Source organism: Parus major, chromosome 4 (assembly GCF_001522545.3).
Source record: "Parus major isolate Abel chromosome 4, Parus_major1.1, whole genome shotgun sequence".
In the NCBI taxonomy this organism is placed as follows: domain Eukaryota; kingdom Metazoa; phylum Chordata; class Aves; order Passeriformes; family Paridae; genus Parus; species Parus major.
The window spans coordinates 45,124,709-45,196,797 of record NC_031771.1 but is presented as its reverse complement, the minus strand read 5'-3'; the positions used below and the strand labels follow the sequence as shown (position 1 = coordinate 45,196,797).

General features: G+C 37.4%; 1 protein-coding gene across 1 annotated transcript; it reads left to right on the top strand.

Moving 5' to 3' along the window:
- Positions 1 to 12,157: 12,157 nt before the first annotated feature.
- Positions 12,158 to 48,632, top strand: GRXCR1 (glutaredoxin and cysteine rich domain containing 1). Its single transcript, XM_015623628.2, has 4 exons — positions 12,158 to 12,630; positions 40,819 to 41,058; positions 46,382 to 46,447; positions 48,361 to 48,632. The coding sequence occupies exons 1-4, from the start codon at positions 12,184 to 12,186 to the stop codon at positions 48,538 to 48,540; spliced, it is 933 nt and encodes a 310-aa protein (XP_015479114.2). The 5' UTR covers positions 12,158 to 12,183; the 3' UTR covers positions 48,541 to 48,632.
- Positions 48,633 to 72,089: the final 23,457 nt, after the last annotated feature.

The window sequence follows — 72,089 nt, the reverse complement described above, 5'->3', positions numbered from 1 at the left end:
CAATCATGGTATTCTTGTAAGTTATATCATCACACTATATGCTGACTTTTATCCAAGAATGAACACTTTTTCAGGCCTATGAATGATATCAAATGATAAGTAATAATTCCTAAGAAATAGAAATATATATATAACCAAAAATGTACAAATTTCTAATGTGTTCAGATACAGTATTTGCTTAAAACATTCCTTGTATAATTGGAGGCATAATATGTATCAAAATTGACATCCTTGTCTATCAGGAAATAAATCAATCCATATTATATGAACAAATAATGGTAATAGAGAGCTCATAAAAACATGGAAAGGAATTCTGTGAGATTTTCTTTTTTTTTTTTTTTACACCAGATTCAATAAATAGTATTTTTCAAAAAGTAATATTTAAAAAAAATCTTTAGGCAAATGCATTGTTAAAACTTCAGCTGAGATTCTAAAACAAAAGAACACTGCCCTTAGTTCCTGACAGTGTTTCTGACAGGAACTTTATCCCATTTTCTCATGCAAATTATAACTTGATTCCCTGCAATACTCTCTGTTGCCCTCCACTGTCAAGCTGCTGAAGGGAGAGAGCACAAAAAGCTCCCACTTCAATCACTTTACCCTCTCTTGACTCAGTGAGGCTTTAACCCTGTGCCTGTGATATTTTTTAAAGGAAAGAGGGACTGAAACAACAAAAATAAAATTTGGCAGGTGGTCTAGAGTTCAACTTTTTCATCAAGAGGGACTTGGTCCAGCCATCTAAGCACTAACAGCGGGCTGGCTTAGGTAAATGCTGTACACTACCATAGTTACTATGTAGTCTTTGAGCTGCTCAGAAACTCCTTCTCCTGTTAGGAGATTTAGCTCTGTCCAGGAAGACTGCAGTGCCTGAGTGCCACTGAGGGCCTGGGAAGTGGCACACATTCTGTGTTTACTTCAAAGATCAGAGTGCTGCTTCCATTAGCTGCTGGCATGCATATTGTGTTCACACAACCTTAACAAGTCTCCCCTACCCCTGTAGTAGGCAATGTGAGCATCCCTCTGAGAAAGGTCTATGTCCACCTGGGATGTAATTAAATATTAAAATGCTATCACTAAAATGACAATAAAGGACAGATGAACTATGGATAGTTCTGTATCCAACTTCTGCAAAGAATTTCACCCCTGAGGTCCCTCCACATCTGGAGTCCTCCCAGAGCAAGGGGAGGCAACCTTCTATCCAGCTGTTCCCTGATTAAACAGTGTGGATAGCTGATGAATGCATTTGCATCACATTGTGAAGATATTCTAAAACAAGGTTAAGTGCTTATCCACTGTGGTAATATGGACCCAGCAAGAATTGACAGTAGAAATCCATGTGGCTGATGGATTATCAGATGCCAAGTGTTGAGATCTCACTGAAGAGAATAACTTTTGCTGTCTGAGTTAAAGGCTATATCCTTTGCTGGCCAATCCTTACACAATAGGCTGTACAGAAGAGGTTCAAGACAGGTGCACGGTGCTGTATGCACTCTTTTGCAAGGCACCCTAAAATACTAGCTTTGGCAGTTCTTGAAGTTTTGCTGTATCACAATGACTGGTGATCTTCAGCACAAGATTGAAAAATGTCATTACTCAAAACCTGACTGTACATGGTCATGGGAAACTATATAACTGCTGAAGTAAAATGATTGTATGGAGATCTTAGCTTCTCTGAAAAAATGTGATGGTTCTCCATGTTTTTGCAAAGAAAGGTTTGAAAATAAGAAATGAGTTCAAGATCAAAGAGAAAATAAACATGCATATTTTAAAATTGTATAATATTTACACATTCTTCAGATTTTAGGGGACCTGACTCAGTAGTTTTGAACATTTAGGGAATGCCATTGATAACTAAGATTCATTTGTGTCACTTACTGGGTCATCCTTAAATAATCTAATTTCTGTGCCACCATGTTCTGATAAACCACCAAAATGTTTCATTTTTGAAAAGGAGTCTTTGCCTGAACAGCTAATTTAGCTTTCATCTGGGTTATTTTTGTTGAAAATAAACAAAGCCTGCTGCAGGAAAATGAGAAACTCTTCCTCAAAATGTAAGATACAGAAAGATTTGTGGGAGTAAATCTTACAAATTACTTGGCCTAGAATTGAAGCCCCAGAGAAAGGAGATTTTTGGATCCAATAAATGCATGCCTTTGGAGACCACAAAAAAGGCATTCTGTGACATAGTGACATAGTGACAGAGCATGTCTATGAAAATTCACTGCAGTATCAGACATCCCAGGTGCCTATTTTATCAGGAATCATTATGCTGCTCAGTGTTCCAGGGACAGTTCTGGACAATGAAATAGCTTTTGCATTCAAAGAGGTGACATTTAGTCACCAGGCATTTAACTGCCAGGCATAAAGGCCACTGCTTGTGAACGGGGTTTGTTTGAGACCTGTGTGGTTAACTGGAGACTAAGGGTAAATTTGAAAATTAAATGTGCTGCAGCTCAGTCAATATCTTGAGTTCAACATCATTGATATGGGTTGAGGAGGCAGTTTGAGCTCCTGCTAAGCTTAGAATTAGGACTGCCACAAAACCTCACCAAAAATTTGGTTTGAAGTTGTGCCTCTGAGAATACTTCAAACATAAAAACCCAGTAAAATGAGAGTGTGCATTTGAATTTGTCTCTGATGAATACACATCATGAAAGAAATAGTAATTTTTATATGTGTGTTCAGCTGAAGGCTGCATCCTTTGGACATGCTATAATTCAACTCCATGGAGCAAAAAAATAAGAAATACTAAGTTAACAGTTAGAGTAAAACAAATAAAACCAAAGTAATTCAATACAAAACAAAAAGCTCTTCCAAAATGTATTCTTAGCAGAAAACCATTTATAAATGAAGAAATGTCACAGTCACAGAAAGAATCTCATAACTAAAAGTGCATTAACAATGTGATCAGAATAATGCTGTGGGGCTGGCTACACTAAAAAAGCTTGTACAGGCAGGCTCAGGAAGCAGCCCTCAGAGGAGTCTTCTGGAAGCAGTGTTGAATGCTGTCACTGTCTCTCAGCAGTGACAAATCAAGGTAGAGCTAGAAATACAAAGATTCAGAGAGAAAAATTATTTATTTTGTTTTGAAACAGCTTTAAGATAAATCAGGTAAAAAAAATAAAGAGATTTAGCATACATGCCTTTTGGCAAGTCAGTCATTATTCGTAAAGATTAGACAAAGAAGCCTATAGAGAAAATCACATGCAACTTAGTATTTAGTGGAGGAAAAGTAATTACAATTTTTCTTCCTTCTTTGCGACTTTTTTTCACTTATTGGATCCTATTTTGCAAGTATAAGAAATCAGACTGATGCTGCACCAAAACCTCCTGAGATTTTAAGATGCAGAGACCATTCTGACATTGAGAATTCCTGTGGAGATACACCATCTTCCCCTTTCATTTGCAGTCTGGTTAATGAGCCTGTAAATTGAATTAACTCAGCTGAAGTGCTCAAAATCCAAGCTGCAATGAAAAGAAGACAACATACGAGTGGAGTATGGTGTCTGTACCTGGTAAATAAGACTGAAAGAATAATAGTAGTAGTAACAATAATAGCAACAATAACAACAAAAGAACATGAGACTGAAGATATAAGATTCACTATATTGTACAAAGCAACCCATTAAAGAGTGTTCAAATATCAGTGCTGGGTACTCAGTCAGTACATCAGTGTTTCCCAGCTCTAAAGAGCAGTCTCTAAAGAGATTAAGAGTAGCTAAGGGGGAAGACTTCATATTTCAATTTTTTCCCTGGTGCTATGGTATGTGCATATCTTTTTGGACAATGTTTGGCATCTCTTTTTTTAAACAGCAAATGAATGGCCCAGGGAAAGTGACTGCAAATTGGAATCATAAATAACTAGATTTATGATAGCAACAGTGCATTCGAGTGTGAGGAAAAAGCTGGCTCTCATTGCATCATTTGTTCCCAATGGTTTTGAAACAATCAGTGCCAGAAGAAAAAAAAAACAACCAGTAATCTGTCCTTCCAAGCTTTTCTTTCCTTTATTGATCAAAAAGTACCTGTTTCTCTGTTGGCAAACAGAAAAGGAAGGCCTCCCTCCTCTGTTGCTGTGCCTCTCCAGCCCCCCTGCACCTGCCTGGGGCTGCTGTGTGCCAGGTCACCCAGACTGGCTCTGACAGAACCCGACATCCCTGTGCCAGTGGGTGAATCACTGCCCAGGCTGCTCATTTGCACTGACTACACTGAATTTCTGTTGGTATAAGGCAGTGATTTCACCCAGCTTCAGAGTGGTTTCATCAGTCAGCCCAGACAAGCATTTACTGACATTGTTTCCCTGCTCACAGTAAGGGTTCCTCTGAATCCCACAGAGTGAAGTGATTCCCCATTTGTTTGCTGAGAAAACCGAGCCTAAGTGACTTAATGATTCATCCCTCTTGCAATTACCTCAGCCATTAGACTGACTGATACCCTCTCCCTGGTTTTTCTCTGTTTGCCTCACACAGTTATGGTTCACTCTCAGGTGGAAAAGTCAAACCTCTTCCGTGTCTGTGAATGGTTCTTCTGCATCCAGATGTCATAAAGATTTACCTTTGGGAAGTCATGGCTATTAAACTCTTCCCCAGAGGCACGCAAGAGAAGGCTGATATGTTTCTGATTTCCTGAAGCTGAATGAAATGCCCTCTAAAACTAAATATATTTTTATATAAATAAATATTTATGTCACAAAAAATTATATCCACCTTAAATTAAAAACAGCACAGCAATTCAGGGATTGGTTGACATTTCTTATCATCTGATGGGTGTATGGGGAATCACAGTGTATGCAAATCATCTTCTTTATATAGGAGTCAATGTGATGTTTTGTTCAACAACAGCATTTGGAAGAAAACCCAATTTCACAAAATTTTTTCTTGTCTCAACTGAAAAACTGAAGACATGGAGGGCAAACATAGGGATTTATCAAGTTTTGAATGAAAGAAACCTGCAGCAAGAATAGTAGAGGTGACATCAGCTAGTAACGATAGAACTAAATGAAAATCCTTTATCTTATTTTCATCACTTTTATTTCTGGGTATGAAATGAGACCTAAACTACATTATTATATATTATTGCTTGGGTGTCTGCTATCTACTATCACAATAATGATGTGGTCTTCTGGGGAGAAAAAAATGATAAGAAGAAAGCACTGAATATATTTTTTTCTCCCATGAAAACCATAAGTGACTAGTAGTCATATTTTTGGCTCAAAAATAAATGTCAAAAGTAGTATGTAGTGGAATGTTTGAGGAAGGCACACGAGATATGTGCTTCAAATCAGATTGAGGGATATGGTAGACATTTGCAAGCTCAGCAGCAGAATTTTCCATCTTGTTAAGATCCAGTTATTGAAATTATTAGAGAGATGCCTCTGCCCTAATTAAGGTGGAAATGACACCATATACCAAAGTCAATAGTACAGATTTTAATTTAATTGTAAATGTGAAGCCGAGTGGGAGGAGAAAGAAACAGAAAAAGAGAGACTCTGTGGATCCTGTGGATCCCGTCCTGTTTATCCCCTCTTTTGGTCTTAGCAGTGAGTGTCCCAGTATTGTCAAAATGCTGGTGTCGGTCTTGATGGGGTGGGGCAAGCTGAAGAAACACAGAATCCACTAGATTTATATTCACTCAGGTTTGGGTGGGAATGCCCAGGTACCCCCCCTGAGGTGGGGAATTTCATACTGGATGTTACTTTGCATCAGGGAAACTTCAGGAGTCTTTGATGGTTTAAGGTACCTTCTAAGACATTACAGCCACCTCTCCCATCAGTGAAATGAGTCAGTCATGGCCCATTACATCAGCAGGGATGAACACTTTCAGGCTATGTGTGAATGTCCTGAGTTCTCCTGAAGGGGAGTTTTCACACTGTATGTGTATATATGTGTGTCTAGGTATGTATGTATGTATCTACCTATCTATGGGAGTTTTCAGCCACTGTGTAAGGGAGGACATTGGCATGATGAAAAGCACTCTTCCACCTCACAGGATTTGCCTCTCATCAGCCTTTTCCCTCACCTTGTTCAAAATGCCAACCAAGGTGTGCATGCCCTCTGCCCTCTGAGCTGTTAAACAGTTGATTCTTTGTGTCATTAAACATTAATAGTCTAGTCTCTCAAGGTCTGAAAGCAGTAACCACAACAGAAGAACAAATCTGACCCAAAAAAGGGCTGATTACACTTTGTTTTCATTGATTCCCTCAGAGTGAGACCCCAAAATAAATTTTGCCCACCGAAAAAAAACTGGTTGGATATAAACCAACCCAAGAACATTCTTATAACCTAAGAATAAAATTTAAGAAAACATAAGCCTACTCACAGTACTTATAAGTCCTTTTAATTTCTCTATAAGAATCTCTGAGTAATTAAATGAAAACTGTATAATTAAACTTTTCTTGCCTCCAAAGAATATTTGGGAGATATGTTTTAATTAGGCTACTTAATAATGAAGTTTAGAGCTCAGCCATAGGACTCAGATGCTGTTTAATGGAACAAAACAATGTGTGTGGGGAAGACCTCCAACTTCAAAATTTAGCAATGCGGCATTCAGTGACCTACTTGAAGTTTGTCCAAAATACAGTGTAGGGCATTCCTCTCTAAAGATTTTGGAAATGGACACTTCCTGCTCACTCAAGCAAAAATTATAGCAGAAAGTTTCCTTATGTCTCCCTAGGTCCTTGTGCATATCCTAGACACAGCTCTTGATTTCTTCATTCATTTAATTACTTCATTATATAAATTGAACAAAAAATGCACCCAATTCACTAATGTAAACAGAATTATAGACACAAACCCCTTGACATTCTGTCTAACAATTGTTTAACAGAAGTTAAATGAAATCTACAAATAAAATGAGATGACAATGTAAAGCACTTGTCATGAATAATTAGGCATTACAATAGCAACAGTATGCATGGTTTGTTCTTGTCTGTATTATTTTCATTTAGCAGCTGCTATACCTGACAAACAATTGCCAGATGCAAGAGTTCCCTGGTGGGGACCTGAACGTGCTCCGAGTGTCCTCATGAACTTTATTACAGTTAAAAAGTTATTCTGGACCTGCAGAAAAGTAGATGCTTTCCTGACTTAGCAATTGGGAATATTCCTTCTTTAAACAAGCAGGAAATGTACTAAATCTGTCTCAGATTTGAGAAACAATTTGATCAGCATTCACTGTTCAAGTCATCTGCTTTTGTAGTCTCTAAAGCATAGAGCATGTTGTTCACAAACTTTACTTACTCATAGCAAAATGAACAAACTCAGCTTAGCATGCATGCTTTTACAAATCAAAACACCTGTTCCCCAGCAACATGAGGGAAATCTAGGTCTTTTGGATATCTGTGTCCTGATGATTACTCTGCTAATTTTGTATTAAGAATTAGAGATTGTAGAATATGCTTCTGATTACTACCAGAGGAGCAGAGTTGGAGGCACCTGCAAAAAATTAGTATCACAAGACATGTCACTGGGAATTCATGCCATCTGTCTAATGTTGAATGACACCAGTGTGGATGGTATCAAGTCAGCCTACAGACTGGCTATATATACTTAGAAACCTGCAAATACATCAAACAAAATGGCCTTGCATACACTGTGCATCAAAACACAGCACATAATGCTTTGTCACAGGGTAACCTGGTCTATTAAAATGGCTGTGTGTTCAGAAATAAAGGTAGTTGCTGACTTCAGCCCATTTTACTTCTTTTCCTCTTGACATTTTTTCTCCTGAAGTCACATTTCATGATTCAGGATCCATTTTGCTGCTATTTGAATGCTACAAATTCTATTATTTTTTATGCCTTTTATTCTCTGATCCATGGGAATGTCACTAGGTACATTTTTTATAGTAATTTCAAACAGAACACTCTACTCTTTTTCAGCAAAGTGCAAACAGTCTTTGCTTCTTAATACATGTCTAGATACTCTTTCAAACATTTTACTACATTTTAATGTTATTGATTTGTGGTTCTTTCCTGAGGTGAAGCTGGTAGTGTATGGATGCTAACTCTGAAGCAGGGAGCACAGTGCCTGTGGAATAGCAGGCCACATAACTTCCTCAGTCTTGCCTGGGAAAGTGGCCTGGGAAATCATGGGGAGGAATTAAAACAATCCTCAGAGATAGAAGACAGCCTTGCAGGTGCTGTTTGTCAGTTTCTTGTTTTCTTGCAAGAGAAAGTCGAGGGGTGGTGAACCGCACTGACCAATGATGGTGATGGGTAAGTTTACTAATAAACCAAGAGAAATTCTCCAGTTCAACTCCACAAGAGAGTCTGTGTCGTTCTTGTCGCCCTTCCCAATAGAGCGACAGGTAGCGCTCCAAACTTAGTGAAATGGAACACCTAGGACAGATTCTCTACTTGTGTAAGCTGTAGAAATTGAAGTCTGTATATGTATGATGAGCTCTGACATAAGATTTAACTATATATTAAAGAAATTACATCAGAATTATAAGTGAGATTAGAGTTTCCTTCTATACTCTTCTGCTCTTTTTTTTCCCTTCCTGATACAGCTATAATGGTCTCACTTGGCATAATGCGATTGCTACTTTAGCTTAGTTTTTCATTATAAAAGTATTAAAGGCTTCACCTCACTTGACCTAATATCAGTGATTTTAAATGTAAATATTGAGACTAAGTTTATTATCTAGACTTCCCTGCTTTGTCATGGATGAAAGATGTGGAGTTGCCTCTGCAGGTACCTTCTTTCATGGAGTGTGAATTCTCAGATGTCAGTCTCAGGGCAGATATTTGTCTTTCAGTTTGCTATGTACAGCATCTGTCCCCTGGTCTCCATCTAGTTCTGGTATCTTAGTTCTATAGTGATATACTGAACATGATAAAATCTGTGGGTTTTATTGGCAGCCATATTATTTATCACAGCATCAGGGTAATGGGTTGGTTCAAGTCCTTGTGAAATGAAACAAAGTCACGTTAAAAGCAGTGGATGAAATAGCTTATTTACAAGTGTTTTCTCTTTTTTTTAACAGACTGCTTCTCTACTCAGGTGAGATCTCTCTAGAGATACTTGATTTCCTGTGTGCTTTGACTCTGGTTGCTGGACCCCCTGGACTTGAATTAATCAGTAGCAGAACATTAGAACCAAACTGAGCAGAAACAAAATCTAACAACAGCCAAATGTTTCAGGAAGAGGAATAATTATGGACAAGTAATATCTCACTACTGCAAAACCCCACTACATTAGCTTTTAATAGATACAGCTCATTAAGTGAGATAAGCCTTTCAATGAAAAGAAATGTGTATAGGAAAGCTAAAAATTATAAACAGAAATATAACAGTTGGTAAGATTCAGCATCAAACTGCTCAATTGGAGTTAGTTTAAGCATTTAATACTGTTTTAGTCTACAGGAGGAGCAAAGATGCTTAGTTAAGTTTTATCCTTTCTGCTGTTGTTGAGAACATGTACCCAGGCAGATGGTACAAATATGTGCATCTCAAGTTTTTGAGCTCTCAAATGTCTTATGTCACAAATACAGCCTGTTAAAGTCTGCGATCTATTTACTATTGGATATGTGCACTTAGCCCCAAAGTCACATATTTGCTCATAGAAGGTCCACAGCTGGAACACCAGGATGGAATCTTATGTGTGTAAATGTGTCTGTCAAGAGGCACACTCCACTTTGCTTCATTTTTTTTTTTTCAGATAAAATTGTACTTGCAGTTCCTTATTTGTCATAACCAGACATAAAAATACCTCCCAGTGAATAATGGAATTGCCATGAAACTAAACAATGAGCTAATTTCCTACTAACAGAGAACAAGATGTGAACAGTGTTTGGAGTGTTTTTAAAATGTGGTACTGATTAATTCTGCATTTATTCAACACTACATTACCTTTTTAAGTCACTCAGGTAGCATTACAGTATTTGCAATTCAGACAATACAAGCTTTCTTATTGCCTGCAACAGCAGTAAAATGGTTTCTGTTAAAGGATATACAGTGACAACTAGAGAAGATAAAAGTATTAGAAAATTTTTTTGCAAAATATTTCTGTTATAGAAGTTCATATTTTTTAATGTGTGACAATTAATTGAAAAACAATTGGGTTGTATTATTTAAATAGAAAATAATATGAACAAAGATAATCACCACAGGTTTCCAAGCCACTCATATAATCATGGAAATACTACTATACAGTTAGCTTTGGCATAGGTAGAAGGCTAAGTAATTTCTCCAGGTATCCTGCAGCCCTGTTTGGATAATTCTATAAAAGGTACTTTGAAATATTCGTTCTTCTAGAGAATGTTCTTTGTTCTGAGTCACATTTTAGTAATAAAGAACTATATTTCTTGTCAAAACTCTTGTGGGCAAGTGGCTATGACACAATCAGTGTGATTCAGCATCCTCCTCCTCAAATGAGTTTCACAAAGATTCTTATAACTGTATGCAATATTAGTACAGACTTTGATACTAGATGTTTCTCTTCTTTGAAAGATAAGTAACAATGTATTTTAACTCTTGTAACTTATTATTTTTACTTATTTTTTCTGCATTAATTACTGTAGTTAATAACACAGTGAATCATCTTATTTAGAAAGAAGTGTGGCAAACACTAGTGCTATGAAATGCTACTAATTGTCTTTCCATCTTGTGGAAATAAGGAAATAAGATTTCAGCCTTGAAAACTGTGATTTTATTTGGGCTGAAGAGCAATATTTTCATGCCTCTTGTTCAAAATAAAGTCAAAATAACCTCCACATAACTGTTGAAATATTTGAGCCTGAATTTTCAAAATCTTGACCAGAAAGTCTCAGATGCTTGAAGCTCTGCAGCTGCTTGTGAGTGCAGGCATTACCCTTCTGGGTTGGTGGAGCATCTATGGACTCATTTCATGCCTACATCTGTTGGGGGTCACAGGATTCAGGAAGCTATTCAATATTCATAAGTCTAGAGAGAAAATGAAGCTGTAGAGAGTGTCTAGGGAATGTTTGTCAGGAAAGTGAGAAGGGGATTGATTTCTCAATGATGCATTTTTTCTTTACATTAAGAAAACACAGAAATAGCACTGTAAGTAGGAATCATCATGCAAACTCAGAACCGGCTTGGGGGTTTAAGGTGCTACTACATGATACTGAGTAGACATAGCCAGAAACCTCAAGTGTGGGTTGGTTATTTTTGCATCTAGAGCTGGGTGCTGAACACTGTGCAACCGCTACTTGTGATTTGCTAGGATAGGGCAATGTGATTTCCTGCTACCCTACCCTATCCATGTTACCCTGCTTCTTATTGTTGATCCTTGCTGCCTCAATTAATGAGCTTTCTCCTCCTCCTTGTTCAGATTCCCTTGCTCAGTCCTTGACAAAACAGAACATATGCTGTGGTTGCTGTGTGGTATTAGCAATGGCCCAGTTGTATTTAATAACATTGTGTTACTCTGTGCAACAAATTCTGACTAATTGCTGCTCCTCTGCTCTGCCAGTCTGTGAAGAGGTCAGCATTGAAAACCACCAAGCAGGAGCTCCCTGCCAAATCTCAGTAAGGTTGTGCAAAAAACAAACTTCGGAGAATGAGGTTTGACTGGTAGGAAAGTTAAGTGTTTTGATGAAAGAAACGTGTTCATCATTGATCCAGGTGCTGAAGTTTTTAATTTTTCCTCCAGGTGCAATGAACATAAGCAGTTTTGACTTGGTAGATCCTGTGAAAAACTCTTCCTCTTTGTCTTTATTAGCAAATCAAACTGCTTTCATATAAAATTATGTAATTGCTGTTATTTGGTTTATTACAGAAATCAGAGAATGAGCTGAAAGAGACTTACAAGAATCATCAAAGTCCAACTCCTGGCCCTGTGCAGGACATCCCAAAGGTCACACCTTGTGCCTGAGAGCGTTGTCCAAACAAATGCTTCTTGAACTCCCCTTCCCCTTCCCCTTCCCCTTCCCCTTCCCCTTCCCCTTGCCCTTCCCTCTTTATTTTAATCAATGAATATAATTTCTCCCTTTCTTGCTTTCTCCCTTAGTGCTAAAAAGTACACAATGTCTTTTTAATAATTAATTAATGAGATCACTTTTCAGGTTTTAGTTTAAAGGTAACCATAGCACAAATGCATCCATTATTAACCGCAGAACGGCAGTGGCTTCTTGGGAGCCCTCTTTAGTTTAATATGAGAACCCCTGTCAACAGAAAACAGCTCTGATATTGTTGTTAAGTGTGACCAACTGGCAAATGCAATGGGCACCACGCTGGAACAATGCAAACTGCTCATATCAATGGAAGAGGCAATGTTTAAAAGCGAGGTGAAGGCGGACAGCGAGAGGCTGCTGAGGAAGGTTCGGTTCCGCGTGGCGTCCTCGCACAGCGGGCGGGTGCTGAAGGAGGTGTATGCCGACGGGGAGGCTGCCGACTCGCTGGACTCCGAGTATGCCAGCAGCTCAGAGACTGACCAAACCAGCCGGCTGAGCGAGGTGGACGGGCAGCAGAACGGACACGTAGGGTCAGAGTGTGATGAAAACGACAATGAGCAGGATGACTTGCTCATTTTAGTCAGAGCCACTAAAGAGAAGGGGTTTGGTACAAAGCGAGTCAACATCCTCAGCAAAAATGGCACAGTCAGGGGAGTCAAGCATAAAGTCAGTGCTGGTCAAGCCCTTTTTGACAATTTGGCAAAAGTATTTCAGGTAGGTGATGCAGTTCTGCTGGTAAGCTGTCCCTCTGCCCCTTTTAACTCCACACATTATTCTTCCCTTTGTTCGAACTGCTCTCATTTAGGATTTCTCAATATTCTGTCTCGTTCCCACTGCTGTCCACTTGGACCAGAGGGGTTTGTTGGTCCTTCTACTATAAAACTGCTCCACATGCCATATTGACTGTGAACTTTGCTTTTCAAAATTGACCTAATGTTTGCTGAGTAGAAATATGTATGTTGTGCTTTCCATGTCTGGATTAGGAAAGAAACGTAACAGAGGATTTAACTGGGGCTTTGCTGGAGATCTCTACAGGTCTCTTGTACAGGGATGTGTCATTTTTCCACTCCTATTATATTAAATCTAATGAGTTTACGATGTTATCTACTGTCCCCTGCATGTAAATATGTATACTTGCAAATTCCATTCTGTTTAATCTGCAAAGTAGATCAAACTAGGTGCAGGGTGGCCTCAATGACGGTTTTCCCACATGAAAATTTCAGGGGAATGAAATCTTAGCTGGAGGTCTCTTTTATTAATGTCTGTTTTCTATTTGTTTTGTAAAAGGAGCAGAATATCTGTATTTGAAACAGTATATGCCACACGAATGCTTTAGTCAGAGAAACACAGGCCTTCAGAAAAAATCAAGATAAAAGTTCTAAAATATTTATCCCATATATATAATTTATCTGTATATGCTATTCAAGCCTCTCAATCATTAATATTCACACAGCAAGAAGTGTGTTACCAGACTCTTTCTGAAGTTCTTAGAACCCAAAATTATGCTTTTCAAGTAAATTATCCTGTGATGGTTTCAGGGCATTATTCTAAAACTTTTATGCAGTTTTAAAGCATGGGGAATTTGATATTACTAATGACTCTTTGCATTTTGAAATTACTTTGAAATGAGGTAATTTCATATTACATGAATAAATGGCAATAGATTAACATTCTCTTGCTTCTGGATATGAATTTACCCTCTGTGCTGTACCTAAATTAACAGTCTTTTTGTCAATATGAATGTTCCTCTAGAAATTGAAGTTTCAGAGAAGAGCTTCCTGTTTATTTTTGTTCTTTACATCACATTACATAGCACTTAAATAGTTTGCTTTCTTTCAAGTTACTCATGGAAGAGTTTGTCCTTAATTCCTTATTCTGATAAAACTTGTAACAAGCTCATTTTTTTTAAAGTATATTTGAATCAGTAAATATTAACTGAGGCAAGTTTGGGTTCTTCTCCAACTTCAATTCCACTGTTCTGTGCTGTTTCACTACACAGAGTACCCAATTTCACTCCACTAGTCTTATTCCCTTCTAAAAGCTGTCTCCTCCTACATCAGTTGCACAAAGCTAAGATTGTAAAGCTTCTTGTACTCCTAGCAGAGTTAATGGTAGGAACACCTATTTCCATGAGGTGTTTTGCCAGAAGAAAGTATTTTCTTGCAAGGAGGCATAACCATTTTATGCCTTCAGAAAATAAAATGTATCCAAGTCTACTGCAGAATTCCTTAATTAAAACCTGTATTAAAATAATGACTAATTTAAAAGGTGGTAAGGATTTATTTTTATTGACAATATTTTACTGTGGAAGAAAGAGGAAAAATTAAATTATCAGATGAAAACAAACCAAAGAGTTTTTCATACAGCATGTAATTACAATGAAGAACTCTGCATTTCAAAGTCCAAAAGAAAAGGCAGGTTTTAAAAGGGGATAAGTAAAATATATGTGGAACTGAGAAGTTTCTTCCTAGGCAGGTCTAGATAAATGATTTGCAGAAAAAACTTTACATTCTTACATTAAGCACCTACTGGATCAAAGACATATATTCAACCATACAGAGAATATAATGATTTGAGGTGTCTACACAAATTCCCATTTCCCCAGAGATAAAGTTCCAAGTCTAGTGAAAAAGAATGATGGTTTGCATGTCTTTTATGTCATACTCTGAGCCAATTTGTATGCCACATGGTGAGCACAGAGGAGAGCAAAACACAAAGGTTACCTTTGAGATGGATTTGAAACTGCTCAATCTTAATGAGAAATATGATTGAAATCCATCCAATTACAAATGAAATAATGGGCTTTAGAATGAGAGTAAAAGATGATTTCTGGTTTTCTGTAAGCATGTTCCAGACAATTAATTGAGCTGTAATAACAGTTAGAGAACAACAAGAGTTCTTATTTCAAAGATTTAGTAAGATAGAAAGGTTATATAGAAAGTTAGCAGGTACAACACAAAATCCCTTGATCTGGGCATTTTTCTAAGTTACCCCCTTGATTATGCAAGGTCATTCCAAGTACATGTTTCTCTTAGACAAGCAGCAGCAAATGTAAAACAACAGTTAAGAGAAGAGTGCCCCTCCCAGAGGAGAGTCCATCTCTGTCCCTTTGATGATTCAGCAGCAGGAACTGGTATGAGATGAATTCATTGAATATCTCTCAGCATTAGTGTCAAGTCAGTATTTTTAATCTCAGAGTACGCACATGAACTCTTGACAATCCTGTATTCTAAACACTGATATATTCTTGTATGCAAATGCTTCTTAGTTAGTATTTACTATATCACTTCCTAACTAAAATGTGCATGTAAGAAGCCAAATACTGAGCATGTTTGAGTGTTCTGTGACCCTGAAACTAGGATGTGGTTTTTTTCTGCAATATCAGCATTCTAATTCTTCAGACTATATCTGCAATCTCCTGTAATATAGTATTTCCCCAAATCCCTAGAGGCTTCCTGCGATAGAGGAGAGATCCTTTAAAGCAAATCACTTTGCTCAGATATTCTAGGGATAAGCAGGGATTCATTAACTGTGCTTCATTATGTTGTGCACCCAAAACCTTTGATTTTATCTGTTCAAATACCTGTGCTAAAAGCACTTGTGCATTTTAACGTTCTATGGAAATATCAGGATTTGTGAAATTTTTTTTTCATGCTTTCTTACTACAGCCTTTCTACAGAATTGGTTCAGACACTTTCTTCCCACAACAAACTTATCTGAAAAAAAATCACACTTTCTGGAGCTTTTTTCCAATTTTAAGAGAGTGATGTAATGCAGGAAGCATTTCTAGATGAAAGGGTGTTTTTGGTTGTTGTTGCTGTAAGATACAAGCCTGGTCTGAGAATGTATATCTAGTAGATGTGCTAGATATACATCCAGCTACATCTTCCCACAGTCAGCACTTCCCTCACCCGTTCAATCTGTGACCTCTCATTTCTGCTGTTCCCTGGGAAGCTGAGTCCTTCACATCACTCTGTCCCAGGACTGTCTGTGTCCCCAGATGAGAGCTGCTCCAGTGCTGTGACAGTGAAAGGTCTCCCTTTAGGTCATCCCTGTTCCCCAAGCCATCCCTGGGGGAAGCTGCTGCCGCGTGAGTGGGAGCAGCTGCGGCAGCTGGGGCCAGCACAGCCGTGGGGATGGAATGTGGGACAGGGTCCAGGGCTTGCTTCAGCTTCAAGGCAGAACATTCTGGGTGAAGAAAGGTGGGGAAGAGACCAGCTCTAGTGATGCTTCAGGACAGCATGGTTTCCATGGTAACCCCTCCAGCCTTTTCCTCCTTGGGTGGATGCCACAGAGGGACTGTTGACATAGCAACCACATCCTGGCAGGGTGAGGGAGTGGTGGGTGGGGTGGTGATGGGTGTTGACATAACAACCACTCAGGGTGGGGAAGGTGGGAGGGAGGTCACTGGTGGTCATCTGTGGAGGGCGGGGACAGTCACATGTGACACCCAGCCCCCACTAGCACCTAACCTGGGCCTGGGGGTAGCCTCCCACAGTGCTGGAAATACAGGTGTCAGACAGCTGGGAACAGTTTATTTGTGAGAAACACACACGGCTGAAAATCCTGAAAAGCAGGAGGGAGTTGGAGCTCCCAGTCTCCCTGTTCATGCACCTCCTTGGTATAAATTTTCTCCTGCTGAGACTCTAAAGCTGACAGCGCTGGCAGCTCTGAAGCTGGGTACATGACTTGCCAATTGTGTCAGAAGCATAAGCCACTTCTCTGCTTATCTGAAGTAACTGTGGTTTTATTTCAGAATACTACCAGAAATTTCATATTCTAATATTACAACACTGTTTAAATGCCAAGGTATATGAGTATTTCCTGCAACTTTCCTTAAAAAGTAGTAGAGAAATAGTTCTTTTTTCCTTGAAATAAATGGAATTCTCTTCACAACCAGTTTTTATGACTAAGCCATTCCTATGGCTGTGGCTGAGTCATGTAGAGCAAAAATCTTTGGGTTGTCTAATATTTTACTAGGTAGTGCAATGATCATTTTATGCCAAGCTGGATTTCCATCCTAATGTCCAATGTAATGGAGCTCAGCCAAAGGTTTTACACAGGTCTCTCCTCATTTTCTATGTTTCAGCATGGGCATTTTTCCTCCATTCCCATACTTACACAGTCCACTGGCCTTCCAGCCTCCTCTGAAAGATCAGGTTCTACTAAATTAGCCACAGAACTCATTCTCAGGTAGGGCTTTCTGACGTCTATTGCAAAAGGGCAGGCCTGGTTAACAGACCTGATGAATGCCTTTGTGAGCATTGCGTCAGAGAGGATACGGATGAAGAGGCAGACATTACACACTCAGTCTCTTTACAGTATTTCCAAACACAGTTTCTCAGGCAGAGCTCACATTTAAGGTTGTGAAGTGTAACTCATTATTCAGCCTGATGAAGAATGAGCTTATTAATATTTAGAGAGAAAGGTGGGAAAGAATAAAGAATCATGTCGAAGTTTGTTAAGAGGAGAACTTTTGGGGTGGTTAAGCGAACTTTCGTCTTTCTCTGCTTGCAGGTAACATGGAAAACTGAATATACAGCAGGATACGCAGAGCTTACAGACCCATAGGGCTAGCTCATACCACAAACAAAATAAAGTGAAATACAGCAGCAAAGCCAACCATCTTCTGAAAAAGTCAGAGGCTTCAAAGTGATGTTAAAGGAAAAGTCCTTGTGTAGTAGTAGGAACAAAGGTTTTTAGGGTGGGTGGCATGCTGTATATCAGTGCAGCCTCTGGAGCATATATCACTACAGTCCCCAAAAGTATGGGGAGATGAGAGAGAGAGATCTGCACTTTCACTGGAGAAGTCTTGATAAGACTTTATAAAGAGAAAGTCTCTCTCTTGCTGATCAGCTGATGATCAGTGTTGAAACTCCAGAAATCATTTGACCATTTGAATTCCAAATCCTCTTCTGGATTTTTTGTCCAGCACTGGACAAAAATGGTAATAACTCTCCTGAACTTTGCCTTCATATTCTTCTCCATGCACACTACTCTGATTCCCAAATGGACGTAGCTTACAAAAGTAAACAATGGACTGGATTGCTTGCATAGAGCATTTGCTGTAGTAACTCCCTTATGTGAAGAGAGATAAATACCAGTGAGCTGCAGGTATCTGAGTTACAAACTTCAATGTTTTTTCCTAGTGTTAGCAAGTCTGTAAAAGTAATTATTGAACAGTGTTGCACTGAAATCCACTAGAGAACAGGAAAAATTGCAATGACATAGAGGATCAAATAATTATGAAAAGCAGGTTTTTGCTTGTTATAGAAAAATCAGAGGGAGAAGGACAACTAAATCACTACTGGAATGGTCAAAGCATTGCTTCACCACTTGCTTTGTACCCTCAGAAGGGTTTTGATCTGTGACCACACTGCCTGGGACAGTGATTCAGCTGATGCTGTTGATCATGTCACAGTTATCAGAAGTGGTTTCCAGAGCAGATGTCTGAACAGATGCACTGAATTTAAAAGGGAGATGGTCGTGAACTTTTTAAGTAGAACCTGGATTTGGTCAGTATTTAGGATATTGGTTTTTGTTGCTCACATGTTGTAGGAATCAGTTGTAAAACACTGAGGTCAGACAAATCTATTACTTGACTATTCAGGGCATTTTAGGATTTGCTTCTGTTGGATTTGAAATACATATTTGACATATACTTGATAGAATCAGTAAATATTTTAAATAATATAAATAATTTTTAACTATCTACTCCTCTGAAAGTGATATATAAATTTTGAGTTAAAAAAGACTTGGCTGTCTCATTTTCAAAAAAGTGTAGATATGGGATGCCTTGGCTTCTCAATACGCTCGACGTTGGGAAGATTACCAACAAAACTGTGGTTAAACGTATCAATTTTTTTAATGAATGAATCAATAACTGAAGAAAAAAAAATTTAGGCTTTTATGCTGGCAGTCTGACCAGCATGTCCTGGACGTCTGTCTAAGCTTCCAGTGCACTGCATAGCCTTAAAATTATTCTTCCTCTGATGAGTCTTGATCCTTGTAAAAGATCCATAAATGAGGTCAGTGTCTTGAGCTGCTAGCCTTGTGCCTTGCATGGGAAAGAGCACAGCAAAGAAGGAGTGGTGTTACCACAGTAAACATATATATACAGAATGTGTAGTATTAGAGTGAACTAAGACTTTAGTTATAGATTCAAAAAACTCACAGGCCTCTGAGGAAGGACTTAGACATCAAGCTACAAAACTCAGATTCTCCAAATCTCTCTTGGTGCCACCTTGCCTCAAAGGCACCAAGAACCCTTGCTTAATGAAAATTTCACTTATGCTCTGCCTTGGCCATGTGCCTCAGCATGTCAGGATTGGCAGCACCTGAGAGTTACTTCCTACTTGTATCCTATGGGATCCATAAAATAAGGGTTCCATTGCCTGTCCCCCCTCATGGCTTCATGCAGTTGGTGTTCCATGAGCATTCCTGGTGGATCAGCTCCTACATGAATGGCACAAAAGCATATGCTGCTTTGTTACAAATTGTGTCTGCAGGAGGCAGAGCTGGGAGATGGACTTTGAAACTCTCTCACAAGATAGCGAGAATAAGTTGTTGGACCAGGAGTAGAACACAGGCTTTCTGATTCTCAACTTGCCATACCAAATACTAGTGTTCTTCAGCATCATGCTTGACTTCCATTTCCTCCCTCCCTCCCTTCCTCCCCTCCCTCCCTCCCGTGATCACACAATTCCATGTGCATGGAGGTATCCAAGAAAAAGCCTATAACCTGCTTGTTAGGGAAAAAAGGTAGAGAGGAGGCTGAATCAGGTATTCAAGACATGGGAGATTGCAAATAATCATGTTCTGCTGCCTTGTTTCATTCCTCTCTCTTCAAATCTTAAAATAGATTTGCTTTCTGTTTGAAAGAATGAACACAAACGCCAAATGGAAGAAAAGGCTTCCTGGTTTTACTTAGTGGGATGCCTAAGTCATATTGGCCTCAGGGAATTCTCTGAGCTGAAAATAGTCATAAAATGAAACAGTAATAGTAGGAAATGCCATATATGCTTTCCAGACCCTTACTTTTAATTATCTTTCTGGTAGATGACCTGGAATACCAGACAAGCACTGATCCTATGTACTGCTCTGGGACTCTTACATAATGTCCCTTTGTGGGACTGGTCCATAAGGTGCTCAGCCTTTGAATTAACATGGAAAATGCTTCATCTTACTTCAAACTAACTTGATAAAGGGTCATGTTACACAAGCAGCCTATCAAAAATATCTTAGAATGTTAGCACAGAATTTTTTTCTACTAATTCTCAAAGTAGATTTTTTTTTCCTGTGTTGGTCTCTTACAGCAGAGATGAAAAAGAGGAACTGATTAGCCTTAATCATTAATTAGTAGCAATGACTCTTTTATTTTTCTGTCTGTGAAGCTGAGCTTGGTAATTCAGCAGGAGAATAAGGAGGAAATGTGAAGTATTCTCATAAATAGGACTATCAAGAAAATTTGGGGCTATACACCTTTTTTTGACACGGTACAACAGGCTGCCTGCTAGTTCATTGTCCCTGAAACTTTATGTGCCTTCAACACAGCAAATACAAATTTTGTAGAACACATAAAGGTGAAATAAATTACCTCTGTGCTTAATTCCTAGCATCATACTTGGTCAGTGACCCTTACTTTTGTGTACAAATAAATTACTCTGCAACCAAATATTTTAGGATTCTCACTGCATTTGAGTGTCCTAGGTTAAGTATGTTTTATTTAAAACTTTACAAGCATGGGAGGAAATATTTGGCTGCATTGGGCAAGTGTGTCACCAGAGAGCAAAACTGCAATTGCAAAAGTATGGTAATAATGAAGATGAAAAATAGATCCTTTATTAAAACTTAAAAAAAGATTCTAACACGTTAAGTGCACTAAAATACCATTATTTAGTTTACAGATCTTAAAACAGTTTCAGTTCTGAACTAAGATTTGAAAATACACTAAACTAGAAAATATAAATGTATAAGTGCCACAGGTATTGTGTTGCTGGACTGCTCCAGTCTGTCAACAGCTTGCTGTGATATTTGTCTACTAGGGTTGGCATTTTATTACATACTGCACCAAAACAAGGTACATGATTAATAGCTTGACAGAAGGAAATGGTCAGGAAAAAGACAATTTTTTTTTCTTGTCTAGAACTTTAGCCTGTATCCGCAATGTTTAGTGACATCACAATTTTGTAGCTGAAATAAAACATTCTTTAGAATGGAATTTACAACCAGAGAGAAAAAGGTATGGCTTTCATTCAGGAAAACCTTTCTAATTGCTGCAACATCCTTTGCAAGGTAGTACAAAGCATGAAAATCAAGCCTCAATGAGTTTTTCCAAAGCTTGTAGGAGGAATAATAGATAGGGCAGCATCCCCAGCCTGTTGGTTTTGAACAGAAGCTGTAAAGTTACAGCTCCCCATCCAAACAGGCAATGTTGTTGTTTTGCTTGATGCAGTAGTTATATTGTGGAGAAGCTGGCACAGCACGACTCGTTATAGCCTCCATCACAGGAAGCAACAGAAATGGTCACAGATGAGCAGCTGGAGCCACAGAGGTAGAGACTCATTTCACGCATGGCGAGAAAGAAGACAGGAAAAAACATCATTCATTGCTAGTATGAATTGTGGAAAGCATTTTAACAACCTTAGTACAATTTTGCTTTGGAACTTTATCTAGAGACATCATCCATCAGTGTCAGATGAACATGTCCTCAATATTGCAGTAAAACCACACACAGACTCATTCCCTCTCCACTTCTCACAGAGAAATACAGAAAGACTTACTGGGAAATATTTGCACATGTTTACAGCACCATGCAGTGTTATGAGCTGCACTGACAAATCACCCAGTGCTGGTATAAAGGCAAATAACAGTTTCTTTGGAATTCACCCTTGTTTTGAATAATACTGATTGCTAATTATCTAACAAGCTTTAAAACTATTAGGAATTGTAAGGAGTAACACGTTATTATTTAAGGAAAATTTTGTTTCTCCTGGAAAGTTCTCTAAGACAGAAGGATTTCAGTCTCTAAAGAACTCACAGTTTTTTAAAGAAAAAGCAACATTTTGCTGCCCCGCTGCTCACATCTTGCTATTTGTTTACTACATCTAAAAGCAAGGCACTCTCCTTCCTAGCCCTACAGGCAAGTGTGAAACATTTCTTTGTTGTTCAAGAGTGTCCTAAGAGGCAAACTTAGACACAGTGAAAAATGAGAACTTTAAGCATTATTGCTTCTTTCTACCTGTCACATCTGCACCTTGAGAACTCCCCTTTCCAGGTGTTGGCTGATGAGGTCTCTGGTGAGACCCCACCTGCAGTGCTGCATCCAGCTCGGGGATTCTCAGCACAGGAGGGAGATTGACCTGTTGGAGCAAGTCCAGAGGAGGGGCCAGCAAGTTAATCAGACTCTCTTATGAGGAAAGGTTGAGAGAATTGGGTTTGTTCAGCCTGGAAAAGAAAAGGCTTTAGAGTGATCTAATAGTGGACTTCCCGTATGTGAAGAGAATTAAGAAGAAAGACGGGGCAAGACTCTATGCAAGAGCATGCAGTGACTTGGAGGAATGGAATTCTTCAAATTCAAAGACAGTAGGTTTAGATTAGACATTAGGAAAATATTTTTTACTGTGGGGATAGTGAGGCATTAGAACAGCTTGCCAAGGGAAGTTGTGGATGCTTGTCCCTTGGAAGTGTTCAAGGCCAGGTTGGATGAGTCTCTGAGTAACTTGGCTTAGTTGAAAGTATCCTGCCTATGCATTCTATGATTCTATGATGCTTTCAATCAGATTCACTCACATGCAGGGGGTAAATCTGGTTGTTCTTTCAAATCTCACAATGATTCAAAAATTTAAGAACCTACTCAGACCCTTCAAATTTAAATTGTCATAAAGATTTAAAAAGCTCCATTTCAAAAGGACTTGTTCAGGAAATAGATTCTCTTCATCTAACTGGAAAATGGAAAAAACAACAGCCATGGCAGCTGTTGTTGTATCTGTTGGGTGGTCAAGCCTTTTGCAACCTGTCTGTCTGGTGTATGATACTCTTTTTCATCCTCATGTGGAAGACTGTGGGGTGGAAGGACACTTTTACTGGCCAATATTTACAGCTGAATGCAGGTAATACTTTAGGGTCTTTTTAGCTGCTCCTGACTGGGAGCAGTCTTGAATCATGTAGTTCCTTCAGTCAGGTAGTTTCATCATCAGCTACTCCAGCAGTTCTCTTTTGAAGACACAACAGATGAGGGCAAGAGGTTTTAAAAAAGGAGTGAGTCTAGTGGAATTTCTGACCTGTTTTTTATGCTTTCTCAATTATTGTTTTGGAAGAAGGCAGAAATGCAATCAAGTATGGAGTTTCAGCATTGTTTGAAGACATGATATGAAGTTAGAATAAATGTTGTTATTGATTTTTCTTGCTGCAAGGTATTAAATGATTTCTATGCCAAGAAGCCATTGAAATGTTGTTCCAAAAGAAAAGCAGGCAGATGATTTAACAATCTCAGCTTCTTCATTTGTAGTCCTATTCCTTGAACAGAGCAATTTAACTCTAGGACATGATATAGATTCTAGGCTCACTGTAAGAACATCATTGTTTGAAAAATATGATTATAAGAACATTTTATTTAAAAAATACAAATCTCTGAGAAAAATCCTGAATCAGGCTAGAACATAAATCTGCTTACACCAGCCTTGGTAAAAAAATTAGTCCACCTGCAGATATGCTATATACAGAATAACTAACTTGGCAGCTCTTTTGACCAACAGTTTTAGGAGCTGGTATAAAGCATACAACCTGCTCTATTCTGATTTTCAGACATTATACCTGTATGGTTAAAAACCAAAACAAAACAAAAGCTTACACCTTAGAGTCTTTCCAACAATGAAGCCTATAATTGTGCCTCATGAAGTTGCCTCGTATTTTCTTCACAAAGTACTGGTGGATGAATCATCTGTCCCCTTTCACACATCAAGGCCAGCAGCCACACTATGGGCTATTCTAGGGCAGAGGTGGTTTATGTATGCTGTCTAAGAGTTATATCTGCATAAAAATCTCAGCTTTTTTTGAAAATCTATTGCTTAAAAAAGAAATAAAGCACTTTAAGTGTGCAATGTAGATGGATATTTAATTTAAAAAATGGATATTGAGTATATAAGTAATAATTAACTCCTCAGGGTTTGAAGATGAAGGTACCAAATTTCTCGGTATTATTAAGTAATGAGATAGCTGAGAGCAGAGTTCCAATTAGGTTAAGTAATATAGCAGGGAAACAAGGTCCTTCATCACTCACTGCTAATGCAGGACAAAGTGGTGCTCTAACTGCAAGATATTCCTTTGCATCACTTCCATGTATTGAGTGATAGGGCTCTCTGAGAGGTAAGGACTGAATCAGCACTTTGGTGCTCTAATCACACCATAACTTTCATCTCTGCCTCGTTCAAAGACCCGTGCAGAATTCATTACTGGTTGCAGAGTGCTTTGTGACCCCAGGTGAGATAGTGCTCCATGTCCACCTGACAAAAGGTTGTTCTTTTCCTTAACTTTGGTGTAGTGCAAATGACAACTCCAGCCCTTACAGAATAGCCTGTTTCTATCTCCACCAGCAGGAGTAACATTTTCATCTAGACTGCAAGTTGTATAAAGTGTCAGGAAAGAAAAAGTACATAATATGTCAGGTGTTTGGAGCTGAAAACTGAGGGAGAGTAGTGGTTTCCCTTATTTGCTCACCATTCCCTTGGACTCTCAGTATTTTAGTGCATCTCATTTCAGTTTCCATTTGTAGGAATATGATAAAAGATAAAATAACTTTTGACAGAAAGCTTGTTATCTGCTGAACATGAAAACTCCAGGGTGTATCCTAAATCAAAACCAGAATTCATTTAACCCTTTTGCCCTGTTTTTTTCCTTAGGAAGGTAAATTGTGAAGAATTATAGCAATTTTAAAATTTTCCCTGCTGATGACTGCAGCTGAGAATGACACTTTATTTCATTCTATGCTTTTACTCTCTTTAGTTGTTTTTTGAGTGAACACTCAAAGCTCTAGGCTGTAATTAATCCATGAAAATCTGAAAGTTTTCAATGAAAATGCAACATATTTTCGACCGAGCCAAGTGTGACTGATTAGGGCTTTCATGAATACCAGTTTTTACTTGCTGATTCTTTCCAGCACTAGGAAAATCACCAGTTGCAACACTGCAGCAAATATAAAAAAGTAATGGACTATTGTGTCGTTTCCTATGATATTCTGGTCTACTGAAAGTCTTGGGAAAACAGGCCCATTTACCACACAAAGCAGGGCCATGTAAAATCATGAGCAGGATCTCACCAGCTAACTGGTTTATTCTCCAGTCAGAAATATGATGAATGGCATTTTTAAGAAGCTCAACAGACTAGAACACAGTTTTCATAGACCTCTAATGCCTGTCAATTAACCAAACTTACTGACATTTGGGAACTATAAAGGGGATCACTGCATGCATTAACTCTACCTGGCAATGTTTAAACTTAAAATGAGTCAGAGATCCCTGTATGTATCTGTCATTTTTACGATATTATTAGCATTTATCAGTCTCTACAACAGTCTAAAGACACCAAGGGAATGTTTTAGAAAGAATGAGTAAGGAATTGGTGAAAGAGAGGAGTAAAGAGAAAGAGGAAGGGGATAGAAATCTTATTTTTTAAACTCCATCTGTCTGCCAGAAAACACTGTACGAGGTAGTCCAAAGCTGCTGCCAAGTTAAAAATAAATGGGCCAGAGCATATATTGTAATTTTCATGACAGCTATTTGCTGCTGATCACACAAGTCTGTTTCTCTGCAGTATGAAATGTTGTATTGAGTGAAGCAGCAGCTCTTACAGGCAGATGGGGTCAGGGTTCACAAAGCAGGAATCACTCAGAGCCATTCTGTTTGCTAACTTTTCCACATGATCTGAGATATCAAATACTTTCATCTTTATCTGTCTATCCTCAGCAAGTCCTGTTCTAGTTCACTTCTGACTAAAGCCATCCTTACTTACAGAATATTCTCAAAGAGGACATGAGGTGGCCAATGATTGTCTCCAAATAGACAACATAGATTCAAACACTTAGAACAGTGTGATAAATAGCAAGCAAAATAAAAAGCTGTTCATGACAAGAGAAAATAGGATTTGAGCTCCACAATTGCTGTGTCAGGAAAATATATTTTGTTTCTTTTTTAAAAAATTCAGGGTGTCATCATGGGAAATGGTACATAAGTGAACAATAGAATTACCACCAAAGTCTGAATATGCAGTAGGATTAAACTTTCCCTCCCAAGAGAAGTAAACATATTTGAAAAATCTTACTCATATTAGCAGAGAGAAATCCCCAAAGTAACTTAAAATGTCAACTGACAGTGTGGAAAATAAATATGCCACAAAAATAAGTAGTCATTTATTCAAATATTTCATACATACATACAAATATAAGCAAGTCTAGAGGTGTTTAAAAGATTTTTTTAAGTACACTAAGTACTAAACAGAACACTTTCAAGTGGACCTACATGCTCCCTTCTTTTATTTCCAACCCCTGTTTTTTTGAGTAGAACCAGAAAACACAAAGGCCCAGAAGAAAAAAATAAAAAAAAGCAAAAATTGAACAAATTTTTAAAACTTGAGGAACAAGTTCCATTTTATCAAAGTTCAATTTTCATTTCACTCAGTCTATTTATTCCTGTTGCTATCAATAAAAGATAGAAGAGAAATAAACATTGATCAGCTGTTGAATATTAATTGTTTTCATACTCTTTCATATAACTCTTTTCACCAAGTGGTTACTCATAACTGTTAAGCAGTACAAAATTAAATGATATAATCTAGAACAAAATTAAATGATATAATCTAGAACAAATCTTCTAAGAATGGTGACTAATTCTCAGATTTCTGGGGACGGTAATTTTTTTAGTATTGTGTAATTAATACTACCATTCTTCCCATGAGCCATCTGGGATCCATTGTTTCAGTTCTCTGGTCTTCCACACTATTAACAGCTTCAGGCAGGCAGATGTTATGCAGCTCAAGCCATACATTTTTAATTTACTGATAGCAGCATTTCCTTAGGTGACATGCTGTAGACTTTTTCCCCCTCTTTTACATTAATTACTTTCTGTTTGCAAAGCAGACTGAAATAACAGTGTCCTTCCAGTTTGCCTGTTCTCAGTGTGTTGTCTCTTAGAAGACACAAAAAACGTATAAGAATGATAAACTGAACGATTTTTACTTTCACATTTAGTTTGATTTCCCAATTTCCAGACATTTTTAAATGCCTGTACCTTACATGAGTACCTGTACTCACGTCTGAGGCATAACTAAATCATAACTAAAATGAATAAATTGTTGTGCTGCTGTTCTGTGAGAAAAGTCTTCAGTAAACTGTCTCCAGATAAACAGCAGGAAATAGTCAATGTAGAAATTCAGCTCTTTCCTTGTCCTTTGTCATTGATTTAACAAAGTTATAAACCCTCCATGGGATGATTTAAAAGCTGGGTCCCTTTAGTTTCACATAGATCAGACATATTACTGTAGCCAAAATGAGTCTAATAAGTAATGAAAAGTCAAGCCAAAATTTAAGCCTAAGTTAACATTTCTCCAAATGCTCACAGGATTCATGCAACAACATAATGTTTATGTAGACATCACAACTGTGTGCAGTCTTGTCACAATGTCAGCCTTATCTGCCAGAAATATTCTTCTTGCAGAAGAGGGAACTTCCAGTTTGACCAGTGATGTGCAATACTTCATAGCAGGTTTCTTTGGACTGGGTGTGAATCTTATTGCAAATTATTTACACATAATCAAGTACTTCACAGCTTTTGTAAATTTTGTATCTGATGATTTTTAAAGGAATCCAACTTACATCAAGCAGTACAGGAGATGAGATAGAAAATGATGATGAGTGGATAAAGGGATTTAATGGGTAAAACACAACAGGTTATTGGTGGTGGAATACCACTCTCCTCTCCTCATTATTCTGTAGACATAGTTGAAAAGGTAAAGCTAACCGAGAGCCGGAACTAGTGGAAACCAAGGTCATGGCAAATGATGCTGGCTGTGTTGTAGATACTGAGTTATAGTAATTAGTTTTCAGAAAATCTCGAGTGGGAATTACCCAAGGTCTGTGACTGGGAATACAGGGGATTGGCTGGAGGGAAATAAAATATGAACACTGTAGAACATAGCAGAGGGAATTCAGGAGATAAATCAAATATTTGGGGAGAAAACTGAGTTTGCCTGTGAGATGCTGGAGAAAGCTCTCTGGTATCTGGATTCATAGAGATATCTTGGAGGGAAAACCTATGATTCCAGTTTTAGAAATATTGTTTTGGAGCCTGAGAAGATTATTTGTTGGCTGTGGAGAGACTGAAATAATTGTAAGTGCTCTGTATTTTCATTTTTAAGATGATTAGGTAAATGTGTTCACTTGGGTTCAGAGAATTCCTCAACAGAGGAGTTTCCTTCCAGGGTGGGGAGCAAAAAAAAAACCACTGAATTCAACACATTCAACACATTTCAGACATAAACTGCAATTAACAGAAAGAGCCAAAAGGGCAGAGTTCCTCTGAAATGATGGCATTGTACATGCTCCATGCATGGCGATGGTCTTCATGCAAGAAGACAAGACATTTTTTACACTTTCAGTGAGTATATCTGTCCAGAAACCAGGAAACTGTGTTCACCACAAATGCCCCTAGTTCCATCTGGGGACATCTATCTGCTTAGTGGTGTGAGACCTCTGGTGGGCTTCTGTCCCACTTTGGTTGATTCATTAAATGCTCAGCCCTGCTGAAACACAACAAGGAGGTGCTGTCTACTTCTGAGCTGGCACCATGGAAATCAGCTCCCAGCCCCTCCTGCAGCCCACCTGCAGCACAGGCTTGTAATTCTGACCTTGTGTAAATCTCACCAAAAGCTAAGGGCCTCCCTTAAATCAGTTCCTTAATAGTTGTCAGACACCTCAAGGGTGGCAGTGGAGCACTCTTTCTTGAGAGAATAGAGCCAAAAGTGAGAGGCAGCAGAATAAAGGCTTCCACATGCTGGCAGCATGAGAGGAAATAAAATCACTCCCGGAGACCTGGCAAAATTGGATGCTCATTTTAAAACTTCTTTTAAAATTAATGACTTTGATATGGAAGGGAAGCTTACTCTACAATCTGGTCAGATCTTTGAAATAAATAAAGAAAACTTCATTAAGGAAATATGAGTTTTCAATTACAACCTGAATTTGGAAGTTTTGGCAAAGACAGATGAATGGAAGTACTTCAGGAGGTTTTTCAACACTGTACTTCAACCACACTTGTTGATGACCAACATTGAGTTTAATCCTTTTGCCTGTTCTTTTGATTACAGCTTAAAAATACCTGTATTTTAACTGAATTTTATGGCGAATTTTTTTGTAACTTTTTTTAGCTAAAAGAACAAACTGTAGCATAATTTTCACCAGACATTCAGTTCTAACGACAAGGTAATTTGAAATTTTGCAAAATTTGTGAAGATTTTACCATTTAATTTTCCTGAATTTCACTCTTCATCTGTACCTGACTGGAGCAATCTAGTTCTTAAGAGGTGGTAATAAAATTTAATAAACAGTTCCAATCAGCATCTATTTTATGCAGTCAAAGGCCCAAGAAGCAAATCAGAGAGCTAATATATCCTATAACAGTGTAACACTATTGTGCAGAAGTATGGGTTTCAATTTCCTGATTCAATGATTACATCAAACAAAGAAAAAATGTTTATATTGCTACTCAGATTGTTCAGCTGAAAGCCATTTATCAAACATAGCAGATAATCAAACATCAGGAACACTAGCTTATAAATCTCCTACTAGCACTGCACCTGTGGAAAACAAATGTTTCCCTGGTTGGATGCCAGGTTACAGCACTCTACAACCAGCCTTGCAATACAGAGTGGGCACAGAGGGGAAATATGGCATAACCCAATGCCAAGGAAAGTTCATTTTTAGGACAGGTGCTGACTGGAGCTTGCACCATGTGGAATCACAGAATCATAGAATGGCTTGTGTTGGAAGTGACCTTGAAGATTATTTAGTTCCAAAGTCCTTGCCATGGGCAAGGATGTCACTTGCTAGATGAGGTTGCCCAGAGTCCCAGCTGACCCTGCCTTGCCCACTTCCATGGACAGGGTGTTCACAACTTCTCTGGGCAATGTCATGTTCTGTATAAGTTAAGGTAGATATTAAGCATGTCCATATTAAATATACTGTAGAATAGCCATGAAAAGCAAAATCCACTTATCAGAAACACCAGCACTTTCCCACTGAAAAACTGAGCTTTTTTTGCTGGAAAGAAAAAGTTTCATAGTCTAGTGTTGTTTCCTGTTTCAAAGGAGCCTTTCTGAAAATATTGTGTTTATAAATAAAGTAATCCCAGGACTTTTTCTCTTGTATAACAAATCTTGTTACTCTTAAATGAATTGATAAGGAAAGAAGAGGATGATATAAGAACAGGCTGTTTGATGAACACCATCAGAGAAATCATTAACTTTACTCTCTCCTTTCCCAAAGAGTTTGTTTCGGAGATAACAAAATACAGTTATTAACTAAGATATGAAAAAACAAGGCTGGGATGTGCCTGTGGCCTTGTCACTGAAGGCCGAGAAACACTCAAGCTCTCAGTGAAAATGAAGATCAGTGTCAGAAAAAGCAAGTGTTTTTCCCATGTGGTCTGAGCCCATTCTGTTCACCTGACAAGAAAACTGTGTATTTGGTAAAATGCATACACTAGCTCCCATGGAACTTTATCCAGGTGAATAGTCACTGATGTGTATTCAAAGAGTTATCCTCCAAGAGACAGAGAAGAGTATTATGAAGTATACCTCCAGTCAGCCTTCTTAATGACAAATACATTCCCTTTGCCTAGTGTATTCTAGGACATAACTGCTGTTTCATTCACTTTATTTAGTAAATGGCTTGTGATTTTCTCTGACCCATTTACTTTTACAAGGCTGAATCTTGGTTACCAATTAGAACTAGTTAAAGGCCTCAAAATGCATGTATATTTTTAGCCAAACAAATAAATATAAAAGAATAATCCTAGAGTAATTTTTTCTGTTGCTTATAATGATTGATAAACTCAATGGAACCAAAGCAATGGGACAACACGCAATTCCTGATTTAAAGTGCTGCTTAATCCAGGAAATATCTGGCTACAGAGACATATTTTGTTGGAGAGATCATAATGAGGTTGAAATGTTGTATATGAGGTTTCAATCATCTATTTTGGTGTGAGATCCCACAGCAAGCTTTGGAAATGAAGGGGAATGTTATCGTATGTCTTGCTGAAACTTGGCTTAGATGTTTTCTGACTGCTGCCTTAATGTTGCACTGGGAGGTTCCTGCTGTCAATGTCAAAGAACTGAGCCTGTCTGTCCTCAGAAAATTGTTGCATATTATTTTTCATGGTGATTGTGATGGTTGATGCAAATTTTCTGAAATAATTTCTCTGGTTAATGCTGTTAAGAAAATTGTACTATACTGAATTTTGTGTTGGACTTTTGTGAAGTGAAAGAAGTCATAAAGATGTAGTGATAGGACTAGGGGGAATAACTTCCAACAGAAATGAGGTAGGTCTGGATTAGATATTAGGAAGAAATTCTTACTTTGGGGGTGGTGAATGGGTTTCCCAGAAAAGTTGTGGATTCCCCATCCCTGGAAAAGTTCAAGGCCAGGCTGGATGGGGCTTTGAGTGACCTGGCTTAGTGGAAGGTGTCCCTGCCCATAACATGGGAAGTGCAACTACGTAGTCTTCAAGGTCTACGTCCAACCCAAATCATTTTATGATTCTATAATTTTCTTTGGTAGTGGAAATTTCAAGGTTATTGGCAGTCCAACTTTTTACAGGCAAAAAGATTACCTGTGGGACCATGTGGCTGGCTCCAATATTGTATTGATATTTGTTTCGTGCTGCATAGTGTTGTGTTTCACTTGATGCCTTTATAAGGCTAATGTGAGGGGAAGAGGACACTAGCAAGTTGAATCACACAGATCTCTGCAATGCTTAAGGGGTATTCAAGTGTTAGTAACAGCTCAAATATTACCTTTCCTAGCCTATCTCCCACATAGGAGCCTGAAGGGGCTTCATACAAGTGTCACAGGAAAGTCTAGGTACATCTTGTCTGGCTTCTGAATACAGGAATGTTTCAAAGAACTGCCCAATGTGAAAGGAGGTCCTGATGGATCCTCCTTGTTTTGGCTTCCCGTGCCTCACCTAAACTGCTGAGAACAAAACAATTTTCAGTAGCTCCTGCCTCTTTCCCTTCAATCTTTGTAAGGAGTGTCCTTGCAGAATAAAGAAATGCTTCTCCTTCCTTACCAACCAGAGGAACATTTCCAAGGGTCTTCACAGAGATTCTCTTTTTTATTTGAGAAGAATTTCTTTGAGATGTCAAAATGGTAAATATGACGTGAGAGAGAAGTAAGGACTGAGCAAGCAAAAGAGAAACAAGCATAATACTACAGTCATTCTTCCCAGGGGAAGTGCAGACTAGGTTAGAGTTAATCATATATTTGTTTCTGATTTTCAAATGTTTCATTTTATCCTATCATACTCTGAATGGCATAAATGTATTAATAAGAAAATACTGATAGAACTTTCAGCACTTGATAAACAAAATCCAATTAGACATGGAGAGATAGCGATCTTCTTTCAACTCATTTGAACATATTTTTCATTTATTTGAAACAAATTTTGCCCTGGCTGACTTCACAGCATTGCTGTGCCCTGTTGAACAGGAGCTGCTTTTACCACAGAGTCAGAGCTAGATGTGTATCACACAGTTTGACTCTAGAGGCCACAGAGGCTACAGGATCTAGCAGGGACCATGAGCCCTGGGGAGATAACCTGTTCTCTTATCAGGCTCAGGTCACCTGTGAGCAGGCTGTAGCCTGGTTGTGTGTGTGTGCTGGATGAGCAGCAATAAGGACACTGGGAGGAGAGTGCAGCTGAAGTCTTTGTACCTTCTGAGCCTGCCGATAGCTGAAACATTACAAAGAGCAGGGAGAGGCCAGGTCGGGCCCTGCACTCCTTTGCTGTGGTATTATAAGTATTTTTTCTGCTTTGAAATGAAACACTTTGATATCTCTTGAACAGCAGTCTGTGCAGAAGATATGTGGAAAAGCTGTAGTGGGAGAAAAAGAGACATGATGTTGTGTTGTATTATTTGAGGAATGGAAAGGGTAACAACACACATACATGTGGTCTCAGAGGATGGAAAGGTTTCCTTCTGGTTTTCCACATTTTAGTATTCTGCCTAGTGATTTGAGGATAAAAGGAACAGTAAAATATCACATGCAGTATTATTATTACTTTTGTTATTTTCCTCCGACATCCCCAGCATTGATGTACAGTCTGAAAAGTACACATGAATTACAAAGATATATAAATACACTATACCAATATCTGAGGTAAAATTGCATTCTGTATCTATTTTACACTACAGTTGAACAATTTTGAGGGTTTCAACCTTTCAGGGGGTAAAACTGCGCTATTTTACAATCAGCAGTATATGTTGTGTTTGTAGATAAGAGATAAGAATAGCCCAGGAGCTAGAAGATCAAAGAATTCAAGTCATTGCTGGATCATAGCTCTTTGTAACTGTGCCCAGCTCCTCAGAGTTATCTAGCCCTATGAAATGCAAACAGAAACAAAAGAGGTGTCTCTTGCACTGTGTCACGACAGGAGCCTGGGCTCCTACACAGATTTTGGAAACTGATATATTCCTGGAGCTGCTGCTTGTGGATGGGGTGAGTTACAGCATGCAGCCCAAGTCACACAAGTATTAGTGCTATTTTAAAAGCTGAGAAAAACAGTGATCTGACCACTTTTCTGGAGAATGCAAAGCTGGTATCTGTTTGGGAGTGTCCCAGACTCTCTAGCTTCCTTGTTTAGGAGTGCAGCCCTTGATGGGCTCACTTGTAAATTGTTATCGGTGGGCTCATGCTGATAGTCATGAGGATGGCTGCTGGTGATATCATTCCACCGCCCTAAGGGGTACCAAAGATGACAAGTCCTACACTTTATAGTCCTTTTACACTGCCAAAACTGCATAAAAATAAGCGTAGTGTTATTTTAAGAGACGGGCAGTACATGCTTTGACTTAATTTCTTCAGTGCTGTGTTGCAGAAATCAGAGTTCATTCTGTTGAGCTTTTCTAATATGCAGTTTTCAGAATTTAACAAAGTTCAGAATTTTACCAAATATATAGCACTGGGTCCTTGAAGTCAATCAAACAGGACTGCAGTTTTAATGTAATAAAGTACTAAAGAGAGAGTGTAGATCCAAATTTATGTGTGCACTGTGCTTTGCTGTGTGAGAGCCCATTAAAGGCTGGACTGCAAACAGTGAAGTGGAAGAGGAAGGAATGTGATTTCACATGAAGAGTGCACACCATACTTGGGGACTGCTTGCAACAGCTTCAGTGTGTGTAAACAGATCTTAGTTGTCCAAGAAGAACGTTTTACTTTGGTAGATGGAGTCTGTGTGTTGGAAGAGGTCTTCTAACCAGCAAGTTGATTCTTCCTGCAAAATGGCATTAAATTTTTAATTTGAACCTGGCAACTAGCAAACAGAATGGACTTGTTCACAGCACCACTAGCATTGCTCTGTGTGGTTATGATGGCAAATATTGTGGTTTTTGCTTGAACGTAGACCTTCAATCTTCAGCTATCTCATTGAAATGTTGCATGGTTTCATATAAACAATGACTTAATGAAAGTTATGTTTTTCATAAAATGCTATACAGTTTTTCAAACATGCATATTCTCATGGAGTATCATGTGGAAAAAAATTGAAACATTTTGGTCATAGCTTTTGGCTTTTAATTCATCTTTCGGAAAGTATTCACTAATTTTAGTATATATTTTAGAAGTCTTTTAAAATACAAAAGCTAGTGAAAGTTTTTAAGTCTTGCAGAAATTAAATGCTTAAATTTTGGTGCTTTTTTTTTTCTGCAGAACTTCTTCAACAAGAAACTCATAGCTGTTTTCTTATCTTCATTTTCTGAGTGTAAAATAAAACTAGAAATTTCAAACCAGATTGTCATCAGATTACTATTGTTAATTCAAAAGTCTTCTTGCCACTCAGTTATTAATACAAATTCAAGCTATAAATGATGTGATGCCAATTATGAAGTAAGCAGCTTAATCTAAGGTTTTTAGATGTGCAAGCATACATACAAAATACATATATATGTATAACTCATTTTCTTCTGTTCAACATTTTTGTCAGATCATGAATATTGCATTTACTCACTGAAACATCTCTGGCACAAGGTTTTTAATGTGCTCTAGATTCCTGCCTCAGCCTACTTAGTGAAGCAGATACTTCTGCCAGTCTGATAGTATCTAATTACAGAGCCAAGGGGTGCATAATTCAGCAGAACACTCTGAGATGTTGAAAGATGATATTGTGAGCCAGGGAAGGGTATATCAGCCCTTGATTTAGGTCACACAAGCAATTCCTTACTGCATGAACAACATGTTGAGTGTTCTACCTGAACATGGTAAAAACCTTTAAAAATAGCATATGTGATTAAGCATTTCAGCTTTTATCAAAGTACTATACTATTTTTTTCATTTATTATTTTGTTCTTTAAAAGAATCAAATGTGGATTTGAGAGTGATGCTTTCATTGAAATTAATGATCTATGTATATACATGGAAACAACTGTTCTTTTCAACCAGTGGGTTAAAACACATGTTTATACTTTCTTTCTAGAGAGAGGATTAAAAAAAAATGCCATGACTACTTTGGTAGTGTTGCTCTCATGGTTTTCATTTGCAATCAAATAAAAATTAAATTAACACCATGAGTACAGTATTCTTACTGACAGTCTTGTCTGTTTAGTTGTTTGCAGACATGGTCATATACAAAGGTTTCCAAAAAACAAATTTCACCACTGTTTTAAGAGCAATCACCTTATGTCCCAAGGAATAGGAGTGGTCCTTACACTACAATCAGAAAACCATTGCCTTGGACCACTAATAGCTATTAGTCACACTGCAAAAATACCCATGTTAAGTGGTTTGGTCCAAAGATAAAAAAAACACTCAAAGTCAGGAAGGCAGACAAAAATGTCATAAAATGTATTAAAGAAAATCTGTAGTGTTTACAGAGTGATTTATGGAAGATATGCTGAAGAATCAATTTAGTATTGTTATTCAATATCTAATTTTATAAACTCCCCTCACAAACAGAAGAGAAATATCTGCTCACACTGGCAGGACTGGTCAGGGCCAAGGTAACTATGAGACCAATAGAAAAGCATGGACACTTCTGCAGCTGCTTCAGTGGCAGCTGGACCCAAAAGTCAGGGATAAGATAAAGTCAGGGCAGTCTGAACCCAGTGATATTCATGAGAGATTCGTGGCATTTATCTGGCTTTCAGAAGCACCATGGAAACACCTGACTGTTGTAGTGTTTTTTCAGAGCTACTGAGAAGTCTGTTATTATTGTCGAGGCAACTGTTATAGAGAAAAAGTAAATTCTCAAAGTCATGTTTTAGGAGTGTGATTCTCAAATATTTCATATTTCTGAAGCTCTAGTTATATACAAAAGGTTTTTTTTTTTAAGTACACTCCAAAATTTTTTAAACAACATGGAGATTTTCTGTAGTATATTTGTTCTACAGTTACAATGACTACTAGAATTTCTTTTAAAAAAGGTTCAGGATGTCTTATTTCAATGACCTTCTCTCTGTTTTATCATTTACTTTGTTTTGTTTTACTGCCTATGTATTTTTTTTTTGTCATATTTCCCATGTTTTTATATTTACATTTAGTGTCTCTTACTCTTGCTCTCTCAGTATCCTGACACTTTAGGTTTTGGTTTATCATTTGGTTTTGGTTAGGTCTGTATTTTCAGCCCTTTTCCAGTCCCCAGCATCCTTTCATTTTGTTGCTCATCTGCTTGCTCTATTAAGCCTTTTCTTTTTCAGCAATTTCTTCCTTTAGTTGTGCCACTGGATAATGAGCTCACAAGTTTAACCTCATGGACGACATCCCTCAAGATATACCCAATAAAGGGTTATATTTAGTTGCAGCCATGTGAGATGCACACCAGTGGGATGGCAGAGGGGTGGAATTCCCCGAGTTGTACATCAGGACCAGGATGGATGGCTCTTTGAACAAACTGGTCTAGTGGGATGTGCCCCTGGTCCTGACAGGGATACTGGAAGTAGGGGACCCTTAAGGTCCCTTACAGCCCAAACCATTCAATGATTCTATGATTCTATGATTTTCCAAAGCCCTGACTAAAAACAAGTCTGGGAAAAGGCTGAGTCAGGCACAAAGTAAGTAATGTTGTGGTTTTTTCATGTTCAATCACAAACAGGATTGAACTGGTGAAGCAATTACTTTTTCTCTCTAGACAGAAATAAAAGGGCAGCTGTTTCTCAGGCTGGAAGTAGCAGCTCTGCTGTGAAGTGATGCAGCTTATGGTACTGTTGTTGCTGCTACTTGATGCTCCCAAGAAAAATGGAAGCTCTTCAGACTGAGGCAGTAAAGCAGAATGTTCCCTTAGACTCTTGGAGAGATGGTAACAGTGGGCTGTTAAGGGCTGTAAATGACGTAGAGGATTGTTACTAAAGTAACTAAAATATTTCCTCCTGAAAACTTAAATCCCTTCCTTGGAAGTCTTTCCATACAGGCACTTTCTCCGAAACACAGCCTTTGCCCACGTGCGCAGGGTTTCCTGTATGACACAATAGTTGCCTCCTTAGGCCAAATGGTACCCATAAATATTGCTTATAAATAAAAAAAGTAAAACCCCTTGCTACAGTATTAGAACAGTAAAATAAAAAGCAGACCTATACTTGGAAGCTTCCAGGTGTCCCAGTGGTGATGGGCACACCTGTCTGGATTTCTGTAATTTTTATAAAGTTAATTAATTAGGAAATCTAGCGGGTAGATCCGATAGAAGATTCAGTTGCCCCAGTAACCCAGCCCTGGATCACAAACCCTTGGAGTTGGGTTCTTTGCCCCACTTCTTGTTATGACTTCTCAGATTCTGATTGAAAAAAAAAATGTTCTTCTTATAGACCCTCTTCCTGAAAATGAGACTAAACAGTATTTCAGGAATGTATGACAAAGTTAGCTTATTGTTTTAATATCTAGGGTAAAGGGTAGGAAAAGTACTGGAGCTACAGCCATGCATTAGCTATCTAAAAAGCTACAAATATATGAAAAACATCTAAAAAGCTTAAGGATCATAAGCTTCTTGCTTCAAAGAGAATTCCACCTACAAGAAGTGCAAATAATTGGTTAATGTAAGTTGCTCAGAATCTTTTGGTACATTCATCTGTCCAACTTCCACAGCTTTACTAAAGTTTTGTCATGCCCATTAACCAGAGAATAGGCTTCTGTTTACTTTCACCTAGAGTTTTATGTGCATTTGTGAGCTGCATGAGGTGATTCTAATTTCAAGTTTGCAAAGCAAAATAGTAAAAGTTCATTTTCTAAAGTGTCTTTTCATTTGTTTACATGATTTCTTATTTATTATGCTTTTGCTACAATTCCAACCTAAAAAGGAAAAGTGCAGTGTTTACTGGTTTATTTCAAGAGTGTATTCTGGTAATTAAATGTTACACTTTGCAACCTCTATATTGCTTAGGGAAATAAGAATTAACATAGATTCTTATTATAAACCACCTGTTGTTCATTACCAATGTGGTTTTCAGACAGGTGACAAGAAGGATTTCTTTCTATGGTAAAAGTCCTTGCAAGGACAAGTCGTGTACATTTATAGCACAGAAAAAAAGGTTTTTATAAAAATTTCTCTGAAGAATTATTTAATCAATGTCCTTGATACTTTTTTTGCAGGGCAAACAATGGTATTTCTTCACTGCAACATTAGGAAAATAGAAAGGAATAAACATAAAAGTGACTCTGTACACCCCTTCCACTTGATATCTTTCCGGATCACTTTACAACTTTCCATTTTTCCATCTCTTCAGCTGCTTATTTGTATGCTGTAGGGACACCACAGTCCTGATGCTTCACTAGATAATGACTGTCTGTACCTGTGCTGCCAGCCTCTGGTGTCTGGGAACAAGCAGCATTGGAGATGAGAGCTATGGAGGAATGAGAGCTATGGAGGAACAAGAGCTGCTCATCCTGTTGAACAGTTCTGCACTTCAAAATATATTGTCAGTCCAAAGAGGAAGAAGTGAGGAATATGTGAAATTTTCTAAGTAATATTTCAAGAACTTCTTTTGGTTACTTATGAAAACACCAAACTCCTCTTCCTTCAAGCAAGCCATGTGTAGTTACTAAAATATTTTGCAGTATTTATGTAGAGTACTTGCCTTTTATGCAGAGAATGAGCTAATTCTCTCACTTGGAATGTGTGAACAATATGCTGGAGGAGAGTCAATGCTGCAGTAGCAGTATAACGGATTTTCAACCTAGAAAACAGGCTGCAGAAAAGTAGCCCATTTTCATAAAACTTGTTCCTAAAATTGAATTTCTGACATCCATTCTAAGAGAAAAAATATTGACCTATCACAGCATGGTTCCTTTCTTGGGTGGGAGATGAAAGCCATGCCTACATATGTTGGCAATGACACTCCCAGAGCTCTGTGAGTGATCTGTGAAATGCAAATAGTTTTCCTGAGAACTCTACTATATGAAGAACCTTGTAAACCCCTCTTCAAGCAGAATATATGTTCAAGGATATCCTTCTCAGGGATTTTTTTTGGTATTTAGGTAGTAAGACAAATCATGACTGTCCATATCACAAAATCTGCAATTGCATCTGCCCAATTTAACAACCATGTTTTTGTAGTTAATTCATGAGATGGGTAAAAAATTATCTATTCACCCATCAAGGTTCATTTTCCATGCAATGCTACAGTGTAGTAGAGGTAACCTTGCTTTTTATTTTGTAACTTGTGTTTTGACTCCTTGACTGACTGATGAAATAATTACATATAATTTGCTGAATACAATGGATAATTTGGAAATCTTGGAAATGCATTACCACCATTTTAAAAAGCTGGGATTTTAGTTATATTTTTAAACACAATATCTTTGCTTAGAAGAATGATTCTCAGGCTTCTTGAAATCTACCATGCTCTCTTGGGCAAATTAATCCCTGTAGTATTTACACTATCTAATTGTTGTCAACCTAGAAAGGAAAGAAACAGCATAAACTTTTACATATTAAAAAGTGGTGTAAAAAAAAATCTGAATTGTAGTGTGAAAGTTTTTCCAGCTAGCTGCAGTAGGTTTTTGATTGGATATTGAATACACAAAAAAAAAAATATACTTTTTTATTATTTGGGTGTTAAAGGAGTTTATTGTGGAACTACATTAAAAATTAGGGATGCATCTGTACCTTCTGCAGTCATAATCTAGTTCAGCATGGAGACCTAAAGTATTCTAAGTTAATATTAGATCATGGACATGCTAAGGCTTAACTTAGACTCTTGTCTTGAAGCAGATTTTCAACAACATCTTAGCTAGTAAATTTAGTCTTAGTCTGGGTACTATCAGACTGTGCAAACACAAGTAACTGTATTAACAGAATCAGACATCAGCAGAACAGTGTCAATTTATTCACATTTGGAAGTCCACCAGGATCTAAAATATATCTGTTTCTTGAAAATATATGTTGACTCACCATCTCTAAGACATTCCAAATAAGTCAAGTAGCACCTTACTTAAACAACTTAAACTGCCTCAAGTTGCTGTTTTCAAGAACTTCCTTCTTCCTGTTCCATCTTCACATTTGAAAAAAAGTTGAATGTTGGATTGTGTTTTTAAGGTGCTGGGTTTATTTCTTTGTTTGTTTGTTTTTAATAATATTTTAAATTAAATTACTCAATACTTGGAAGATAATAACCCTTTGCTTAATGTAATGGGAACTATTTTTTTTCCAGGTCTCATCCGTCCCAGAGTTTGGCCGCATAGTAATTTATACCACCAGTCTTCGTGTGGTGAGAACCACTTTTGAAAGATGTGAACTGGTTAGAAAGATATTTCAAAATCATAGAGTTAAGTTTGAAGAAAAAAACATTGCTCTGAACAGTGATTATGGAAAAGAACTAGATGAAAGATGCAGAAGTGTCTGTGAAGTTCCCTCACTCCCTGTTGTGTTTATTGATGGCCATTATCTCGGGGTAAGTAAAGCATGAACCTCTGTTTTACCTTGCAGTTGGGAAGAACAGATGAAAATTTTGAGGAATGAGAAGCAGGATTTTTAGAAAATTGCCTACAATGCTGCAGCGATGGCAACAATCTAAGACAAAAATCCTTCTGTAGAAAGCACTGCAGAGATCCTCGCTGATAAGTTTGATCTGAAGATGCAAAAGATAACCAAGGCGAGACTACCAGGAGGGGAATAAGAGGCAGTAATACATCTAAGATACTATCTGTTTCTTAAAAAATATCTTATTTTGTGGTTGAAACCATGAAAATCTAGAGAAATTGTTTTTTCTCCTTGTGAGATTGACCCAGAAAGATGAACACACAGAGCATAAACCTGTCATTTAGTAATATCTGTGTTGAATTAGAGACCAACACTTTGGGGTGTCAGACTTCAAAAATACATTTAATTTTATATGATGTTGTCTGTATCAGGAACTATAATCAACTGAACATATTTTAGATACAAAATTGGTTAATACTTTTTAAAAAACCTAGCTGTAGAAGAGGGAGAGGAAGAGTCCAACTCTGCCCTACTGTAGAACATAAACTCCAAATAGAAAACTGAAATCCCCATTTCTACACTAGTATTCTAGGTCTAAAAGCCTACTGACATTCAAAATGTCTTTTTTATTAAACCTATACTTTTGAAATGTATTTCTCATAGACAGAAAAAAAAAATCAAAAGAAAAAGATTCTGGAAAGTGGCACAAAGAAAACAGCTTGAAATCTTGGAGAAGGTATTTGTCTTGATTGGTGAAAGGCTAGCAATTAGTACCAACTGCGAGACTGTGATTTGTGAAGGCAAACTGTATTTAAACACAGTGAGGTTGCTGTGTTTCCATCATTTAAAGCTTTCATTTCCACAAAACATTTAAGTAATAAAATGCAGTGTAACCAACAAACAGGGATAATAAATATTGGGCTTATATGAACACTTTCTCCTCTTTTTCGCCATCCCTTCCAAGCTTTCCATGTGTTCTGCATGCTTACCTGAGCATTATAAGAAATGCATTTGCTGTCATAGGCCTTGCCAGACCACTAAAGCAGCTGTAAAACCACCTGTGTGCAGAATATTAGCAGAATACTACTTCATTGTAGAATATGCTTTTATCAAAACTCTGATTTGGAGAGTTCTCCAGCAGCCAGGAGCAAAAGTGTTACATTCAGGAGAAGTTTAAAATTCAACAGGATTCAGAGGAGATTTGCTCATCTAATCATTATGTTAAAAGTGCAACTGGTGAGTTATGATTGACTCCAAGAAAATCTTAGTCCATGTATGACCAATTTGTCAAAAGAATTCAGATAAGATACTGAAATTGATTAAATAAATTCTTTGCTTAACTGTAGGAAATGCCTGGATACAGTCATTTTGGTATGATGGATGACCCATTAAGTTGTTTTTTTTTGTGGTTTGTTTTTAAAGATTGTGAGAAACTTGCTTTCTAGAAGAGGACTGACAGTGTGAAAAACAGTAAAATCTCATTAAAACTCTTTAAGTACTGCATGAAACTCTTTGGAGAGGTATGGAAAAGAAGGCTAGTGATTTAGGAAGATACCTTTCTATGGAAGAGACAAATCTACCTCCTATAGTTAAAAAAAAATGAAATAATTTGGTCTTGTTGGTAACAGTGGCTATTTCTATAATATGTTTTATAATAATTAACTTCTGAAATTCAAATGAAACACAGAAATCCCAAAGCCTGGTGTGTCAGTAAATAAATCAGGCAATACTTTCCTCTTTTTTCTTTTTTTTTTTAATATTTATTTCCTGAAAAATCCCTCTCTGAAGGAGATGTCATGTAGCAGTACAAGGGGGAATCTGTATTGAGCTATGCAGCTTTCAGTGAGTAATAAGGAGAAAAAAAAACAGCCCTGAAATAAAATATGAACAGTTTTGAAAGGTGGAAGATTATTATTGAGATAAAAGTAACAAAAGCACCAAAACCCAGCATATGTACATCTGATAGAGTACATTGTGCCCAAGTTATTCAGAAGCATGGACAAAGTTGCTTGAGCACTGCAGGCTGTGGGGATAAATATTCACAGTGCTGTGAAATTTATCATTGTCTGCACAGGGACAATGAAACAAATCCATGACTTGGGCAGTAGCAATAAAAAAATCATATTTAGCCCCTGTCAAGGGAAGTACTGCATGCTGCAGTAGAGCAGGGCTTTTAATCTCATTTTTTTCAGGATTGAATCATTGTATTTCTTGACACACACTTTCTAAATATCAGTCTGTCAGGAAATTGCTGTTTCTTTCTGCTGCATGTTCTTTATTGGGTGATCTAATCCCTTCTTTTCACCTGAGGTTGTCTCCATCTGAAATGGAATTATGCCATCTGGTGGGATACCAATGCAGAATAAAAAATTACTTCCAGAAAACAGAAAGCCACACATAAAAAAGTGATGGAGCATTCATTTACTGTTATAAAGGCATTCAGAATTGTTAATGGTTTATGTTATGCAAAGATCCGCTCTCCTGGAAGAGATGCAAATAAAACAGAAAAATTGATTCATTCTTTGTAAATAGGTTAACTCACAGCAAAATATTCTAAAAATACATGCATTTTCTTTTTCTACTTGAAATATACTATTGAATTTCGGAGTTCACTTGCCATACAAACCTCCTTGATTTTTTCAGGTATATGAATTTAAGACTTTTTTTCTGAAGAAAATACCACCTGTTTAGTTTTCCCAGCTATAACGAATCCAAAGCAGCATGAGATTTATAGTAAAATTATTTTACACATTGGTTATGATCTTCTCCAGAGTGATGAGACTCTTTTTGTAAGTGACTTTTAGAAAATACATGTGTAAAATGTTTTTTTTGTGAAAAAGGAATTGACAGTTTCCTTTTATCTGATTTCCAGCGACCATATATATTTAGTAGGTCTCTATAGCCTCTGTGTTTTGTTAAATGCATTCTTCTGGTATTCACGTGGTGGGAGGATATGAGTGGCTCTGTGACAGTAAAACTATTATGTAATTATTGCATTCAGTCACCTGGCCTTTTCCCACCTGTTTCCTCCATTTTGCAGTTTAAGGTGTCAGGAAATGCAGGGTTCAATTTTTACACATCAAACCTTTGACACATCAACCTTTCCCATTCTTTGCCCACCAAATCCAGACTTTCTGCTGCTGGTGCTACACTGCAGCACCAATTTTCTCTGTTTGTGGGCTGATTTCCAGGCAGTTGTTGGTACCCTCTGTGTACCTGCTGCCAAGGGGCTGTGAGAGGTGTGGTGGGACCTTGCTGATGTGCTTAGCAAAATAGGAAATAGAGCACAGAATTTATCTGTGCTGCAAATGTGTCCACAAGAGGGATGTGGCAGGGACTTGATAATTTTTCTCAGTATATAAGGAATGATGTGGAAGAGTGGCTGCTTCCCAAAAGCCACAGGTATTCTAGTAAAGCCAAATGCAGAGCCATATATCTGTGTTTATTCCTTGATGAAATGACATCCTAGAAATGGTAATGGTTTATATTAGAGATAGGTAGCAACAGACAGGTTTATTGACAGGACAAAGGTGGGGCAGTAGAAAACTTAGTGGACCATGTCCTAGTTCTACAGTTAATGGGAATTATATATGAGAATTTAATATTTGAAATATAATGTCAATTACTGCATGTTCTCAAGGGATAATTGGGAAGATAATTTTATTAACTAAAATGGTCTGGAAAAATTGTTGAATGATTTAGCCAACTCTGTTGCATTTTCTTGCCAAAAGAAGGGCAAATACCTGACTGCAACCTCTGTACTCCTCCAGCACAGTAGAGATTCAGCAGAGTTAGTAGATAAAGGAATTACAGGCTTCTGCCTTGAAATTTAACTGGGTAACAGAACTGAAAACTCAATTTTCCCTGCTGATTCTCTAAAGATTATGCCCACTGTCCCTCATGCTCCTTTTGTTAGTCTCTGTAGGGACAGACTATTTAAGGTTTCACATACCTTTCTGACTGTGGACTGAGCACAGCCTAGGAAGAAAAAGAAAAGCATCACTTTCTGGTCAGAAAGCAGCCATTGATGTACTTGGCAAAAAGGCAAAAAGACTTTCTACAGAGAAAATAACCTTAGTGGGGTGTCATAAATGGACCTTTGAAAGGTTTGGTTGCCTCAGCTTAGATTTTGGGCTACACACTTGTAGTCTCAGTAGTCCCCAGCAAGGTTCTGTGAGTGGTTGGACACTTTGAGGTATATTAGAGGCACACGTGTTCCCTGTGCTCAGCAGCAGCTTTTCCTGTACCTCCCAGAATCTGGGGGAAGTGCTGGTCAGGAGCTGGGGCTGACCATGGGCAGCTCAAACAATGGCACATCTGAGACGTGTGCCAATGTTCCACTGCACCTCAGCCCTGTGCCGGTGTCCCACCAAGCTTCTAATTAATGCTGGGAGCAAACTCAAAGTCAAAATTTAGCAATCTGGATACACAGGGACCAGCAAACTGGGACAGCACAATGGCATGAACTCACCATGTGGTGAAGATGAGGCCAATTTTCCTTGGCAGCAAGTAAGCCCTGCGTATCTGTACCTCAGTTTCCTCATCTTTTGTTGGCTTCTGATTGAAAGTGTCTGCAAGTGTTTCACCATATCCAGTGTTCAACAAATTTGGTAACATAAGTGAAGTATTCAAATGTGGCTGTGCAATGAGAAGAGAGGGGAGCAAAAGGTTCTGTGTTCTCCCTGTCACTTTAGTCTGCAGGTCTCTTGACATTCACTTCCAGGAGGAAAAATATCCCCAACACTCCAGGGGAGCCTTGGTTCAGGACACAGAAACCCTAAGAGTAGTCAGACTAAGTTATTATTACTTATTGTTTAGAGTATTTTCATTACTCTTTTTCTCTTTGTGTTATACATTAGGCATATTATGCCTTAATTCAATGCTCAGTTGCCAGAATATTTGAAATACAATCTCCTCTTCTCATTTTACTGCATTCTCTGATGCACTGTATATTTATATAATTGCAATTTTTTGACATGATAACTATAAATATTCTGTCTGGAAACATACCCTGTAAAATAAAGGGAACACAATCAGAATTTCTAAGCTGTGTCACATTTTACAGAAAAGGCAATGTGATATGTCACCTGTTAATGAACTTCAGGCATTACTATCAGACCTGTGATTAGATTCTCCTCTCCTTCTAGCTTTACTAAGAGTGACCTAATTGCAATATAGTTAATGTGAGTCAAATTTGTCCTCAGCCTGTTTAAAATTTCAAGACCAAATCTTCTAATCATCTCTGTTTTTTTTCATGATAAAATGGCTGACATTTTTCATCTTTTTCCTAATAGGGTGCTGAGAAAATTTTACTAATGAATGAATCTGGGGAACTGCAGGATCTCTTAACCAAAATTGAGGTAATTCTATTTCTGAAAATAAATAGATGAATATACATTTGTTACTTGTAATCAAGTAGATTTTCTTTACCATTTCCCTTTTTTCTGCTCTAAACTGATGATCCCAAATGCTTTTTTTGATTTACTATTTTTACACCCTGTTTTTGGTTGGGGACCCTATAATGTTGAGTGTGTCCTAATCTTGGGATAAAAAGTACATTTATAGGACAGTGTCAGACTACAGGAAATTTATAATGGCTCACTGAATACAATCACTACTTCACTGCCTTTTGGTGGTTTTCTTTGTGTGTTTGGTTCGTTTGTTTTTTTCTTTCTCTCTGCGCGTCTCTCTCTCTCTCTCTCTTTTATTTTTTTTTTCTCAAAAATGAATTTGCTACACCTGCAAGAGGCAGCCAGGTTTCTTCATTACTGGAGATGCAGAAAGTGGTTTCACAAACTGTCCTCTGTTCAAGGAGGCAATGGCCATTGTTTAAGAAATTGAGCTAAAGCAATTTTGCTTTGTTTTCTTGCCTTAATTAGTTATTTTAACTACGTCTAAAGGTATCTCTATATTTACAAGCCTAACAAACAAAAATTAATGTAAAGATTAAAAATATTATTCTCTTAAAATTTTAAGATTATTTGCAATAGTGTTCAATGAAGTAAACAATGATCAAAAATTATGAAAGACGGGAGCACACCTGAAATAAAAATAAATGTTAATTTTACATTAAATATTTCCAATTGTTGTCCCTGGATAAGCTGATAGTAATAGGAGCTGTTTGACTTGTGAAGAAGAACAGTAAGTTTATGAGCTACAGAAAAAAAAGAAAAGAATGTCTTGTTTACATATTCATCTGAGTTTTCAATAGATAAATGTTATTATTAATGGGTTTGCAGAAATATTTTCATTTTTCTTGATGGTGCTCCAGGTTCTACATTCTCTGTGGGTATTTTATTATACTCTGGTAATGATTTGTCACTAATTTTTAGTGGTACAAAATTCATCAGACTAACACTAGCAGGAATTGTATGGACTTTTGTTCTTTCTTTGTGGATAAACCTGCAAAGTTCTTACTCAGCAGGGCAATGCTAAAACACGCGGTGGTAAGTACCCAAAATGGCTTACCTTTCCTTTCTCTGATTTGAACTTTAAGGCAATCATTAAATAAACTAGACACATTTTCAGCAAGTGAAACTTAAGAATGTCTTTGGAAACTCTTCTTCTATGCTCCACTGTCTTTAATCCAATAAAAAAGAGAGTAAATTTATTGTTTTACTTGGGCATTGGGACAATTGAGAGGCCTCAAGCCTTCCCTGAAGCAATTTTCTCTGGGTATAACTGCTGAACATTGATGATCCTTCTTCTTTATGCTTAAAGCTTCAGCATTCTACACCCATAAATTTGAATGCACCGCTTCCTTGAGTACTACTTGTCAGAAGCTATGAATTGTTTTTGGATATCATCAGCTTTAACTGTAATAGGTATAATATGCTCAGTATGAACATGCAAATGCTGAAAGTCATAATATATTAATATACAGCATAGAAAACGTAACATCAGCATAAACTGCCTGGAGTTTGGAGTCAATCATCACAGTACCTCCTAGATTTAATCTACCTAAACAACATCCAAGTAATGCATGCAAGCTATCCTTTAGCTTGCTATTTTGGCAAATATAAATGAGGCAGGCTCCTGAGGTAAAAAGTGACCAGTGGACCTGCAGTGAGCCTCTCTGACGTTGCATGTGGATGTGACCAAAGGAAAAGACAGACTTACTGCTCTTCCATGGTGGTTTGCCATGGGATGGGGTGGTGGGTCTTGCCCAAAATGGGAACCAGGATATTTTTAGCTCTCCTGGAGTCCTCATTGTCCTAGACCTTATGGTGGTTGATGAGGTAACATTTTTGTCTTTCTTTCATTCTTTGAGCAGAGAGTCCAGCATCCTCAAGAGTGCCTCTCTTGCGGAGGCTTTGGTTTCCTGCCGTGCTCAGCGTGCCATGGGAGCAAGATGTCCGTGTTCCGGAACTGCTTTACGGACTCGTTCAAAGCCCTCAAGTGTACTGCTTGCAATGAGAATGGGCTCCAGCGCTGCAGGAGCTGTGCAGGCTAAAGATGGCATCTCCATGTGTTCAAATTAATTTTATGGTACTGCACCAGTTTGTAATATGATTTTTTTTTTTTTTTTAAGTTAATCCATTTATCCAAAACAGTCAATAAAAGTTCATTTGTTGTATACTTCTGGTTTCAGCATTTGAGCTTTTTAATCTTTGGTTGTCGATCATACAATGAACTCTAAAATACATCTTTCTAGTTTCCTTATAGACAACTTTGTGGTCTGTAAAACTAATCACATTATGTGAATTCTTCCTTTTTCTATATGTGATCATCAGCAATCATATGTGTTTTTGAGTAATGCACTCAAAATTGCAGCAAAATTAAGTTTAAACTTCAGATTATTGAGTAGTGCTGCTTTCAAAATCAGTAGGAATAATGATTTCATGATGTAGACTAGCCCAACACTGTTCCACATAGCATCCTTGAAAAGTCACTAGGGCTGAATTCTGTCCTGAATTCTATGCGGCAACAGAAGAAGGGAAACATTTATTGAAAGTCCCATGGATCAGCTTTTTCTTTTAGTACTGCTTTCTCTTTGTTACAAAATGAATGTTAGACAAAGTTACAGTTCAAACATTTAACATAGGAGATGTTAATAACCATGGTAGTATAGCAGAGCTTTATGATTCCATATATCACAGTAGATCTCAGAATGATTCAGTGAGAACACCTGCCAGCTTTATAAATTGCATATAAATTAATTGAGGATGATATTTCAGGTTTTTCAGCTTAGTAATTGTTGAAGTTTGATGCCTAGCCTGGCATGATTGTTTCAGGGCATCTGTTCCCCAGGGAAGCCCAGGTCTATGCCCAGACAACTCCAGTACTGTATATACCTTTGCCAATTTTGGGTTGGGTTTCCCCAACACAAGCACAAGAGAATTAGCAGCAATTAGTTTCAATGGACTGTAGGCTCTCCACACTGAATACATTCCAGTTTGGAAGTGCATTTCCATTCATCCACTTTTACAGAATAATTTTTAACAGGGTAACTTTAGCGAGCCATCACCAACTGCTCATTTTGACATTGCCATCTGCCTCATGTTCGTGCTGTCAGTCTGTACTCACACAAGTGGCACAAAGGTAATAGAAAGCACCTTGCTGAAAATGGTGTTGGCTAGAAAAGTCTCCCCTGGGCTAACACCCAAACTGCATTAGCAATTGTTGACCCTTGTCATTTATGCTTCTTGTCTCATTCTTTGTGAAATTATTCTGACTGCAGTTTAGGTAAGTGCAGTTTGCTTTACTAGATGCTGTTTACTTTGGTTGGGTACTCCATTTCCCTTCCCTCCTTCCCATATAACCTTCCTTAATTTCTCTGTGATGAAAAACTCAGTTAATCTTTCAGTGTTTTGGGCACAGCACAGCTGTGTTATAAGCCAGGATAGCAGCAGCTGCACAAAACATGGCTTGCAAAAAAACCCCTCTCTGGAATCCTTTGTTTTCCTGATGCATTATTTTCCTCACCCTTATCAAGATGACCATGTTTCCTCCACCCCCCTTCCGCTTGCTGTGTCTAGAGGTGGTAACTGGTGCTGGAGAGTTGGAAAAGTAGAGCTTACTTATCTCTTTCAACATTTGAATCTAAGGGACTTATGCATATTCTATTACATATTGAATGTGCAGGCTTGAAAGTGTTTGTACAATCCCACTGCTCCTATGGATTCTACCTTAAGGCTCAGAGGAAGCATCTGGATTTTCGGCATAACATGAAAGAGATTAAATTTTATACAAAGGCCATCCATAATGCTTAGCAGCACCCCAGCTATAAAACTCTGAATTGCAGATGTGCTTTTTTACTGCATGGGTAAGAAGGAAAGAAAGAAAATAAATTACCCTTCTTTTATTTAATAATCATGTGCCTTCTATTTATGGCTAGTATTGCAGTCCAGACTGGTATGATAGAGAATGAAAGGCAGCATCAAGCAGAATAGTGATGATAAGAAATTCATCATTTCTGATGCATGAAAACAAACTTTTTTAGTTTTTAACTTGCTATGGATCTAGAGAGGGAGAACATTCACAGTAGTAAATACTGAACTCAGGATGGCATACTTAAATTCATCATTGAGGGAAATTACTAGTGAAGAAAATGCCAGAGAATTTGTGACACCGTAGTTCCAGAGTCTTCACCCCTGACAAGACATATTGCTTGATGAGATGGTTCATATCACCATTCACCCACTGAAGTACCAAATGACCAAATTACTGTGGCTTGAAAATGTTAAACATTTTCAGTTTCATTGAAAACAAAATTTCTCCACTGACCTGCAGAAGATGGTTTTCTTGCCATTCAGGCAATCAGAAAATGACTTCTCTTCAGAGTGAAACAAATGCACTTAATCCTGTTTCTTTCCTCATTTATCTCCAGGGGCTGTGAAAGAAATCTAGAGAGACTTTCCTAGCCAAGGCTCTAACCCTTCACAGGCACTTAATGCCAATGAAAAAAGATAAGGCAAAACCTCCTTAGTTTTCTTTATAGAAGGAAAAATGATGAAAGCAAAAGGTCAAGTTTTGCAGAATCTTTTTTTTTCCCCCTCCAAGGCTCTTTATGGGAGATACAGAGCACCTAATTCTGACAAACAGCATTCTTCAGGCACTGAATATTTGCTGGTGTACTAGAAAAAGACCTTTTTTTCTCCTCTCTCATCAACTGAATCACTAGCTTTTTCTCTCCAGCTATATTTTTCTTGTAACATCCTGCGTGAAAAAAAAAAGAATTTATTTTATTTTTTAAAGGAGATATTTTTATGCATTGTTTACAATCTCTGCTAGGGTTTGGGGTCTGGCTTCTAGCTCTCCCCAGCCATCCTAGAAACACTAAGTTTGGCAGAATGACAGCATTACAAAGGCAAGCCCAGGAGCCAGTTGAGATATGATGGTTTCTAGTATAAGAAATGTATCTGGCAGGTAGCAATATAGCTTTTAAGTTAGTCTGAAATAAAATGAGGTATGCAACACTGTTTGGATTTATACCAGAAGCACATCTTTATTTCCAAGGAGTTAGCAGCCATCTCCTCTGCTATAACAAATAGGGCTCATCCAGCTGCATCTTTATACAGGAATTTTTCTATTTCTAAATGCATCGAGCTCTGCGTCTCTTGTTTCTGACCCTCATGATGTGGCTGAAGCACCTCAGCATATTGACATAAGTGAGAGCTAGTACCAGAGAGCAAGGTAATCCTTAGGCTGTTTGCAGAAGTCTTTTTGAGCTTAAGAGTGGGAATGGCTTGGAGTTCTCAGTCCAGTAGCTTACAGCACTCTTTCCAGTGAAGTGCATATCTGAGCACAAGACTGTTCTTTAACTCCTTAGAGAATTTTGCTGTCAAAGAAACAGAGGGTAAGAAAATTTCTTAATGCAAATAGTGAGGACCCCATAAAGCAAGGTGATCACCCTCCTCACTTTTTTTTCTTTTTAATGGGTTATTTCAGAGTAATGTGCTTCTAACTTACACTGAAGGACTAGGGATTATAAAATTTATTTGATATTGCACTATTTAATAAATGTATTTTTTTTTCCTCTTGGGGAGTAGTTTGCTCTTTTATCACACTAATGGGCATTGATTTTCTGGGGAAAAAAGTCTGGGCATTTTCAATAAAAAATAGTGCATCAGGGAGTTGATTTCCATTTAAATTCTTTGTTCCCATATTCTTTCTAAAGACACCTAGAACATACAGACTGTTTTACATGTCAACAGCCTACTGTAATAAATTTTATACAAATCTGGAATGGTGAGAGTTTCTGCAGGCAGCGCTGCAAAAACAATCTTGGCCTTTTATTTAAAGCTAAAAACTACATCAGACACAGATCTTACTGACCTCCATACTTAATTCTGAAGTTTTCTGCCCTCAGACATGGTCCTGTCAAATCAATGAGAACCATTCTACTGATTTAAATTCCTGGTCAGCTGGGTCTAGCCTATTTTCCCTTTACAAGTGAAGTGCTGTGAAATACAGAATTATATAATTATTGATATACTGTGTATAGTATAAATTTCTCTTTAAAAGTAAGAATGTGGTGTGCCTTGAAGCCCTCCAACAAGTTTACTCACTTGGTGATTTATTTCTCCTATACCTGTGAACTCATAATAATGAATGAAAAGGATCTGATATATCTTGAAATAAGACAAGATAATTCAGCTTTGTAAGAAAACTTGCTACTTTTGACTTTAGTGTTCTGCAAGAAAAGTAACAAGAAATTCTTGAGAATTTTTGAGTTTTATTAATGAAAATAAGGAATGCATTTTACTGACATGAGTTTCACAATTTTCATGAGTCAATACTTAGTGGAAGACACTTCACTGTTCCTAGCTATTGCCATCGTATTATTGCATTTAAATGAATTTTGTTCTCTTAGCTTGAGATACATTATTTGACCACAAAAGCATCCAACAGGAAATTTTTATGCCCTAAATAATTTAGTAAGGAGAAGAATTAAGATTGATTAGCTTACTTTAAATAATTTAGAGATGATAGTAAAGGACATTGTAATCCAACCATAACTTGAAAAGTAAAAATTATTAGAACTTAATCTTTATGTTTAATCCAATTTTTCTTTCTTCTAGCATTAATTTGCTAGAAGTGAATCAGGAAATAATTGCTTTAGAAGGAAATGACTGTGAAAAAGCACTAGCAGTTTAAGCTTCTTCTGGCTTATCAGCTCTACTTTGAAAAATTGGTTTCAAATGAGTTAAAAGATTTATGAAAACTAGCAAGTTTCCTAGTCAAGTAAAACCACACTGCACTAAGACATGTACTGCCTGTGTCTCTTTGAGGTCTCGTATTTTTGCTACTGATGGAAAAATCATCTTATTGAAAACAAAAGTTTATTTAAAAGACCCCCTCCATCCCAATAATCAGGAAGTTATTTCAACAAAAAATTTTTTTTTTACTAGCTTGAAATTTGGAAATTTCTATGAAAGAATAATGCTTCAGGGTAATCCCCTTTGTCAGTTGACAGTTATATTTTGATCTGTAGAAAAAGCCTGTTGTGACAACACAAAACAAACCATACTTATATGACCAGTCACAAGAGTTGACTACAAGTTGTTACTTTCATTATTGATTGTGATCTGTTCAAAGTAGGCAAATAATGATCAATAAAAATTTGTCTAGCATCACCATATAGATGTAAGCACTCATCAGCTTACCACTTAAAAGTGGCTATTTAACTTTATGAATATTTAATCTAGTGGATGCATTCTTGTCTGTCAGATACAGGCAAAATTCTCTCTGATTTCAAGTAAGGTAAATTATAAATGAGTGAGGATGAAAAATACACAAAATATCATCTAAATGTGAATCCTCTCTGAGCTAACTCCCAGTACCAACATTATATTACTTATTTGAGGCTCTGCCCTGATTCAAGCCAACATCTGAGACTTTGAAGAACATCTAGACACTGTCATGCCCTCAAATTTCATTTGCACATTAATTTACCCCATCATATCACATGTGGGAATAGGACACAGTAGGAGAGGGATGTTATACTCCTGCAGAAATCCCCCAAATCTGTGGGATGATATATTTAATCCTTGTGCATCAATAGAGCTGCACAGGCAATGAATGCTTTATGCTGCCTCAGAGATCTAACCAGACAGAGAGAACATCAGATCCATACTTCAGCCCACAAAATTAAAGGACTCAGTAAAAACTTTTTTTTTTTTTTTTAAGTATAAGCACAAGCATAATAAAGTCATCAACATTACTCTTATATTTGAGATATTGCAATCATTGCTTTTAACATTACAAGAAAATCATACTGCCTCTCATTACAGCTTGATGGTAATAGCTGATGCTGATAAGTTTTTCTTTCCAACATAATCACTGAGTAAAATTTACTAGAACATTATCAAGCATCAGAACTTTACTTTTAAACATAAGTAGAATATTATTAACATTATTATTCCCTCCATCCTTTAGGCTCTCTCTCAGGAAAAGCCAGAATAACCAAAGCAAGATTAGCAGAAAAATCTATCAGAAAGTTTAGTCTGTAATCCTCTTCCTCAGTGTTTTAGAGAGATGCATTAATGTGTTTTCTGTGGGATGCAGTTTCCCAGCAGAGCTCCTTGCTATTAGATGTTGTACTCTTGTGATATCCCCAACAGTGCTCACAGTGCTCCGAGACAGGTGGTGCTGTGCCTCCTTTTTCTGCATCCCATGTGCTTCTTCCAGTTTGGAACATAATGATCCTCAATTTTCCAGACTGTTCTAGTGTGCTTAACTAACTGTACACATCCTGTCTCAAAGAAAAGATAACAATTAAACCATCTACTTTCTTTATAACCACCAAAAAGTCTTCTAAGACATACTTCATGAGCAATATGGTTTGAAAACACTGGAATATTTTTCTGCATTTATTCTCCAGTCCTATATCAGGTCTATGATGGCAATAAGTCTTTCCTATTGCAGCTTATACTTCCTGCAGTGCATCTAATGTTCAATAATATCAAATCTGTCATGCCACACTTTACGCTAACCTTCAGACAACTTGCTTACATTCTGCTTACTGTATGATTTATAGCTGCAGGGCCCACTCACAAATCCTATTGTCCTCTCTTGGATGTTTTCTGTCTTCTGTCTTTGCTGTACTATGAATTATGGTCCACAACACCTTGCTATACCATCACCTGGTTTTAGAATTTGATCCCAGATCACTCGATGCATCCCCTCTCCTTCAAACTGTTTATCTATCCTGTTTAATAGAAATAGTTTTTCCCACCTTTCTCTCCTAAATCCTCAAGTGGTGTCACCTTTGTCCTTCAGATCTCCTGACAGCCACCCCAGGGGGGCTATCAACCTACTGTAGCCAACTGTCTTCATCCAATACACCTACAGAAAAACAGCATAAAGCCAAAGCAGACAGCATCTTCTCAGCTTAACTTCAGAGTGAGCTTTGTTTTTTTCAGGCTATACTAAATCCCTTTTTCCTAACACTGCATTTCATATTGATAATGACAGTAATAATTACAAACTGATAAAGAACTATTTGGCTGTGAATCTGAAAGTATTTCATAAACAGAGAATATCTGCACAACAATTCTGAATGGTAAATCAGATTAAACATCCCTGTTTTAACGTCCCAGCTTGCCCCAAAGGCACAGAAAATAAATCTCCAGACAAAACCAATTTTTATTGATGCTCAGATTCGTGTAGATGCTATCAGGCAGAAATTGGAATACACTAAGTCTTCCAGCCCTAAATTTTTTTTTTAATTTTTAAAGTATTTATCTTGCTTAAGTATGAAGTTTTTCCATAAGCTTTATACCTGAACACCTTAATCTCTAACTATCCTTCTTTCCATCCTCTATTGATGGTATTAGATACCTAGAAATAATTAAATATTAAACATAGATATAACATTTGCCTTAACTTTTAAAATCTAATTATGTATAATAATTGATTGTGTTGCAAAATACATAAAAAATAATCTTTCTGTGGCAAACTTGTTCCTAACATGAAACAGCAGGTTCTCCATGTCATCATTGCTTAGTAAGGATAGATGTTGATAGCGACATGCTAGTAGCAAGTTTGGTAACTTTTTTTATCATTCTCAATATTTGATTCTATGACATAACTATTAATATCTTCAGCAGCCATTTTATTCTGAGTGCTTTTATGTGATAATACAAAAGGATCAGACTAGGTCTACAGAAGCAAACATTTACATTTAATAGTAATAGAGGCTGTTGCAATTGTTTGGAAAATTCTTCAGTTTTGAGCATTGCACTTGTGATAGATTTTTTCTCCTGTAAGTTGTAATTGAAACTGACTGCAAATATTTTGTCATTTCACACAGAACTATGATAATTTTTCAGTGCTTTTTCTATTGACCAAATACTAGAAAATGCATCTTATCCATGAAGGACAGCTGTTACCTTGATTGCGAGAGAAAGAATTTAATGATGACACATACATTAGCTGGATGCTTTATCTACCTGAAAGAAAAATATCTACCACCCTTCAGGGATGAAATAGTTTATGCATTTTTCTATTAAATTAAATCAAACAAATAAAGATTTATTAACTAACTACATTTGAGTTTCTTACTCTCATGCACTTTTGTTCTAGAACTTGTTATATGTGCAATCTGCTCATGACATTTACTTTCATTTGAAGGAAGATTATGAAAAACTGGAAGCATTATATTTACCACAAGTGACATCAGCTATTGCCTAAACTCTCACAACCCAAAATTTAGAAATGTAAAGCCCCATTTTAATTCCTTTCTTTCTGAAGAAAATAACTTGAATGCTTCTGTCATTTTACTCAGCAATTTGTTTTGATACTCTCACAATGCCACGTGCCAGTCTCATTTTTACTGCAAAATGCTCAGAAGTGGGTCCAAAGTGGAAGAACCCTTTCCTTGCACAATACTTATGAGTTGCTCTAGACTCTGCTGGAACACACTAGTTCACATTCTCCATGAGCACTTTTAGTCCTGTACGAGACTTGGAGTAAGACTGCAGCCCTTGAGCAGAGGTTTTGGGTATTGTGTCATGTCCTACATGCAATCATGCCTTCTGCAGCCCACTCTGAGTGAGTTTTGGATGCTGTAGCACATATTGGCACCTGTCCTATAGTACCTCTGTGAATGGGCCAAAATCTCTGCTACAACTGGGAACACATGATAGATCTGAAGCAAGGTTTCTGTGTTTCACAAAATAAACTTAACTACCTGTCATGTTACCCAACTGAAACACGGTTACCCTGTTTTTTTGTTATAGTTTTGAAGTAACTTTTTTTAGCATTTTACTTTATACCATCTATTTTAAACTTAGAAATTCCTTCTAGTAACTGTGTATAGACCTACAGCTGACAAAAGAACTTCAAATAAGAAACAAAACCTTCCATTCACACCTGAAAATAAAAAGGAGATAAAATGCACTCTGAAGAATTCTGTTTAGAATGAGACCTTGTATATCTTCAGTTCCCTTTTCTCATTAACCACTTCACTTCAGAAAGAAATGTTCAGAGGAACATTTTTATCTATACAAAATTTATATTTAATCAGTTACAGTGTTTATACTTATTAAGTAAAAGATGTCTAGTAGTTACTTTATATGATGCAAGAACAGTCAGAGTGATTTATCCTGGACCGTATGCATCCATGGACACTGTAGGACAATCCTTCTCACAAGGTCCCATGTTCAACCATGTATCTCTAGTGCTCTCCAATAATATCCACCTAGAAATGTTTAAATGCCAGTTCTTACAGATGAAAGAGATTATACCAACTCAGCTCCTAAATCAGTGAAATTTAGCCTCTTAAGTAAAATTTAAAAAAAATAAAAATTATTGCCCAGAAAAAACACAAGCTGTGTATTCAGTTATTTTTTTCCATCTAACCTTAAAATAACCACAAATAAAAGTCCCCCCACAAATGTATCAGTTCACATCAGTCATTTAATAGTAATAAAAATCATGCCATTTCAAACATTTACCACATATTTATCTGGTAGTTTTCCAGCCTTTCAGTCACTGCACAAAGGGCAGGCTCTTCACAGCCTTTATTTTCTTTTGCCTCATCTCAATGACAAATTAAATGCTTTCTCTTCCACTGTGCTCTCAGTGGCACAACATAGCAGTGTCTGACACAGACCTCACACCTTCCTCTCTAAAGTTTTACAGTGTCTGCTAACTTCTTTGGTTTTCTTTCTATTATGGATACTCTTCAGTAATTTTCTTTCTTTTATACCAAAAAACCCTGAGTTTTTCACAGGGAACTGGGTTTGCCCTTTTTGAGAGAAAATGCAAAGAAGTGATAACCTTTCTGGTCTGTGCTGGGGCAGGATAACTTCAGACTCATTATTCCTTTGATAAGGAATTATATGGAATTATGTTTTCTTGCCTAATTTGTTGTTTGCTGGACTATTTTTTGTTCTGGAAGACAATCCAGGTCAGTCTTGCTACTCTGAATAGCATCTCTCTGAAGTACAAGTACATGGTGCAAGTTGGCTTTGGCATAGGCTTCTTGACCAGTTTCCTTTAGGTAACCTTGATTTGTTTCTAATTTCTGTGGTGTCAGTAATTAACCTAAGATAATTAAATAAGCAAAACTTTTATGTTTGAGCAAAACTGTCTCATAGTTACATTATGTAACAGTTAAATTCCTAATGATTTGAATAGTGAGAAGGTTCCTTTGGTGCAAAGCATTACTGGCATCACAGTCTCCTTGTGTAAATGAGAACAAATTTTCTTCTTTCCATTAGAATGAATGAATTTTTTTAATGACAGGGAAAATTAACCTGATTAAATTTATAACAACCTTATAGCAAATGGAAATTTCTGCCTCAGTCCAGAGACAGTGATCATATTAAATGCTCATTGAAACTAAGAGCATTCTCCAATATGGCATTTAAGTAGCTTTGATGTGCAACTGCACTAAAAATGTCCCATCACTGATGACATGGTAGTCTCATGTTGCCTGCAATAAAAAACAATGACGTTGAGTTGTATTCTAGTATTAACCATGAATGTTCCTGCTGTGAAGTGATGATGTTACTGTTTGGTTAGTTTTTTCTTTCTGTCTTATGATATTGCAACAAATCACCATCCAGTACAAAGAAATTCATAATAGCTACGCCAGAAGCCATGTCCTTTCTCCTTGATATAACCCAATTTATGCATATTATTTTGTTTCTGGGAGGAAAAGGACTGAGTAGAGTAGCCCTAAACTAGAAATAGTCTGTTAGACAAACCAGAATGGACAGTGAGACTGTGAGAATTCTAACAGGGAAAAAAAAAAAAAGATACCTGATATTGTAATTTCTCTAAGTTATACCATGCAACCTTTTATTGAGTTTCTAGCAAGTTTAGAATTTTTAGCACTGTACTTTCTGCTGCAAACTTTGTATTAATGTAGGAGATCTACAGCAGCTGAACTTTGAAATGTAATTTTAGAATAGATTTTTGTCACCACTGGGTTCTTGAACAAGAGAAAGGATTTGAGACTTACACAGCAATAGCTGTAGATAAGACAGACTGGGCAGAAATGTTTCCTAGATGCCTTCAAAGTTATTTGATCTGGAGGTAGTCATTTGTTGGTCTATTTTTACTTCATGGGGAAAGGTCATGGAATCCTGAAAAATATTGCTGGAAAATGACAGCCTGCACACAGCAATCAAGCAAAGATCACATGTCTTCTGGGTCGAATGCAACAGAAACTGCCACAGCACAAGTGATATTGAAAGACTTTCAAAGCATTGCTAAAGTAATTGGCATTACAACCAAAAGGGCAGAAGTATTATTCAATTCTAGGGAAAGTAGAGATCTTTTTGAGGAAGAATGATTAGCCAAAAGTTGTCACTGCATGTCTCAAATCATGCTAAATGATGTAACTATATACATAATGTAAGTAAGAGGGAGATTGCTGCAAATGAGCAGGACTGAACAGGCAGTGAAACCATTCCTGCCTTATAATGACGATGATTTCCTTTGGATTTTAAGTTCCTGATGAAAAGTAGATGCTGGTTCCTCTTCTCTTAATCTATGGGGTTGTGCTCTCTAATTTCAGCTGCTCTAAGCTCATGATTTAAGTGCATATCATATATCACAAGAGATCACAAGCTGGATGAGCTGGCTGAATTCTAATGATGCAGGGGAAGAAATCTCCTTTGAGAGCATTCCTGGTGATCCAGTGCCATAGTGCAGATGCTGAAGCTATGCAAATAATCATAGCATCACTTGTCCCTAAATATCTACATGTATTTTCTTGGAAGAAAATACTTTCTGCTTAAATATTTCACACCTCTTCTCTCACATGGCCATAGCACCTGAATTTACAGCAGGCCCTGGCCTATTACATTACCCTGTATATCAATCAGAAATGTGACACAGGGGAACGAAGTAGCCTTGTTATGTCAGCAAGTCATGATGTCTGTGGAAGGCAAATAAAATACTGACTGTCAAAAAAACCCCCAAACAACAAACCAAAACAAAACTCTAATGCTGGTCACAATTTTTAGGGTACCTTGTCAACTTTGGTGCACTTTTATTACAGTCCTAGAAATCAAAATTAGTGTTTCATAATATATTGGGGATTTGGCTGGCTTTTCATCCTCAGAGATAATATAGGAAGGATCAGGGAATGAAAATAAATAATTTGTCAGTTGCTAAATCCTTGAATCATAATGAAATAAGTAGATGTTACAAGCAAAGCCTGCTTTTTCTCATCTCGAACCAAAAAATAATAACAAACAGGATTTTTCTAGTAGGGCAATACAAGAGATTGATTGTTCACAGTAAAAAGGGAGCATATCCTAATTCCAAAACATGAGATTTCATTTTAGAACTAAAATAATTATTTGGAATATATCACATAAGTTTAGAGGCTTGAAGAAAGTCAAAAATAATAACCCCCCCAATCTAATAAATTATAAAAGCTCAAAGCTGAGACTGCCCTTCCCTTATCACTTCTTTAGTCTTTTGGCAAATCTAGTTTTATTGGCAGAGCTGTTGAGGGCCTTTAGCTTGAGCAGCACTTGAAGGATTTCTTGAAGCACCTTTCAGAAAGGTCCAAAGTGAGGATTTTGAGTAAGAGAACTAAAGTGCTCTCGTTTGCCTTCTCATTGCTGTTCTGAATTATTAAGTAGGACAAAAGGTAGGAAAGAACCTGTCTTTGGCAGGATGGAGATTAATTCCTCTTTTAAATCTGCATCAATTCTTATGAATGCCTCATGTTTGATTTTCCTCACTTGGAAAGCACAAAGTTGCGTGTAGGTAGAGATGCAATGAAAAACTCCTTTGTATGGTTTGTGCTGGGAACTTCCACATCACAGCAGCCTTCTGGAAGTATGAAATACATGGCTTATAGTGCTGGCAGTAAACTGCAGGGATTAGAAGAAATATTGTCAACAATATTCAAGAAAACAGTGGTACCACAATTTTGATGAAAACAGTACCTGGAGGACAGCAGAGGAAAATGTTCTTCCTAATATTGCTGTAAATGAGAACCCAGCAGAGTAGGTAGATGCCCATGTGGGAAATGTTGTATATTATCACTGAGCTTCTTTCCTGAAACCATTTTATTGTCAGGAGTTTTACAGATACCAGAAGCAATTCAAAATGGTTAGAAAGCTCCTTAATGGCTATATTGTTCATATGTTGGGCAAAATTTGTGGTCACACTGAAACATCAAGGGATACCATGGACATGTTCTTACACAGTGTTACAGTACACTTTTGTCATATTTTTGCCTTTTCTGACAGTAAAAAAATGCACAAGAGCAAAAAATCTGCAAGAAATTGGCTGAACTTTCTCGTTGTTCAAGAGTGTTTTCTGCAGTCCCAGTTGTTTCTGTCCCAGGCAATTCAGCTCTGTGACCGTATCTTCGAGCTCTCTTTTATCATGATGGCAAAATTGTCATTGTTTTTCCCAAAGCTGCTCTTGCTTCTTGAGGGCTAAATCTGTGTACCATGATGTAAGAGGGAAAGATCTGTTTACTTGTCTGCTGCTTTCTTCATTGGCAGCACAATTCCCTGCTTCCCTATTCTGTTTCTCAGAAAGCTTGTGTCACTTTGATCAAAAATGAGTCATAAGAAAAAAGGCACAAAAATAATATAAGAGAAACAATTTCTTTGAATAAGAAAAGGAATCTGTAGTTCCCAAAAATCTTCAGGAAACCATAAGGTTAAAAGTGGAGGACAAAGCCTCCAGCTCTGGAACAGTGGTTTTATGTCATCTCAAGAATAATTAGCTGCCTGTGGAAAAGGGCTGCTCTTTTTCACGGGAAATATATTACACTGAGACAAACAACATTGCCACTGGACAAGGAGAAGCCTGGTGAGCATCAGCAGTAGCTGAGGACCTTCATTCACAAACAGTTACACAGAAAGAGAGGCACCCTTGTCTGAGATTAAAGGGATAAATAATGAACAAACTCAAAAGGGAACTACTTCTTTTGCTCTAATGTCTTTAAGCCATAGCTTAAAAGAGTCTGCTTCAAAGAAATTGTCTTCTTCAGTGAGTCAACCTTTTCCAACCCAGAGAAACAAACTAAATTGTTGTGGTGTTTTCTCTACTGACCCATAAAAATATTACTGCATTTAGGCTAGCAAAAATGCACTAAAATAATTTCTCAAATGCTCATGATTATTTGGATGATGTAAACAGGTTTGAAAATGTAAGAGTGAATCTATAGTGTCTGGACAACTGTAAATATATGCATATATTTTCCAAAATGAAACCATGTCTCAAAATATCTCAAGTAGGATATGGGTATGTAGACAAATACATATCTATCTATCTATCTATCTATCTATCTATCTATCTATCTATCTAATCTATCTATCTATCTTTATATATCTATATACCTATTTATCTATATATATCTAAAATAGATATACTATTGGTATAGCATCTATAAGTATAAATATAAATAAATAAATAAATAAATAAATAAATAAATAAATAAATAAAAATATACAGATATAAACCATGAAATTTACATCATGAGCAACATATTGGCCTTTTTAAGTCTTCCTTTTAATGCTTTGGTATGCATCATCATTCTCATATTTAGAGTGCATGCTCTTTAGGGCACTGAATCATCTCTTAAAATTTATGTTAAATGTATTTATTGGAGAAAGTGCAATAAATGACTATAATATTTAAAAATAATGTTAAATTTATATGAACTTACAATTTTTCTGAAGTCTTACAGCACCTCTAAGAATTTGATAAACAAGACTGATCATGACATTGCAAGACAGAGATTATTCTGCCTCCAGACTTGGCTCTGAAACAGAACCAAGCTAAAACCTTATTTCTGTATTCTGGGAAGATGTGGTAGGTTATAAAGAAGTTGATGAGTTAATGTAGGAGAAGTTATCAAGGTAGAACTGTCTCTTGATAAAGCATAATTATTGTAAACAGAGAAAGCATGAAAATATATTGATCACTGATAACATTATGAAGCACAGATGAAAAGGTAAAATAAAATGTGCTTGTATGGAATAACATATTTATGATAATTTTTATTTTTCCCCTGTAAAAACAATTCCTGTTACTGCAGTTTTCACTTGGCTACGAAGATATAAATTCATATCAGATAAATGTTTTAATAGTAATTACTCAGCTTGGGATATACAAAGACTTTAGGCTCTCCTATATGGAGGGGAAAAGCTGCTTCTGTTCCTAATTTCAAACCAGTGTTTTTATTTATGTTCCTTTTTCTTCCTTCCTCCATCACTAAACTCTGCTCTGACCAGGCACAGCCCTTCAAAGACAAAAAGTACTGTATGGCATACATATGGGCCTGTGTAATTCCCACTGAAGCACCACTGGAAAGGAAAAACTGTTGGGTGTAAAACCTGCTGATCCTCAGGGATGACTTGGAGGATATTTTGCCTTTAACAGCTTCATCCCTTGCCAGACTATAATTCACTTGAATTTTTGTTAACAGCTTCATCAGTGTAAGACTATGACCTTACTGAATATTACCATGCTGTAAGACTTTCTGTACCATGTGATCTTAATTGATTGATACATGGGAACAGAAAGACAACAGAGCCATTATACTGATTATTTTGCTGTCTGCTAGGAAATAAAATGACCAGAAGCACCTTTGCAAATTATTTTTATATGTCTTTGAAAAGACAGCAAGTTAAAGGGCAAGCAACCTCAATCAGCAGAAATCCACAAAAAAAACACAGAAAGGCACCTGAAGTTAAAAATGGTGTTTAGGCAGGGATTTGTCAGTCAGTCCAGCCCTTGTTTATGTGGGTACACCTGCCAGGGACTGATTTTAAAACCAAGGCATTGCTGGCACTGAGCCCTGGGAAATCGCTTCCCGTCAAGTGATTTGGAGACACTGACAGCAATATGACAACCATAACTCAACACAGGGAGAACCAGGAGCTTTTGGCTGAGTACAGTAAGTTATCTGGATCACATAGTAAAGCACAAAGGAAGACTGAGGACAATTTGAGCACAGCTTTGTTGTTTCACAGGAGGCAATGGTGTTTCAGTGAAGGAAGTCCGCATGAGCAGGACTGATATTGCTGTGCAAGTTGTGTGAGAGGGGTGTAAATGAAAACTGGCTTGCCCCAGCTCAAGGAGGTCAGCATGCATTGACTGAATCAGTGTGTGGTCACACTGGGACCAGCTGGTTATGAAGGAATTTAATTGACTTCGGCAAAATTTGGGAAAAGACAGATGTTTCAGAACTGGCTCTGTTCCTGCAGCATGATTGTCATAGTGTAATTTCCCACTGGTGTGTTTCACATCCTCGGAAGCCCAATTAGCCAATGAAGCTTTGCTTGCAGCAGGCAAAACTAAGAATGCACTGGTTTTCCCCTGAGCAGCTACTTTCTTGTTTTATGCATGCAAGGAAAAATAAAAAGTCGTCTTTTTCAGTTAACTGAGCCATATCACCAGCACTTCATACTAGCAAACCTTTAAAAAGAGGCTGTTCTCTATATTCACAATGCCTCATATCTCCAGAGCACTCTAATGTTTTCCTTTCAAAATTACACACTCAGGATTTTTTGTCCCTTTTTCTGGGAAGCACATAGTTTTATAACTGACTCCATCTCCCCTTCTGCAAGCTATTTCCAAAACACACTTTTTCTTTAGCGGTACAGCTTTATGACCACTATTTTCAGGGTCTTAATCCTCTCATCCAGATGAGTCTGTTCACTTTTCCTCCCTGGACTCTCCTGTTCCCCTTGTCTCAACCAAAATATATACACTGCAGCCCAGGCCTCATATAGAGCATTTTTTAATTCTTCACAGAGTTCAGGGAAGACTCTAGAGGTACTGCCCTTTGCCAGCTGGTCTGGATGTTCTACCTCTTTCACATGGATGGAAAAGTGTTGAGCACTGCATCAATCAAAGAACAAATATTATAATAGAAGGTTTCTACTCTTACTGTCAGAGAAAGAGCCTTCTAGATTTCTCCTTCCTTTCTCCAAGTCATGTACCCGTATTTTTGCTAGTGGTGCTCAGAAGAAAGTTGGCTGTTTTTATTGGTATCAGTTTCCTTATATTGAGCTCAACCACCAGAATTTCTTGTCTGTGTAAGCTTGTACATTGCCAAAGGTACTGTGAAAATACTTCTCATGAAACTCACTGAGGTGTTTAAGAGAATGTTGTCCATTAGCACAGAATCCATGCAGGAAATTAATTTTATTACCCTTATTCCATGATAACAAGATGGAAGCTCAGCATTTGAAGACTGATTATAAACACACGATCAATCAAGAGTATCTACTGCCACTCTGGTCGGCTTGAAAAAACAAATGAATAGTGCTAACTTCTTCATCATCTGAATCTAGAGGTCTTGAGAGGGAATAGTTCTTGGTCTTTGCTGCAATCCTAGAGCAGGCCTCCACCGTGAAACAAAAGAAACATACTCACATAAAAAGTGCACATGTAAAGATGACTGTTTTAAGGGAGAGTTCCTAACTCTTCATAAAATTCATGTAACTAGCTATGAAGGTACTTAATTTTTTATGATCTATCTCCATCTGTTGAGGTTCAAGGCTAATTAAAACTCCAAACTGAAAGTTTGTGACATAATAACTTACAAAACTTGTTCTGTTATGATAAACAGGGAGACTTAGAGAATCACAAATGAAAAAGGGGGCTTCACTCTAACACAAAATGTTACATCGGTACTACATGTGAGCTGTTATTATCACTGTGTGTTCTTGGACTTCCCAAAGAAGACTGAGTATAGCCAAACACATCCTTCCATGTAGGTTAATAGTTTCAGGATAGAAAACAGTTACGTTTGCAATACAGGAAGAACACTGTGCCTTAGAGACATTGCACAGGTCTTGTCCTGGTGTATAGATCTCCAGGATTTATAGACATTACAGAATCTTAAATAATTTTCTATCACCTACTTGACAGCAAACAGGTTGCATTTAACAAATTTATATCTCTAGGAGAGACATTTAATCTTCATACAAAGACATGAAACAATTAAAAATTCACCATTTCCCTTAAGATTCCCTATAATGATTAATCATCGTCATTGCTGGAAAAGTATCATGCCAGCAGTGTCTGGCATTACTTTCTGTCCATATGTTCTTATTATGACCATACCATATTAAATATCTTCTTAATACATAATTTATTACTGTGAAGGCACTTGCAAGCTGTAGTCAAGCCACTTCTCAAACCCCTCATCTTGGCCTGAACAGATTGGGTTCTCAAACTCTCACTGCAAGGCAATTTCTCCAGCCTTTAAATCATTTATGTTTCTTTCATCTAGAGATTTCCTAGCTACCTTTTTACTATGCAGACATTTAAACTGTACACAGTTTCATAATATTAATGTCTGTCTTGGCATAGCTAAAAATAAATTCATTTCTCATACACCTATTGCTAATTTAAGAATCAAGTGACTGCCAGCTCTTTTTACTGCTGCATCACATGAGTGCTTATGTGGAGTTGTTTTTTTATTAGGGGTTTCTACCAGGTCCTTAATTCCTTTGAAGCCTGCTCTTGGTTTCTAATACTAAAACCTCTCTCAGATGTTTATTTTTGTATTTACTAAAATACTAATTTAGTTCATTCATCCTGCTAATCTATTCAGCTTTTTTTTTTTTTTTTTCTTTTGCCTTGTATTTATTTATCTGTTTATTATGGGTAAACATTTTGGTTGTTAATGGACAAAAGGATTCTATGATGCTTCAAGTAGAAGCAGAAAACACTACCACAAAATAAAGTAGAAACATTAAAGAAAAACACCCAACATATTACTTTCAAATACATTTGCACTTCTATGTCCTGACTGGCTATGCTGACTTTTCCTTAAGTTTCTACCTTTTTTTTTATTTTTTCTTGTCATTATTTTAAACTCTATTTTAGAAACCTCAGTTCTTTTTAGTATAGGTACAATTTTTTTTTCCATCAAGATCTTTAGCTTTGATTATTCATTTGTAGCAAACTGATTGCTCATACACTTTATTGATTCCACGATTTTTTCCCCTTCTACATGCATTTGCCAGATTTCCCACACTATCAAAACTGTTGCCTTGGCTTCAGTGTTGATCCAAGTAGTCTTCTAAATATGATTTTCCTCCATTTTGAAAATATAAGTTTTAGAACAGACCTATTTTTATTTGTTTATTTTTTAAAACAACATTCTAGGAAAAGGGTCATAATTTTTATTTCCAGTAGAATTTTTACTTTTATGTATCAGTCATAATTTTAATGAAGTTAGGGAGACAGACTGCCTAGAGCTTGTCTGCCTTTCCCGAAAAAGCTATGCCTTTAAATATAACTACTAAAACAGTCTACCAAAACCAGAGAAAACTTCAAGTACATAAAGGCCATACAAATGCCTGGTAAGGCCTAGGATATAAATGTGCACAATAAAGCAACATAAAAGAATGCTCAAGGTAAAACATAAAATGAACAACTAGACCACACTTCTTGGATAGGTTTATTTTTATCTGACAAAAAGCTTGTTCTACTTAAATAAGCAGACCAAACAAACCCATTATACCCCGGTAACCTACATGTAGTCTGAATACTGTCAAAAACAAGCAGAGGCAGAAACAAAACAAATCACTCCATTTAACAGTGCCTACATAATGCTCTAAATTTTCTCCTTTCCCTTTCTTTATTTTTGTTTTTAAAATTTCTCTTTTCGTTGTGTATCACAAGCTTCTGTTTAACAAAGGTTTTGATCTTAAATATATTTAACTTCAACCATTTATTTCCCAGCTAAGGTGCTGCCAAGCCTAAATGCTGATTTAACTCATTAGGCACCTGTTCACAATCTGACAAAGAAAGGCCATTCCCCCATAAAAAGGCTGTGCTGCTGAGAGCTGCTAAACCCATGTGTCCCATAAGTGACAAAGGAACAGAACTACTTTCTCACCCTTAGCTCTCTGTCCTGCTGGTGTGTGGGATGGGTGTAAACTCTGCAGGCTGTGAGATATGGCAGAGCAGTCACATTGTACCTTTGGAACACCTTACAGCTCAGAACCCATTTCTGGGTGAAATCAGCCCTTTTGGTAATGATGTGAGACTGTTATCACCTATGAAACCATGGAAGATACTTTAGATGTCTCGTGTGACCCTTAGAAAGGTGTAGTTGTAGAAGGAATATTTAAAGCACTTAATGTGGGGTTTTTTCATGACTGGTTGATAGTATTTTTTGTTTTCTTTTGGTTTATATCCCTTTTCCTCCACTGCAGCCTAAGGGACCATATTGGGTTTTCAGGAGTGTCCATCTCTCCCACCGTGTGGAATCTTGTTCTATCTTAAATAGGAGATATTCATGAAAGGAAACACCCAGAGGTTACTGAGAAGCTTCACCACCACCTAGATGCAGCTTGCTTAGTATTAGAATTAGCACAATGGCTAAGTAAAATATGCTAAGTAGCTGTGTAACCGAATGCCCTAGATTTTCCAGCAGATTAACAGCTGGGGTGTGACAAGCACGCATGTAGTCCCAGAGGTAGTAAAGTCAATATCTGTAAAAAGTTTCTACTGGACTTCACAGAACAGAAGACACTTTGCTAGAATACACTTAAAAAAAAAAAAGTTACAAACAGCTACTTAATTAAAACTTGGTCAAGAAGATCAAGTGCAGGAAGAAGCTTCTCATCACCTCTTGTGGGACACAGCCCTTCCAGCTAACAGAAAAAACACTACACACTGATCTTGATAATTAGAAGCTTGAGTAAGTACAGCAGGAGCTAATAAGCCAATCCTACATGTGGGGTGTGTTTAATATTAATAACCTCTGTGAGTCCACAGATACTAGTGAAATAATGCCAGAACAAAGCCCTTCATGTACCTTAGCAAGGCTAAAGCCTAGGAAATCTGCATCAAAAGAGTCTGTGGTTAAGGGTGTGTTTCTCAGAAGTCATACAAAACTTTGTTATTCAGTTTTTGTGTACATGATATTTCCTTTGCCTTTGTGGTTGTTCCTTTTTTTTTTTTTTCCTCTGTAGGTCTGTAGCCCTTTTCATCCTTCTTGCTGCCCGTGGGGACAGAAGCCAGCCAGGACTTGAGTACAGAATACCCACACCACAGCACTGATTTGCACTGCCCAGTGATCTCCTGGTCTTGAAACACCTCTAAGTTTTTCCACATTTAACTGGATCTTGGGGCCTTCTTCACAGACTATCACAGAGCTTGTTGCATTAACAATTGAATGTGAAAACAGTGTGTCAGTAGGGTTGTTTTACCTAACTGAGGTATCTTCCAATTGATTCATTCTGTGATGTAGAGAACTTGGAAGGCTTTCTTTAGGATTTAAACTATCCTGGGTTTTGTCTGGTCTTTTAAAGTTTACTTTAAAGTGGGGAACAATTACTGTTTAGAGTTTCTGCAAACTATAAGGACTTAGCAGTAAGAAAAATGCTTGCTACCTGTCTGGTGCTCTCGCTCTTGAACTGGATTCATTGTCACATGGATTAGTGGCTACATACCAACCAGAGGTCTCCTAAGAAGGAATCCTTTATTTTGTTGTATTTACTTTTAATGATTTTCTTTATTTTCTTGTGGTTCCCCCCCACTTTTTCTTGATATAAGCTGAAAAAATAGAGGTTTCAGTGATTTCTATGCAGAATTCCCATCCTAACAGTACTTCAGATCATTTTCTCTGGCGGAAGTAGGTAGTGAAAACCACCACCAGTTTTCTTTTACAATTGATTTACAAATTTTGCAAGAGTAAAAAAAGACACAATCTTCTAATTCAAAGTTTAATTCAGCCTGCCCCTACATGATCACAATATAAAGGATACTTTTGTTATTACAATCTTTTATATCTGGTTAAAAATTGCATAGTAATTATAAGAATGTTGCCATAAATGGAGGAGAGCAAAATCAGGAAATTGAAAGACTAGTGGTTAATTTTTATAATAAAGCTGTTTATTCTTACTGTGAAAGTCTACTTTTCTACAAAGTAGATTTTGAGACAATTAATGTATTATGTTTTTATTGAGTCAACTTTGACAAAGAAACTTTCATTGCAATCTTTTCTCCTTTCAGCACTCCTGTCTCTATATCAGCTGGATGATGAGATTAAGTCTCTTATTTAACCCATCTGTGTAAAACTCTGCAGAAGCAGTTTCAGCAGATGGAGCTAGTGTGCTTCCAAACTTTGACACCTGTACTCAGCATGGAACGAGATGAGCAGAATCGTTTACAGAGCTCTGGCTGGGGATATGTCAGGGTCAGGTGTCAAGATTTTCTTTTGACTTAGCAGAAAAGCAGCAAATATAAGAGGGAATTACCTATCATTTATCAAGGTAGATAAGAGGAGGGAAGCTTAGTGATTCAGAAACCAGTGATGTGCCATAATATGGAAAACAACTTGAGAAGAATAATATTTATTAAATTTGTCTCCAAATTATTTTATCTTGCTTTTTTTTTTTTTTAATGTTACTCTCACGCAGTAATAGATTGTGCTCATAAGGTGCCTTAAAATAAAGTATTCAGAAATCCTGTGTAAATTGTTTAGGTCTTATGGGATGTGTTGGTCATATTGAACCACAGTAAGAAATAAGATGTATCTGTGGAGCTGCAATCACTTAATTCAAGCTTGTAATGACCTGTTTTCTCTGACAAGAGCCTTGTGCAGTCGTTGACACTGATATTTTAAAGGAGGGAGATGCTGGAAACACCCCTCTTTCCAGCAGAGTGTTCATAAGATGCCTGACAATTAGTAAAAATTAAGCTTGTTTTCCATTTGTTAAACCATTAATTTCCAGTTTATGCTTCTTGGCTCCAGAGGTACCTCCAACCTTCCCAGCAGTCAGGGTATTGCAGTGGGACCTCATCAAAAGTTCCCATTCAGGTAGAGGTTTTCTCCTTTTTGCCTCCAAGCTTATTTAACAAGTCTTCTCCTGCAGAGTTCTCTTTGCAACAGGAGTTTTTATTGCATGAAGGTCTATAGCTAAAGGTCCAAGGAAGGAAAGGACAGGTTCTTGCATATAATGTGCAGGTATGTAGAGCCTATAGTCTGTGCAGAGCTCTAGAGCTGTACCTGGCACACAAAGAAGGCCATAACCTACACTGAGGGGTGCATGTGAGGGACTCAAAGAGATTGGCAGAACTATTTGTACTGTGACAATTGTGCTGGGTTCAGTTTTCAAGGTCAGTGGTTTTCATTTGATGTACTAGCAAGCACAGAGGGTGGGAGCTTCTCACAAGCCCTGCTTCAATGCAGTGCTAGAGGCTAACAGCAGGGAAAATAAAATGGTCGGAGTTCTTAGCTAATTTTTGGAGTGGTCCTGCCATGAGAAGAGCACCTGAGAGACTTGGGATTCAACACACATACCTGCACATTTGGTCTGGGAAAGGGAAGGAGGGCAAGAATGCAAAATGGTCCAGGAAACTTTCCAGGATTTTCTCCTTGTGACATTAAGTTTCCAACCTTCCAACATTTCCAGTAGGAAAATATGCAAATGCTGGTGGCATCCTGATAAGAGGAGAGTTATGTGCTATTTCAGAAGTTAATATACGGTGTCAGTGCTATCACGTTGTAGCTTCTCTGCAGTTCTTCAGTTCCTACATTGTGATTTAGTATAGCACATTATAAGAGCAGTGTGTGAAAGTTTCAAAGCCATCATT

Bases quoted from the DNA above. Each gene is read 5' to 3' on its own strand.
- GRXCR1 (XM_015623628.2), top strand. From the start codon at position 12,184: ATGGGCACCACGCTGGAACAATGCAAACTGCTCATATCAATGGAAGAG. The intron at 12,631-40,818 runs GTAGGTGATGCA...TTTTTTTTCCAG, and splicing joins ATTTGGCAAAAGTATTTCAG to GTCTCATCCGTCCCAGAGTT. The intron at 46,448-48,360 runs GTAATTCTATTT...TTCTTTGAGCAG, and splicing joins ATCTCTTAACCAAAATTGAG to AGAGTCCAGCATCCTCAAGA.